Consider the following 72,089-nt stretch of genomic DNA (forward strand, 5'->3'; position numbering starts at 1 on the left):
CACTCCGCGCAGCTTACCGCCGGCCGACCTGCAACCCGACTACATCAAGGGCCCTTTCACCGCTCTGCTCTCTGAGTTCCCCGAGCTCCTTACGCCTCGTTTCAGCGGGACAGCTCCCCGTCATGGTGTAGTGCAACATATTCCTACCGAAATCCCACCGGAGCACGCCCGCGTGTGCGCGCCGCCTGCCACCGGATAAGCTGCACATCGCCCGCGATGAGTTCCAGTTGATGGAAGACATGGGCATTGTCTGGCGGTCTGATAGTCCGTGGGTCTCCCCACACCATATGGTCCCGAAGGCGTTTGGAGGGTGGAGGCTGTGCGGTGAATAAAGGCGGCTCAATGCTGTAACCACAGTGGACCGTCACTCAGAACTCCTGTAGCTTTGGGAGCAACAACAGCAGCAGGAGGAGATTAGCAAGAGATACGACTGATTGGCTCTAGCCCAAGTGGGAGGAGAGAAATGAGTCAGTGCTGGGAAAACAATTGAAAACTGAGGAATTTGGTTTGTAAATTGGTAAATCAGGCAATTTATCAGTCAATTTAAGTAAGACTGCTCTTAGGGAGCGGCAGTGAGTGAGCGGCCCTGTGAGTAAAGTGTGAGTCTTTGGCTCGAGAGTCTTCGGAGAGGAGACTACGCAAAACACTGCAGAGGGAGAGACGAAAGAAGGAGATGTCAGGCAAGCTGATTCAGTGTGATGCTTGCAGTATGTGGGAGGTCAAGGACACCGCTGGTGCCTCTGTCTGCTACAAATGCGAAAAGTGCATCCAGGTAGAGCTCCTGAAGGGCCGTGTTGGGGAACTGGAGAAGCAAGTGGATGACCTCCGGTTCGTCCGAGAAACGGAGTCGTTCCTCGACAAGTCCTACAGTACGATTGTTACACCTAAGGTACTGGAAGAGAGAAGGTGGGAGACAGTGAGAACGGGAAGGAAGCATGGAATGCCAACTTCCCCGGGTGTTGTACCTCTTGTGAACAGGTTCACCCACTTAGAAGCTGTCGGGCCAGAAGAGGTGTTTACACTGGGCGGCGGACTGGCTTGTGATGCGAATAGGGCTGTTGAGCCAAAACCAAAAAGGCCTAAGGCAGGCAACGCCATTGTAGTAGGAGACTCCATTGTGAGAGGTACGGACAGGGGTTTCTGCGGCAACAGACGGGATGCGAGGATGGTGTGCTGCCTTCCTGGTGCCAGGATCCAGGATGTCACGGACAGAGTGCAGAAAATCCTCAAGGGCGAAGGTGAACATCCGGAAGTGGTAGTGCATGTCGGCACAAACGATGTCGGAAAGAAGGGGATGAATATTCTGCAGCGTGACTTTAGAGAGCTCGGAAAAATGCTGAAAAGCAGGACCTCCAGGGTTGTTATCTCCGGTTTGCTTCCAGTTCCTCGTGCTGGCGAGAGCAGGAACAGGGAGATACGGGACCTGAACGTGTGGCTGAGGAACTGGTGCACGGGGCAGGGATTTAGATTCTTAGATCACTGGGATCTGTTTTGGGGTAAGGGGGAACTGTACAAAAGGGACGGATTGCATCTTAACAGGTGTGGGACCAGCATTCTGGCAGGCAGGTTTGCCACTGCTACACGGGTGGTTTTAAACTGAATAAGGGGGGTGGGGTGTCGAATGGGCTAGTGGAGGATGGAGTTAAAGGGAAAGGGTTTCTTAAATGTGTGAGCGTAGAGACAGAGGGGTGTAAAATGAGGGTAGAAGGAATAGGTAGCAAGGTGAAAAGTAAAAGTGGCAGGCCGGAAAATCCAGGGCAAAAATCAAAAAGGGCCACTTTTCAACAAAATTGTATAAGGGGTAAGAGTGTTGTAAGAACAAGCCTGAAGGCTTTGTGTCTCAATGCAAGGAGCATTCGTAATAAGGTGGATGAGTTGAATGTGCAGATAGCTATTAATGACTATGATATAGTTGGGATCACGGAGACATGGCTCCAGGGTGACCAAGGCTGGGAGCTGAACATCCAGGGATATTCAATATTCAGGAGGGATAGAGAGAAAGGAAAAGGAGGTGGGGTAGCGTTGCTGATTAGAGAGGGGATTAACGCAATGGAAAGGAAGGACATTAGTTTGCAGGATGTGGAATCGGTATGGGTAGAGCTGCGAAACACTAAGGGGCAGAAAACGCTGGTGGGTGTTGTGTACAGGCCACCTAACAGTAGTAGTGAAGTTGGAGATGGTATCAAACAGGAAATTAGAAATGCGTGCGACAAAGGCAAAACCGTTATAATGGGTGACTTCAATCTACATATAGATTGGGTGAATCAAATTGGCAGGGGTGCTGAGGAAGAGGATTTTTTGGAATGTATGCGGGATAGTTATCTAAATCAACATGTAGAGGAACCAACGAGAGAGCAGGCTATTTTAGACTGGGTATTGAGTAATGAGGAAGGGTTAGTTAGCAGTCTTGTTGTACGTGCCCCCTTGGGCAAGAGTGACCATAATATGGTTGAGTTCTTCATTAGGATGGAGAGTGACATTGTTAATTCAGAAACAATGGTTCTGAACTTAAAGAAAGGTAACTTTGAGGGTATGAGACGTGAATTGGCCAAGATTGACTGGCAATTAATTCTAAAAGGGTTGACGGTGGATATGCAATGGAAGACATTTAAAGACTGCATGGATGAACTACAAAAATTGTTCATCCCAGTTTGGCAAAAGAATAAATCAGGGAAGGTAGTGCATCCGTGGATAACAAGGGAAATCAGGGATAGTATCAAAGCGAAGGATGATGCGTACAAATTAGCCAGAAAAAGCAGCATACCGGAGGACTGGGAGAAATTCAGAGACCAGCAGAGGAGGACAAAGGGCTTAATTAGGAAAGGAAAAATAGATTATGAAAGAAAACTGGCAGGGAACATAAAAACTGACTGCAAAAGTTTTTATAGATATGTGAAAAGAAAGAGATTAGTTAAAACAAATGTAGGTCCCTTGCAGTCAGAAACAGGTGAGTTGATCATGGGGAACAAGGATATGGCGGACCAATTGAATAACTACTTTGGTTCCGTCTTCACTAAGGAAGACATAAATAATCTGCCGGAAATAGCAGGGGACCGCGGGTCAAAGGAGTTGGAGGAATTGAGTGAAATCCAGGTTAGCCGGGAAGTGGTGTTGGGTAAATTAAACGGATTAAAGGCCAATAAATCCCCAGGGCCAGATAGGCTGCATCCCAGAGTACTTAAGGAAGTAGCTCCAGAAATAGTGGATGCATTAGTAATAATCTTTCAAAACTCTTTAGATTCTGGAGTAGTTCCTGAGGATTGGCGGGTAGCAAACGTAACCCCACTTTTTAAGAAGGGAGGGAGAGAGAAAACGGGGAATTACAGACCAGTTAGTCTAACATCGGTAGTGGGGAAACTGCTAGAGTCAGTTATTAAAGATGGGATAGCAGCACATTTGGAAAGTGGTGAAATCATTGGACAAAGTCAGCATGGATTTACAAAAGGTAAATCATGTCTGACTGAATCTTATAGAATTTTTCGAGCATGTAACTAGTAGCGTGGATAGGGGAGAACCAGTGGATGTGGTGTATCTGGACTTCCAGAAGGCTTTCGACAAGGTCCCACATAAGAGATTAGTTTACAAACTTAAAGCACACGGCATTGGGGGTTCAGTATTGATGTGGATAGAGAACTGGCTGGCAAACAGGAAGCAAAGAGTAGGAGTAAACGGGTCCTTTTCACAATGGCAGGCAGTGACTAGTGGGGTACCGCAAGGCTCAGTGCTGGGACCCCAGCTATTTACAATATATATTAATGATCTGGATGAGGGAATTGAAGGCAATATCTCCAAGTTTGCGGATGACACTAAGCTGGGGGGCAGTGTTAGCTGTGAGGAGGATGCTAGGAGACTGCAAGGTGACTTGGATAGGCTGGGTGAGTGGGCAAATGTTTGGCAGATGCAGTATAATGTGGATAAATGTGAGGTTATTCATTTTGGTGGCAAAAACAGGAAAGCAGACTATTATCTAAATGGTGGCCGACTAGGAAAAGGGGAGATGCAGCGAGACCTGGGTGTCATGGTACACCAGTCATTGAAAGTGGGCATGCAGGTGCAGCAGGCAGTGAAGAAAGCGAATGGTATGTTAGCTTTCATAGCAAAAGGATTTGAGTATAGGAGCAGGGAGGTTCTACTGCAGTTGTACAGGGTCTTGGTGAGACCACACCTGGAGTATTGCGTACAGTTTTGGTCTCCAAATCTGAGGAAGGACATTATTGCCATAGAGGGAGTGCAGAGAAGGTTCACCAGACTGATTCCTGGGATGTCAGGACTGTCTTATGAAGAAAGACTGGATAGACTTGGTTTATACTCTCTAGAATTTAGGAGATTGAGAGGGGATCTTATAGAAACTTACAAAATTCTTAAGGGGTTGGACAGGCTAGATGCAGGAAGATTGCTCCCGATGTTGGGGAAGTCCAGGACAAGGGGTCACAGCTTAAGGATAAGGGGGAAATCCTTTAAAACCGAGATGAGAATAACTTTTTTCACACAGAGAGTGGTGAATCTCTGGAACTCCCTGCCACAGAGGGTAGTCGAGGCCAGTTCATTGGCTATATTTAAGAGGGAGTTAGATGTGGCCCTTGTGGTTAAGGGGATCAGAGGGTATGGAGAGAAGGCAGGTACGGGATACTGAGTTGGATGATCAGCCATGATCATATTGAATGGCGGTGCAGGCTCGAAGGGCCGAATGGCCTACTCCTGCACCTAATTTCTATGTTTCTATGTTTCTATGTTACCCGGTGCCACATATACAGGATTTTTCAGCATACCTCGAGGGCGCCACTTTCTACTCGAAAGTGGACATGATTCGTGGTTATAATCAGATCCCAGTCCACCCCGATGACATTCCCAAGATGGCCACCATCCTGTTTAGCCTTTTCAAATGGCTTTGAATGACGCTCAGGCATTCCAGCGGCTTATGGATCAGGTCGGGCGGGGTCTGCCTTTTGTCTTCATTTATTTGGACGACATTCTGGTGGCTAGCGGTTCGCAGGCAGAACACGTTAATCACCTTCGCCTTTTGTTCGAGCGCCTGCGTGAACACGGCCTGGTGATTAATCCCGCTAAGTGTCAGTTCGTTCTTGGGGCATCGGGTCACCCCACAGGGTGCTGAGCCACTTCCCGTTCAGGTAGATGCTATTCGACAGTTCCCTCGTCTGTTAACCGTCAAGGATCTACAGGAGTTCATCGGCATGGTAAATGTTTACCACCGATTCATGCTGTCGCCCGCTGACGTCATGCGACCCCTGTTCCAGTGCCTGGCCGCTGTAGGTGTTTCCAGGCACGGATCGGCCTCGGTGCATGTGCCAGCGGCATTGGAGAATTGTGCTTATGTTTTCCTTTGCAGGGACGCTCACCACTCGCCACTGTAGCGGGTTTATGAGGGGCCATTTCGGGTGCTGCGAACCAGGGTCGCCACGTTCACGTGAGACGTGGGTGGCCGGGAGGAGTTCGTCTCCGTCGGCCGTCTCAAGCCCGCTCATGTGGATGAGGACAGTCCAGTGGTAGTGGCTACACCGCGGCGTAGAGGTCGTCTGCTGGCCATTCAGCCCTTCCCTAGTACCCCTGTTCCCGGTTCTGTTTCGCCGGTCACTGTTGTTACGCCTGCCCCTCGTTTGCGGTTTTCGCGTCCTCCCGGCCCTGTTGTTACGCCCGTTCCGTATATTTGAGGACCACGCATTCAGGCCGTACCGTTCAGCTCCCTGTTCGTTTCCGTACCTCGGTTTCTGGGGGGGGGGAGGGCCATGTTGCGGTACCTGCTGCTGCTCGCAAGTATCGAACCCTGCGGTCGGAATCCGCGCGCACGTGACTCTGGGAGGGGTCGTGTTTTCGCGGGGTTTTCAGGGCTCTGCCCTTCAGTCGTCGTGAGACCACCGTCCACCGTTAGTTGTGATAGCGGCAGTTGTTAAGACACGTTAGCGGTGAATCACATTGTGAATAAACCTGATTCTGTTGCCTGTTGTCTTCATCCGCTAAAATAGCTTATTTTTATGACTTCTCCATAACAAGAGTTTAGGACTTACTTTGATTCTTGCAGTTAAAGAAATGGCTTAAGAATAGAAAAGTTTAGTGCTTCTCACGGTTTCCAAAGGCAAGGAAAAAGCAGTTTTGGCAGCGATTAAGGAGGAAGACAAAAGAAAGCATGGAATCTGAAGCAGAAATTTGTGTTAGGACGAATAGTTTTTAAAAAGTGTGAGCAATAAATCCTTAACTTGAAGCAGAAATGCTTTTGTTATTCTATAGGGGTTAAAACCAGTGAAAAGCCTGTGAATGATTAAGTAAAATTTGGGCCTGCCTAAAATAGACCAAACGAATGTGCCGACATTAGGAACAAATTGGCTGCGGAGATGTCACTGGTTTATATATATTTCATCCTGACTAAATGCAAAATGGTACACTTAACAATAATATTAAATCTAAAGAGAGAAGGTGCTTTTAAAAAGTTTGATTTGGATGTACAAAGTTAAACTTGTTGATTAAATTCCACAATGATTTAGGAGAATCCTGGCTGTGAGTGCTCTAGACAAAAAAGGAACATATGGGAGCCTCTATTCTCTTTGTTGGGAGCACACAAAAGCCTAGTAAAAATGACTGAAGAAATATCCCCCCCCCCCCCCCCCCCCCCCCTCCCCCCCTCCATATCGCCCATCTACCTAATCCAATTAGGAGCTTCTGTCCCAACTCAAGCAGAACATTAGTCTTTAGAGATACAGCACGGAGAAAGGCCCTTGGGCCTTTGGCACTCACAATTTACAATTTTGCTGAAGCCAATTATCCTACAAACATGTGTGTCTTTGGAGTGTGCGAGGAGCCGGAGGACCTGGAGAAAACCCATGTGGTCACAATGAGACGGTACAGATTCCTAATCGACAGCACCCATAGTCAAGATCGATCCCAAGTCTCTGGCGCTGTAAGGCAGCAGCTCTACTGCTGTGCCACTGTGCTGCCTTTAATCACATCAGCCGCCTCAGAGAGGCCATGATTCTTGAGTACATGCAATTTGGATGGGATGGTGATGCAGCAGGTCACAGTGCTACCTCACATCCGCAGGCACCCAAGTGTGATCCTGACCTCTATCTGTGTGTGTGCACTCTCAAATGACATTCTTAAATCACAAATGGCTTTCCACTTGGTGCTCCGACTTCCTCCCAGACACCAAGGACATGCTGGTAGCTAATCAGCTGCTACAAATTGCTCCGAGTATCAGTACATTCAGGGCACTCACATTTCAGAGGACCTCACATGGTCCACCAACACCGCTGCGCTGGTCAAGATGCCCCAACAGCTGCTGACAACCTTCTACCGCTGCACCACAGAGAGCATATTAACGTATGGCATCTCTGTGTGGTATCTCAGCTGCACGGAGGCGGAGAGGAGAGCTCTTCAGCGCGTCATCCACAGAGCGCAGAAGATCATTGGGACACAGCTACCAGCCTTGGAGGGCATCTACCACACACGGTGCCTCAGGAAGGCCGTCAGCATCCATAAAGACTCCTCACACCTCCAGACTCAGGAACAGCTTCATTCCCAGAGCTATAGCGGCTCTGAACCGGCCCTGCTGATTGCCCCCCACCCCCCCTGGACTGTCCCCCTCGGATGGTCACGTCGCACAGACACATCTGCACTTTAGTCTGTTTGAACTGTTTTTACTATTTTACTGTTCTTTTACAATCCATGTTCTCGGGGTATCTAAATCTAAATTGTATTAGTTATTTATGTTATGACATCGGATGGAAGCTGCATACCAAATCTTGTTGCGCTTATGGGCAATGACAATAAAATATATTATTATTATTAAGTGGCAAAGATCAAGAATGGAATTGCTGGACATGTGAGACTAGGTTGTACACCTACAGAGAAATAAGGCGAAAGTGGTGGAACTGATTGGATTGTGTAGGAAGGAACTGCAGATGCTGGTTTAAATCAAAGATGCACACAAAATGCTGGAGTACCTCAGCAGGACAGGCAGCATCTCTGGAGAGAAGGAATGGGTGATTTTTCAGGTTGAGACCCTTCTTCAGACTGATTGGATTGCTCTGCAGTGAGTCAGCATGGGCCCAATAAGCCACATGGCCTCTTTCTGTATCACAGTCAGTAAGTAGGTGTTTTCTCAGTCTTGAACATCTGCGTAAGAAAACTTGTGATTCTAGGTAAATGCAAAATCAGTAAATAAATATGATAGAAGATGTTCCTACGAGTTCCAGAGCTACATTGCATGAGGTTCTTGTAGCATAAAATAAATGTTGAATAGTTTATAATTTGAACCAAGTTCAGGAAATTCCCTTCAGTTAATACTCTCACATCAGTAAAACGTGCCAGCAACGGACTGTACACGTGTTCAACTGCATTTCCTGTAAAATGGGGCAGCAAATTAGAAACAACTTTCAAGAAATTCATGACTATATTTTTTTCCAATTTTAATGATTATAGTTTGCTGGGGGGTTCAATCTAATATCTGATTCTTTTCAATAACAAAGGACCTTCATCGCTGTGGTATTTTCACAACTTATATATACAAAATTATAACTAACACTTCGAATCTGCAGTAAAACTGGTGGAATGTATGAAACATAGGAGCAATGTAACATTTCCATTGGCACAATGTTACTGGCCAGATAATCCGATGTTGTAATATTGGTGAAGACAAATATATTGTCCAGACCATATGGACCATTCTTACTTAGTGCCGCAAGTGAGAATTTCATCGTTCAATAAAGCATGATCGACTCTTGAGTGAGGACAAGCAGGGAATTTAAACGGAACCTTGAAATTCATGAGACCTCCCCCTTTCAACCCTTTCCTAAAGAATCCTACTCTGAAAGTGCAACACTCTTTCAGGGTTGCATTCAAACTGCGCCCCGGATTGTATGCGCGAATTTCCAGAGTGGGAATTGAGCGTGCAGCTTCTTGCATCAGAAAAAATACCTTATTTTAACCATCTGTACTAAAAGGGGTTGGCGTTAAAAGTAATTCGAATTACAGTTATATATGCGACATCAGCGGCCCCAGGGAATATTTTCCTATTTATTATACCCGGGCACTTAACATCGGGTGCTGAAAACAGTAGGTCGGTTTTCCGGGGATAAGCAAAGAGATTCTCCTGCTCAGCATGCGATACCCCCGCCCTAATTTCTGTCAGGTACTGCGTCTAGTTGATCATATAGATACATTCAAGTGTAGTCGCAGGATAATCTGCCCCCTAGTGAATGTACAATTAGTGTTTAAACAAATAATCTTATGGTAGAAGAAATGTTAAAGACGCCCAAATATTCGCGCAAAGGACAAGTGACTTAAGATATTGCTTTAATACCGCATGGTTTCTCAGTACTAACGTGCTTTGGGCATTAAACGCTCCTTCCAATTACCTGGACAGAAGCATTGACATCAACGCTCCATCCACATCCGGAGATTATTATTTTACCACGGTCCGCAAGTTAAACTTGTGCATTCATGTCAGGTCTGGGTTACGTCCCAGCGCAACACAGGCGGGGTTTTTTTTTAATGCAGCACACTGTGCTCGGCAGTAACGCTGCGGATCTATGGTGAACCTTGTGATGTTACTGCCAGACAAGCAACAAAAACAAAAATAAGTAACCCTTCCAGCCCAGGCAAAGAAGTCCAAGGAAATACCAACATATTACTTTCACCTTCTCTCCCCGCCCACAAAAATAAAGATAATGTGAAACATTGTGGCCTGCGCTAAATGATTTGAAGATATAACCACAAAAAAATATATATCCCTCCAGCCCAGGCAAAGAAGTCCAAGGAATTACCAACATAATACATAAGGGTCTCGACCCGAAACGTCACCCATTCCTTCCCCCGTCCCTTTGAGTTACTCCAGCAATTTGTGGCTATCTTCGGTGTAAACCAGGATCCGCAGTTCCTTCCTATACATAATATTTCCACGTTCACTTTCCCTTGCAAGTCTACACCCCCCATAAAAAAATAATGTGAAACACTGGGGGCTGCGCCAAATGATTAAATAAATAAAGCATCCCTCTCCAGCCTTGGCAAAGAAGTCCAAATACCAAAATAATACATAATTCACCCATTCCTTATATCCAGAGATGCTGCCTGTCCCGCGGAGTTACTCCAGCATTTTGTGTCTATCTTCGGTGTAAACCAGAACCTGCAGTTCATTCCTATACATAATACTTGCATGTTCACTTCGGTCTACACCCGCCACACAAATAAATAATGTGAAACACTGGGATCTGCGCTAAATGATTTGAAAAGCAAACAGTTCATGGGCGATGCGGCAGGCAGGCAGGGAGGGAAGGAGGGAAGCAGGCACACCTCCGGCACGCTGCCTGGCGGCGGTCAGTTTACTGCCTGTCCCGCTGAGTTACTCCAGCATTTTGTGGCTATCAGCGGTCCCTTTAACTGCGTGCCCGCTTGCAGCGCTCTCCGCCCTACCATTGGCCGTCGATGATGTCATGCTTGCGGCAGCGCGTCACTCCTCTCGCCCCCCGCGGCCACCGATTGGCCAGTTCAACAGAGGGCGGGGCCACTGCCTGCCACCCCGCCTCGCCATTGGTCCGCCGCCGTGTCCATCAGGCTGTCGGCCCCGCCCCGCTCCCACAGGTTAAACCAACGCGCTGTATAAGTGCTGCCCTATTAAAGAGGCAACGCTCCCACCTGCACGCCGAGTGAGCAACACAAACAAAAAAGTATTGAAATCGCAATAAACAACAGAAAGTGAATAATTTAGAGTGAGTCGCACGTCGATGAGGTCTAGCAGCTTAACACTGTGATGTAAGTACACTGTGGGAACGTGCCCTGCCTGGTTCCTGGCGAGGAGCCGCTGCAGACTGGCGACAAGTGTGAGAGTGAGTGCGAATGGCAGTGGACTGGAGAGAGGGAGGGAGGGAGTGAGGGAGAGAGAGTCAAGGGGCCGTGATTCCGCCTGGAACTACCATTAAACTGATCCATCTTGAACTTTTACTAAGATAATAAATAGCGAATGCATTTAAAGTCAGCTCAGCTGCTTGCCAACTGCATGCGCTCTTCGCCCCAGTTTATTTTTAGTTGAGTTCTCTGTCTATTTGCAGCAGCGTATCTTTTAATTTATACCACCACCCCCCACCCCTCCCCTCCCCTCCCCAACATTCACACACCCTCCCTCCCCTCTGATGCTAACAGTACATTTGATCCCGTTTCAGTCCATTTAGTCCTCGGATCGACAGCAGCGCCCAGCACCATCATCCTGATGCCTCCATCCCCTCTCGACGAACGGATTGTTGGTGTGGTGGCATTGCCGAGGCCGGTCCGACCGCAGGAACTTCATCTCCGCTTAGATAGCACCTACGTGGCTTCTCTTCCAGCGACCACTGCCCCTGCTGCTTGCAAGCCCCAGACCCAGAGCACGATCCTCAGCCCGGAGGCTGGGGTTTCGTTCCGAAGCGTCAACTTCACGTATATGCCATCATCCAACGGCTCGGTGCGCTCCCTGTCCTGTGGATGCAGCAGCGCTAGTTGCTGCACTGTGACCACCTACGATAATAAAGGCAACGGGTGCGACCAGACCCTAGGATCAGCCGGCAGCAGCAACCTCGTCCCAGCCTCTGCTTCTAAACTCGGGACTTCTGCAAACTGTGCCTCTTGTGCCAGTAACCAGATGGTGAGCAACAGCAGTAGCAGCAATGAGAATGGTGCCACTCTGAACCCACCGCCTTCTTCTGCCTCTGCCGCTGGACTCGGAGGACTCCTGTCTCCTCCATTAAGTGGATCCACCAAGCACATCGCCGGCGTCCGCACCATTTACCCCACCGAGTTAGCCAAGAAATTGACCAAATGCAGCAAGGGCCCCCAGTCACAGAGCCAGGGTCCTGTGATCATAGACTGCCGCCCCTTCATGGAGTATAACAAAAGCCATATCCAGGGTGCCGTCCACATTAACTGCTCGGACAAGATCAGCAGGCGGCGGCTGCAGCAGGGCAAAATCACGGTCTTGGATCTCATCTCTTGCAGGGAAGGCAAGGACTCCTATAAAAGGATTTTCGCCAAGGAGATCATTGTTTACGATGAGAACACTAATGAGCCCAACCGGGTCATGCCCTCACAACCCTTGCATATAGTCCTGGAATCGTTGAAGCGAGAAGGCAAGGATCCATTGGTTTTAAAAGGTATTATTGTTTAAATATTTTTATTTCATTTATAGAGAAAATAAAAGTTTTTAAAGATAATATGTGGCATTGTGATAGGGAGCAGACTGATGTACAAAACAGTTTTGTGGAAATGGTAAAAGGAAGTTACAAGAGATGAGTGTAATTCGGAAACAAAAACACTGTGAAACTTCATCAGTTCCTTTTAATATTTCCACAAAGCCATACATTTTATTGTTCCTTTGGACATATTAGCTATTTGCACGATGTTTTAATATATAAAATGATGAAGTTGAATTGGGAAGTTTAGCTTGTAGTTTTTTTTAACTGGGTATTAAGTAGAAATCATGGTTATGAAAAAAAACGCACTTGCAAGCAGAGAGAAAAGCAGCCTGGATCTAGGATACAGTATGTGTGGCATGTCTCTCCTTTCATCAGAGAAAAATGAACACCAAGGATGTTTCCTGCAGATATTAACAAGTTGTGAAAGGTCCTGATTGCAAGGCAAACACAATTTCTGATACAACATCAGTAAGGACATTTGACAATGATATTGACTTTGTTTGGTTTTGAATGCATTGCAGTTTTTCAATCTCAATGCAGTTAATTATCATGGATGAAGTGAGCAGCAACAATATGAAATGCAGAGCAGGTTGGCTACTGCAGCATTGATCTTCCAAACAGATTGATGAGGGTTTGAGTCCCACCGCATCTTGTCACTCCAATCTTCAGGCAACATTTGGGATTGAATCTACCATATTTTGCAAGCTCCTAGGTAGACCACTTTTTCACCAAGAGTTAATATAAGGGAAATACAATTACTTTATTCCCCTCAAACATCACAATAATATTCTTTCCCTTGGTGGTTAATTGCAGAACAATGTGTGACCTTCATTGTCATTCGGCCTGGATGGAAGAAAAAAAGGCCTATAATGGAAAATGTATAAAAATTGTAAGATGCAAGAAGACACATTAGAAAACACATGATGGATGAGTAGCTTGTTATTAACACAATTTCAGTGAGAGTCGCTGTGATTACATGCTATTAGGAATATGAATGGAAATAGATTTTACTGACAATGTCAAATCTGCACCAGTTATTGGTTTAGCCAAAGACTAGATATGTCAGTTTTAAGGGTCCTTTTGGGAAGATTGTCGATGCCATTGTGAAGATCTTGTAAAGACACTGAACTGGCTGTAGAGATTAGCAGCTTTAGTTATGAGAATGGACGATTCTTTTTTTAATTTGGAGTCACCAAATGAGGGAATAACAAGTTGAGAGAAAAGGGTTGGTAAATGTAGGAATATTTTCAAACTTAAGGGGACCAGAATGGTATAAATGCAACAATGCAAGGTCAAAACCATGCAGATAAAACCAGTGAGAGGTATCAGATATAACGGTAAAGATGTTTATGAAAATATTTAGGTTAAATGTCATTAAAATTAATGATTATCCATTGAAGATAAATTAATGCAGGACTATGACAGATAATTAAATGGTAGACATGCTAAATTAAAACTATTTTGTTACCTAATATAGGAGGGGAAGAAGTAAATACAACTGATACAAAGGAGTCATAAAATGATACCGTGTGGAAACAGGCCCTTCGGCCCAACTTGCCCATACTGGCCACATGTCCCAGCTACACTAGTCCCACCTGCCTGTGCTTGGTCCATATCCCTTCAAACTTGTCCTATCCATGTACCTGTCTAACTGTTTCTTAAACGTTGGGATAGTCCCAGCCTCAACTGCTTCCTCTGGCAGCTTGTTCCATACACCCACCATCCTTTGTGTGAAGAAGTTACCCCTCAGATTCCTATTAAATCATTTCCTCTTTACCTTGAACCTATGTTTTCTGGACCTCGATTCCCCTACTCTGGGCAAGAGATTATGTGCATCTATCTGATCTATTTCTCTCACGATTTTATAATTTTATATGGAAATTTTATAAAGGAACCTCAAAGTAAAATAAATGCATATGCTAAATACATTGAATATGTTTAAAAGTGTTAATAGAGAAAACATGGAACATAAGATTACAAGACCTGATGAGCACTATTTAAGGGATGGTGAATGAATTACAATTGTGCGAGTCGTAATTTTCCAAAACATTCTTTACTCAGATTCTGCCTTTGGGTTGGAAAATTGTAAATGTAGTCGCTCCATAATTTAAAAAGGGGAGGATGATTACAGACCTTTGTGTTTAACATTACCCTTGGAAATGACTAGAATCTGTTGTAAGACACCATGATTGAACACTTGGACAAATAGTAGCAGATGACAATTGGTTAGATTTGTCATGGCTGTGCAAATCGATTTAATTGCGTTATTTGAGAGGGTGTTGCACATGGGATGTCTATAGAGAGCAACTATTGGCAAAAACAAGTGCTAATGTTGGAAGCAAGAGATACAAATAGCAATAATACATTATCTGGTTCTATTGATGTTTCCCAGAAATCTGGGACTTCGTTTTTAACCTTATACACGGATGTCGGGGAAAGAAAAGGAATATTGCATGTGTTCTGGAATGTGGCCAGAGAAAACATTATCTTCAGGTTTGAGAATGGCTTCTTCCATCAGGCGCTTGAACTACTCTGCTATAACAAAGGACAAAGGACATTTATTGTCACATACACCATTTCTGGTGCAGTGAAATTTGAGCAGCACACCAATAACTAACTAACTAACACTAACTACTACCCCCCCTCAGCACTGAGCCACTATAGACTTTGTGTAATGTTGCACTACATACTTTGGCTTGCACTATCAACTTGTATAACTCTTAGCTTATTGACTTATTATTTACTGTTTTGTTGTGGCCTGTAAAGCAGCAACAAGTAAGTATTTAATTGTTGCATATGTCAATTAAGCCTCCTAACTTCTTGATATTTCGACTGTGTAGGAGGCATGGTAAATTGTGTCGTTTTAGAGCAGGAAGTTAGAATAGTTAGACATTGACTGAGTTAGGTGGGCAAACTTTAGCAGATGCAGTGTGAGGTTGTGGACCTAAAAAAAACTAAACTGGAGCATTTTTTGGAAAGTAAGCAGCCAGAAGACATTTAGTTTTGAAAATATTCTTTTAAAATGTTGGTTACATAAAAAGATGTATAATTTATATAGAATTTAGGTCAAATCTAATATGGTTTGCCACGAACAGCATTAACAATTAACTACTCAGGAAGCATATATTGGACTTAGTAAAAGTACATGGTAGATTATCCAGAATGATAATAAATGTTAGAAAATGAGATTATAAAGAGGATTGCAAAATGTTGGCTTGTATTTCCTTTACGATCAGTGTCTTTAAAATATTTTAATGATTCATTAGGATAGGTTTTAAATAATATTTAATCTGGGTGGAAATGAAGAGGCATGGTCTTAATATTAAACCAGTTATTTAAAAGGGAAAACATGAGGATTTTTCACGCAAGTTTTGGGTGCCTGTACAAATTGAACTTTTTGAGAAAGATTATTATTATTTTGTTATTAGTTGATATTATTAAGTATATGGACTTGGGTCAATGCAGATTGGTTTGATCGTCAGAATGGCCAACTACTTGTTTCATGAATCTTTGAGCAGCTACTTAGACCATAACACCTTTTATCATCTTTCTGTAATCTGACCTGAGTGAATTAACTCAACGTGGATTAAAATGACCTAACATATATAGCATAGAAATGGACAAACCTTTTTCAATTCTTCTATGCTGGTGTTCACCTCTTTTAGAGGTGAACACCAGCACCTCTAGAAGTGGTGCACCGTGTTCTGCCCTACTTCTAACATGGGTGCAGTTGCATAGTTAATTGATGCCGTTGCATAATTGGTGCAGTTGCATAGTTAATTGATTAGCAACTTGAAGCCATGGGTCTGGGGACTTGAGTTGAAACCCCCACTGGGTAATTTGTATTAAAATCACAAGATAGTCATACTGCACAGAAACAGTCCCTTTGGCCCAATTTGCACATACGGACCTAGATGTCCCAACTGCTTATTAGGCCTATACTCCTTGAAACCTTTCCTATCCATGTACGTGTACAAATGTCTTTTAAATTTGTAATTAAAAAATTTAATTTCAACAGACTGTTAGATTGTCCTAAAACCCCATCCTATTCAGGGAATGACATTTACCACCCTTGCTTACTGTGGCTATAGATGACTTCATTGTGGATGACTTGTGTCTGCCCTCTGAAATAGCCCAGAGGGTAATCGGAAATGTACAATAAATGCTGGTCTTACCAATCCCATTCATGCCCTGTAAACAAAAAGAAAAAAATCACAATTTCTAAACATCTTTCTGAGACCACTTCTCTCCCATTTTTCTCTGTTTCATTTGTTAAAATATCCAAAATATTTTCCTCCGCAGTGGCAAGTTCCGCTTTCTATCCACACTCTTTCCATATGGAGCTTCCTCATTATTCCTCACGGCATTTAGTGATAATTATCTTGTATTCAAGGTCACTAATTTTGAATTCTCCTACGAGCTAAACTCTTTTTCTGACATCTATCCTTTCAACTTGCTCATTATTTTTAAGATTTTTATTATGTCAACTTTAAACCTCTCTTTTCCATACCAGAAAGCTCCAACCTGGTCAGTCTTTCCTGATAACTATAATCTCTCAGTTCTGATATGATCTTTGCACTTTCTCCAGTTACATAAAACTGACTGCAGTCGTGGGTCATTCAGGCCTATGGCAACAGTTGGAACTGGCTGGACCAATACCCCTCCCATTAACCTCACTTTAACCTAATTTTGCTTATTTTTTCTATTTTCTTGTAATTTGTGTTGTGCCAGGTTATATTTAAAGAAAGACTTATTCATCACACCCACATCATATGGGTAGCGAGTTTAACATTCTAATCCACTCTGAGTAAAGATGTTTCTTGTGAATTATTTATCGTTGACCAAGTTAATTTAGATTTTGTCCACTGGGTTAAATATTTGGGCCACTGGTTAAAGTTGACAAGTTGAAACATCTCCAGTTTGTTATCCAATCAAACCAATTCCTAATTTTAAAGATATTTGCACACATTCACACTCTTCATTATTTATTGCCGGATTTAAATCCTAGCACTTTGTCCCCAAAGGAGATATGGGAGTACCTTTGATAGGATGATTGCAGTGGTATAAGGGGATAAGTCACTTGCCAGTGCATGTGGTTAATGGGCAATTAGTACTAGCTGTACCTGTGTATGAAAAACATATGTACACATGCACACATGTTCCATCCGACATTCAGAAGCAAAGAAAAGCAAAGTTGTGCTTTTGCAGCTTGCAACTATCCTAGAAAGCGTGGCTTAGCTTTCAACACTAGGGTGTTGAACATCCAGGTAGAATAGAGATGGGGAAATGTATTGGCAATGATCATGCATTGGTGTCAGACCTCGCCCTGTTTCCCCAAGCTCTGTCTGTGTCATGAGATGTTTTGTCCCCAGATTCTTCTTTCTGCAGTCCATCAAACAGATGCTCAGTATCCTTGTATAAATTCGCTCCAATACTTGAATACCTATTGGTCTATTGGTATCTGAAACTTGTACTAGACAATGGTCTGCAGGGCTTGTAAATTGATAGTTTTATTAAGCAAATCAATAAATGGCTTTTGACGAACAAATCTCAAGGAAATAGCTTGAAAGGCAGTTTATTTTTATGACTCAAGTTACATAAGATTAAAAGTGTAAAAACAGGAAACCAGAACCAAGTAGAAAACATTTACAAATTTTGAAGGGCAGGAAAACGTGTTTAGTTTTGAAAAACTGTAAAATGATTTTTAATGCAAACATATAATTGGAAAATATCGTAGTATAAACATTGTATAATGATGGTTCTGTGCGTGATACAACATTGCATTGATTTTAGCTTTTCTTCAAACTCTCATCGTATTTATATATACTCTAAATGGCTGCACCAGAATTCAATTTGTGTTTGCAAATACTGTTGCTTAGAGATAGCATGTCTATGTCCAGTCTCTGGGACTGAATATCCACTCCAAGTTTGGTATTGGCAGTTAGGCCTATTACTGTTTCTGTGGTGCGGAGGTTTCTGAATATAAATTGATCTGGAGGCCACAGCGTTGTTTTCAGGATTGAATTACTGTTTAAATTGAGGATGGTTCAGCAAGTAAGTGCGGTTGGAAAGGTGCTGATAGATGTTAGCATTGCACAAAGCTCTTATTTTATGAACTGGAAATAGACCGTTCAGTGCGATGGAATTATCAAAACGGGAAAGAGGCTGCTTTGAGACAAATATGCTTTTAACCTACTGAGACACAAGGGTTTCTGATCATTTGCTTGTATTAGGACTTTACAAAAAAATGTTCCTTGCATCAGATTTGTGTATGGACTTTGTCTACGTCAATCGAAACAAATAAAGTTGTAGAATTTAATAAGGTTGCAACAATATCGAGCTATTGTAGATTTGGTTCACCTTTTGAATTCAATTAAGTATAAGGAGCAGCTCTATTCTTTTGGTGTTGCCACTCCATTGCCCTAAGATCATCTAATTATATTTTATACACTGTTGCATCAAGTTTTCATTCAAGTCTTCTTTTGTGTATGGGACAGTAATCCATATAGTTTCCTTAAGCTGTCAAGAATGCACTGCATAACACACTTGCAGGAATTGAGATAGTGTCCTTTTAACAGTTCACAGATAAAATTCTGGGCACATAATTGAAGGTTTCAGCGCTGAAATGCCCTTGATGCTGCAGAACAATTGGAGGTAACAGGACATTAACGGTATCTCAGGGACTCTTTGTACCCAAAAGCAATTTGATATATCACATTTTGTCACCAAATTTGGGCATCTGTAGATATATTGTAGATATGCATTGCTGTGTTAGCTAATTGAACTATCAAAATACACTTGTGATATTAAATTACTCTTTAGTTCTTCATAATAAATAAAATGAAGAATATAATTATTGCAGACACTGTAAATAACATTGAGACCCAAAGAACAGCAGATGCTGGAATCTTGAGTAAAACACGAAGTGGGGATCAGGCAACATCTCCGAGGATATGGATAGGTGATATTTCGGATTGGGACTCTTCTTCAAACTAATTTTAGTAGTGGCCTGACCTGAAACATCACCTCTGCATGTCCTCCAGAGTTGCTGCGTTCAGAGATGCTGCCTGATCCGCTGAGTTACTCCAGCACTTTGTTTCACTGTAAATAACATTAACATTTTGTGTGGATGTTGTATTATGTATGCGCATTGAACTGTTGAAGCTAGACTTTCACATGGTTAGTCATTAGATTAAGCATTCACATGATGTAGAGAATTTTTTTTTTTAATTTTGGCCAATCCTGCATAGAAAATCAAGAATGAAAAACCATCATATGAGAAACTTATTTAAAACAAAATTATAATTGCTAATCTGTGTACACAGATTAAATACTTTATATCCTGAAATGTATTTGCCTTGTTGTGGTGGTTCTGAGAGATTCACCAACAAGATATTCCTTGTGATCAGCTTATTTTTGACTCCCTTGCTTATGCATTGACTCAAGTCTGAGACCATCTAGCAGCTGAAAGTCAGTGCATTTGCTTTAACTATAATGAGGGGAGGGGGTCTAATGCATTGAGTTTAGCCCATAGTTTCATGTCAATCATGGCTGGTATATGTTTTAGTTTTAGTATTCGAGGTACAGCGCAGGAAACAGGCCCTTTGGCCCACCGAGTCCACACCGACCAGCGATCCCCGCACATTAACACAAACCTACACACACTGGGGACAATTTACACATACACCGTCAATTTACCTACATAACTACATTCACAGGGAGAGCGTACAACCTCCAAACCTTCCCCACCCCCCTCAGCTCCATACAGACAGCACCAGTAGTCGGGATCGAACCGGGTCTCTGGCGCTGTAAGGCAGTAAGTTTACCCCTCCGCCAAGTGATGAGGATGATTGATGATCGGGTAGTGGATGTTGTCATCCAGGACTTTAGTAAGGCATTTGACAAGGTACCACATTGTAATCTGATCCAGAAGACAGAAGGGATTCAAACCTTTGTAGATTTGATTCACCCTCTGTTTTCAATGGCATGACCATAGAAAGCAGAGGGTAGTGGTGGACTGGTTTTCATAGACTGGAGGTCTGTGACCAGTGGTGTTCTACACGGATCAGTGTTGGGACCTCTAATTTATAAATGCCCTGGATAAGAACAAGTGGGCAAAGTATTAAATTTACAGATGACACAGGGATTGGTGGATTTTTGGATAGTGAGAAAGGTTGTCATGGGATGGAACTGATCATAGAACAGTTGGAGATATGAGTGGAGAAATGACCGATGGGGTTTAATCTAGATAAATGCGTGGTGTTGCGTTTCGAGTTGTCAGTGTATGGATGTACAAAGGTATACAGTGAATGACAGGACCTTGAGGAACATTGATGTACAGAGTGGGGTGCAAGTCTATGACTCCCTGAAAGTGACACCATAAGTAGATGGGTTAGTAAATAAGTCATTTGACATACTTGCTTTCATTGGTTGGGGTTTGAGCCAAAAAACTCAGGAAGTCATGTTGTAGCTTTATAAAACTTTGGTTAGACCATACTTGGAGTATCGTGTGCACTTCTAGTCACCGCATTACTGAAAGTACATAGAGAACTCGGAGAGGGTACAGGAGAGATTCACTCGGATTTTGCCTGGATTAGCGATATTAGCTACAAGGACAGTTTGGACAAATGTACGGTATTTTCTCTGGTTGAGGGGAGGTCTAAAAGAAGTGTATAAAGTTATGAGAGGCCTAGATAGTTGTAATCCTTTTTATCAGGTGGAATTGTCAAAGACTAGAGGGCATAGCCTTAAGGTGGAAGAGTGAAAAATTAAAATAAGATGTGCTGGGAAAACCTTTGTCTTTTTCTTTACACAGTGGTGGGTGCTTGGAATGTCCTGCCAGGGGTGGTGGTTGAAACAGATACAATAGTGGCTTTAAGAGGCTTTCAGATGGGTACATGGCTATGGAGGGATGTAGATCATATGCAGGCAGAGGAGATTTGCTTAACCTGGCATCATGTTCAACAGATATTGTGGGCTGAGGGATGTCAAATACTGCAGGGTGTAGCATTAAGGTGAGTTGTTGTTTTACATAGGGACTGGTGGGTGCCTCGAACACTGCTGCGGAGAGTGGAGATCAGGGAGTAGTGGGTGCACAAAACACTTTGCATAGGGTGGAGGCAGATACAATAGAGATATTTAAGAGGCATTTAGACAGGCACACAAACAAACGGAGGTGAGGGGAAATGGCATGAAAAGCACGCTGAAATTAATATTGCTGTTTGTAAGAAGATTCCTTTCATACCAATATATTATTGCACTGGTGTCCTGCTTTCACACCAACTATGCTTGCTTGAATCTGTGTACACACTGGCAAATGTAGAGTAACGCCAATTATGTGTGCACCAGATATGCTGCAAAATCTTACCGGGGATGATTGATGCGTGCTGCTACGAATGCACACATGAACAAGCAACTTTTGATGTGGAATCAGCACAAAATACTGGCAGCTTCATGAAAACAGTACATTGCAATTACCCTCCCCTTGTTCATGATGTTCCTGCATTTGTACCTTAATTGCCATTAAATCTACCTACAAAGTTAAGCCTAGCAACTAATGGTGTGGTATGTGTTCATGACGCCAATTTAACCTCTTGCGCATAAAATAAACAATTCGAGATGTGGTGACTTTTTTTCATGTTGTGAATTATTTCAAGAAATTTTAAACATTTCAATTTTTTATTAATTTATTTGTTCATTCTGGTCTCTCCATTTGTTTTGCTTTTTTTAAAATCTTTCTGATCTGACATTAAGTTTACTGATTCTAATAACATCCTTCCCTCAGTCTTTCTGTTTATTTCACAATCCTTGGACCTCATTGGTTAAGTAGATGCACCATCTGTCCAGTTGCTTATAACTGGCTGATGTCATCATGCCGTTCTCAGCTCATATTTCTGGCAACTTCATTAGATTTTCTTTTACATAGAAAACTCACGGTGGCTGAACAGCAGTCTTTGCCATGAGATGCCACCCCCCCATTTAAAGTCTGGCTCAGTTTATGTTCACTCATCCTTGAAATCAGGGGCTGAGCTATTGGGAGGGGTTGAGTAAGCTCGGACTCTATACTCTGTAGTGTACCTAATACAAATACCTGGGAGTGTACCTGAACAGTAAACTGGACTGGTCCAGGAACGCTGAGGCCCTGTACAAGAAGGGACAGATGCTGTACTTTTTGAGAAGGCTCTGCTCCTTCAACATCTGCAGTGATGGTGGTAGCCAGTGCCATCCTCTTCGCTGCCATGTGCTGGGCGAAGGCTGCGGATGCCAATAGGATCAACAAACTCATCAGGAAGGCTGGCTCTGTCCTGGGCGGAGCATCTTGGGCAATACAGCTCACCCCATCCATGACCTGAGGAGCACCTTCAGCAACAGACTGGTTCCACCAAGATACAGGACAGAACGCCGCAGGAGATCCTTCTTCCCTGTGGCTATCAAACTTTACAACTCCTCCCCCTTCTGTCCTGGGGTAGACTGAGACTGAGCCACCCCCCACCTCCTCAATCTTGGCACATCCCCAAAGCCTTACCACTCGTCACTTTATTTTCATGTATTTTGAGTTTTTTATGACTGTTGGCAAATTAAGGTTGTAGAGGCCAAGTCAGTGGATATTCATAAGGCAGAGATAGATAGACACTTGATTAGTACAGGTGTCAGAGGTTATGGGGAGAAGGCAGAAGAATGGGACCAGGCAGGAGAGATAAATCAGCCATGATTGAACGGCAGACTTGGCGGGCCAAATGGCCTAATTCTACTCCTATCACTTAAGATCTTATGACCGTGTCAGTTCCCCTCTATCCCACATCTACCCTTGTGATCCATTACTTCCCAAAGGAATGTTAGTGGATTCATCGGCTCCTGTAATTTTTCTCTCGTGTAGGTGGGTGGTAGGAGAAAAGGGAGCAGGGGAAGAGAACAGGTTTTAGCAGGCAATTGTTTACAGCTGCACGCAGCTTGTGTACATGTTTGGCGAGATGTAGTAGCCCCAAAATTCTCACAACTGTTTGTCAGCAAACTCCAACTTTGGACTCTCGCAGCAGAGAGCAAAGCAGCTGCAATTCACCGACATTTTACACTGAGAAATCAGTTTGATCAACCTGTGCTGGGCTAGACATGCCAAATGGTCAGGATCATGATTCATTGCTCCAGTTTATTGAAGTATCTTGACTTATTTTTCTTTTTTGTTAAACTGTTTGAATATTTGTTTTAAACTTCGGAAATTAGGAAAATGTATCATTCCTCCCTCATGTGGGTGAGTAACCTACTCGTGAAAACATCGCAACATCTACCATATAAAGCACCCCTAGGATTATATATGTTTGAACAATGTCACCTCTCATTCTTCTAAGGTCCAGAGAATTCAGTGTAAACATGCTGGTTCCAGCTCTTCTGTGTTATTTCTCCATACCTCCATACTTCATTCTAAAATATTTATTCACCCACATTTTAGTAACTTAGTCATTTCTACACACCTCTGTCTTACATAACTGGCTGCTTTTCTTGTGGTTATGTACCCTTGTTCAAGACGCTCTCACCAGTGAAGGTTTTGTCCTCTGAAGTTGTGCTAAGCAAAGACACCAACAGGATCGGTGCTGTATGCTGCACCATCTAAAATAAAAAATCAAGACAACAGCATTCACCAGGAATGGAATAATACAATTCTTACTTGCTGAAACTTTACAGGCACATTGACATATCAACACAATAAATAATCATACAACAAACACTAGTACTATGTTATACTGGGTAACCAAACTATAATAGTGCAAGCCAAAGTAGGTAGTTCAACTTTAGTACCACAACGTCCATATAGTTTGGTGCTGAGGAAGGGTTGTGGTTAAGATTGATTGATTGAAGGATGTAGCATGGAAACAGGCCCTTTGGCTCATCTTGTCCATGCCAACCATCAATCATCCATTAATGCTAGGTCTCTGTTATCCCATGTTCTCATCCTCCCCCTCTACACCAGGGTCAATTTGTAAGTCCCCAGGAGATTTTCCCCACTGCAGCTATCATTGGAGCACCCATTCATCTGCATCAACATTCTACAGTAACTGCTTGTTGGTTCTGGTTCATCCATTTAGGTGGTAGCTGCACAGATCATGGCTGCTGGACTGCATACTGAGAAGTACAGAACTTGCCGTGCACAATAACAGTTAAGGCAAGGAATTCCACAGGGAAACCTGACCAAAATTTCCATTATCTTTGAAGATAGACACAAAGCTGGAGTTACATAGCGGGACAGGCAAAATCTCTGGATAGAAGGAATGGGTGATGTTTTGGGTCTAGACCTTTCTTCAGACTTTTGACCTTTGTGTTGTGAAGTTTGTTGTCCAGATTGCACAGTGTGAGGGTCACCCAAAGAGAATGTGTGAAGCCATTTCTAGGCTATTCTCTATAGGTGAGATGCTGTAGCACGGTCCTTTTAACGCTCGCCAATGAATGTGATAGATCTATGGCTCTATTTTCTAGAATAGCAGAAGACTTATTCCTAGTATACCACCTAATCATTGCTCAATATCTCTCAAACAAAGCCAATCTCTGCCTTATTGTCAGATTTTGTAGGAATTGGTTGCTGTTCTTCCTGCAGTATTTCATTCGTTGTACCGTGCTTTGTGAGACCGGAAAGGGGTGCAGAAATGTTCACTCTAATTTATCAAAACAGAAATCACTATCAGTTTTGGTTGTTGCCTTGGCTACTTGCACTTTAATTGAATTCTATTTTTGAACCTCAAAGTGTCCCATTGAGTTTCTGGTTCTCGTTTATTGGTGCTTCCCAGGCTAAAAAATTGGATCTGAGAATTGAAGACTTATGGGCCTGGCCCATTTAGGCTATTTTTAGTCGTAGCAGGTCGCCGAAAAAATGACGACTGGACCCCCCCCCTTCAACATAAAATTTGAAATAGATTCATTACTTTAACAACAACAAAAAACTGAAGTCAGCACCGGCGACAATGTACGTCATCCTGGCAACAACCTACGTCATCTTGGCCACAACCTAGGTCATCCAGGCGACAACCTACGACAGCACCTAAGTCAGGAGAAGCCAAGCCAACTGTCGCCGACTATCGCCGAAAAGTTTTGAACATTTCAAAATCCAGTGGCAACCAGACAAATGCTACTATTCTTTGGGCGGCTGAAGAGACTACTCACGACCATACAGTCGACACCCCGGCGACCATGTGGCGACAGCCTAGTCGCCTAAAAAATTGCCTAAGTGGGACAGGGGCATTCGTGTGGATACAGAAAGGGAAGTCTTTGTTAGAGGTGCCTGGGCTGCACAGGTAAGTCATGTGGAACCAACCAAAGTCAGCCCAGTGAGCTTGGCAGTGGAAAAGATGCCAGAGAAGAGCTTTTGCTGTTATCCCAGCAATCAAGTTACTAACTTACCTAAGCACTTTTCCTGCCATGTTCCTTACTTGAACAAGTGAATTGTTGCCAAATGGCATCGTAAAACGAACACTGGAATATTGACAAATCCACTTTAAAAATGCAGCTAGCATCAAATTGGGACAGTTTATAAAATGTTTTGATTAATGGTTAATCAATTTTTTTTAATAAAATATTAAATCACGAAGGTATCTTTTAGTACAGATATACATGAAAGAGAAGCCTAAACGCTTACACTGAGAATTATGAAAGGCACATTAGACAGTGTGCCCACTGTGGCGTGTGCATGCTAACAAAGGATTGGATCGTACAGCTTCACTCTCTTTGTGAATTATTGAGAAAGTTGCTTGCAAAGAAGGATGATTTGCTTAGCAGATGTGCTTAACCTTTTCAGAAATTGACACCTGCTTAAACTCTGACTCTAACTTGAAACTCTCCACTCACTTGTCACCATGGAAATGTGGTGGAGCTGGATAACAACAATGACATCAGTTGGCATGACATCAACTTTTGAATACTAACAGTACAAGGAATATCGTTTTGTTTAGGTTGTGTGTCAAGTTGTGGTAGATGATGTAATGCTAACAGGTGGTGCTAGGCATAATTGTTAAGATGAAAAAAAGTGCAGATATTATTTGTCATGGACATTCTATGTATATTTTGGAAACATTTCAACTGCATTATTTGATCATATATTTTCGCATATCAACCCATTTAATATGTAAAGATAAAAATTTACAAGATAATATTTGAGTTGATGGTGTTTCTAAGTTCATTAACTGTAATATATGCTAGGAAAATCATGGGCTCGCAATATGTTTTAATATTCATTTCTGTTTCATCAAGCATCATTAAAGATACCTTCAGGAAAGGAACATTGTAGTTCTGAAGATTTACAGTGATGGATGGTGGTTTTATTAATCAATACTTATAACCCCCTTATGTACTTTCTGAATGTATGTTCATAACTGCTTGCATTCAACCAAGATAGATTAAAGAAACATAAGACAAACATAATAGTATTTTACTTTAATACAAAGAATTTTCAAAATTATGTTGGATTTAACAACAAGCTCATTTTTAATCGACATAAGATATTGTCCTCCATAAGGTTAATAATCGGCTTCCAAACAGATGGGGCCTTCAATTTATCCGTTTTGTTAATCAAATCAGGTATTCAGAAGCTAGAGTTATGCCCTGAATCGATTCTTGCATAAGGGTTGCAGGAGATAAATTACTTCATGCGTACAACTATTTTACTGGAATAAAAATACTCAAGGCAAGAGACAAGGGTGGCAGCTCTATAATCTGAAAACAAGTGTCAGAGTGATAGAACTGAATGTCATCTTTCAGGTGATACAAGGCAGCAGGCAGGGAGTTGTTTGGTTCACAATGCAATTGACATCAACATTGTGGTGGTTTATCTTGTATATGGAAGTTAGTCATTGAGTCAAGGTCATACAGCATAGAAACAGGCTCTTCGGCCCAACTTCTCCATGCTGACAAATATGCCCCAACTACACTAGTGCCGCCAGCTTGCGTTTGTCCATATCCCTCTAAACCTATCCCATCAATGTACTTGTCCAAATGTGTTTTAAACGTTGTGATGGTTCCTCCATTTTGAATCACATGATTGCTTTGTAATTTAGGAAAAAATGTACTGGCCTCAGCAGAGCAGCCAGCTTATCATTTGCTAAAAGTTTCTTGCAATCAGTAGAGTGACTGTATGATTACAAATGATCTGCATTGCCTGTTGTACATAGGGAGCTTTTCAAAAAAGGTGCTTGTGAAGGTGTTGTACAAAAACAAATTCTTCAAGTCTTAGCACACTCTACGCTTCTCCCCACTCGTTCCCGTGTCAGAGAAGGGTCGCCAGTACCTCAGTAAAAAAATAATAGCAATGCAAACTTCTTAATCCATTCTATTTGATAGAGAGGCCTTTGGACTGGTAGTCATCCAAAAGTGGAGGTTTTGGAAACTGCTCTTCAGGCCTTGAGCACGTTGTCATCTAATGGCTTCATGGGATTTCTCGAAACAAGAGTCTTGTTAGAATTGGCTTCTGCAGACTCTTAAAACTAACTCTGGGATATGTGGGAGCCTGAAAATAGCTGTCCTTGTCCATCTGGTTTTCACTGTAATGTGGATCCTGCAACAAACCCAATACCCAGTTTGTATATTTAATTAGCCTTGACTTGTGTATTGTAGTGATGGATGCTTATCTAATGGGGAAATTAATATACAACATGGCCACTCACTACTTTACCAATTTTCAAAAAAGGGAAAGAGTGACTGGTGTTTGAAAATTTTCCTCTATATGTTGGGTTATCAATTACGGACACACATAGCCTGTGAACACAAAGACTTTCTAGTTTGATAGTTGACACTCTGGACTAAATAGTGGGTTATCTTGAATAACAGCTTTTGACATCATATCCTCTCATTTGCATCTTCTCCCTGGTGTTTAGCAAATATTTTACAATGTAAATAACTAACCTATCTGACCTAGAATCCATCTCTTGCATGTATATTAGCTGTTGGGCAGCAACATCATATTGAATATTGCATCAGAAACTCACCTAAGAATCATAGAAGTTGAATGGCACTTCATCTTGCGGGCAAAAGCTATGGTTATGTTGCCATAATTTTAGTAGTAAAACCCGCTGTAGAATTTACCAAATGACTGCTGCGATTCAGATAGGCTTCATCCAGATCTTTATGTACGGTGGTGAAGATTTATTCAGGTGTCACAATATCGACATTGATCTCTGAAACTGGGTAAAAGATCTGAGTGCAAATTAAAGTGAGTGTGTACACTGTGTAATTCTTGATATGCAGGTGGCATATTGGTGTGGCTTGGCACGTAGCTGGAATAATGAAAGCATTCATAAAATTCTCCACATAATTTTCTGAAAGATTAGTAATGTTTTAAATTCAAGGTGAAGCAGTTCATCAGAAGGTGAGGCAAATTAATTTTAATACAGACAAATCCTAACAGTATTTAATACAGTATTGCATGATTTGGCAACTTTGAATTTTTTTCACAAGGTGGAATTATCAAATACTCGAGAGAACGCCTTTTTGATGTGAGGGGAAAGTTTAAAGGAGGGGTGCAAAGCACTTCTTTACAAATAGCAGTAGTTGCCTCGAGTGGTGGTAGAAGCAAAAATGATAGTGGGTGTCTAAGAAGCTTTTCGATAGACACATGCATATGCCGAGAATAGTGGAATCAGGATCAAATACAGGCAGTAGGAATTTAATTAATTTATTTTTGGTATCCTGGTCAACACAGACACAGTCTGAAGAAGGGTCTTGACCCGAATCGTCACGCATTCCTTCTCTCCAGAGATGCTGCCCATTCCGCTGAGTTACTCCAGCATCTTGTGCCTTCCTTCAACACAGACATTGTGGGCTAAAGGGCCTCTTCCTGTGCTATACGGTTCTAAAGTTGTTTTGCACTGTTATGAAAGCAATTTTAAAATGTTAACTGTGACTCGGTTATTAGAACTCTTGCCTTTCTTGAGCTTAGAAATATTCAGAGGCCATATCCTCAGAATAAAAGGACGTTCCTTTAGAAAGGAGATTAGGTGGGATTTCTTTAGCCGGAGGGTGGTAAATCTATGGCATTCATTGCCTCAGGTGGCTGTGGAGGCCAAGTCATTAAGTCTTTTTACGGTGCAGATTGACAGATTCTTGATTAGTAAAGGGCCTGTTCCACTACGGCAACCTAATTTGCGAGTTTAGAAGAGTTTGCGCTCGCCACAAACTCGCAGCATGGTCGACACGTGGTCCTAGGAGGTCATACGTTGAAAAAATATCCGTGAGTAAAAATTGATCGGCATGGTTCTTTTGAACTCGGATGAAAAGACCACATAGGATTATATTATGAAGAAGACCAGGTGGACCTTTGATGTCCTGGGCAATATTTATCTTTCAAGCTCGCTTGACATTGGTGTTCATGGGAACTTGTTGTGTGCAAATAACATGTCACATTTCCTCTTACAGCAGCCTCTACACTGGTTGCAGGGCACTTGGCGAGATTCTGAAAGAGATGTGAAACACTTTATTTCTGGAAGGGAAAATAGATGTCACATACACTCCGTTGATAATGCTGAAATAGCCAAGTATGAAACAGAAAGAGAGCAAAGAGTCTTATTCACATTGAGAAGAGAAAGGGGGGTCTCAAGCCAGAGGAACATCTTGCATTCACAATGTATTTAACTTGGAGTATATTTTCAGTCAGTAAGAATTTACCCCAAACAATGCTGGCATTGGAGCTTTTTGTTGCACAGATTTTAGCCTTTATTTTAGGATGTAAAATAGTGTGGTCTCCTCTCCAGCTTCTCTCCAGCTTCTTAAATCCTAGTCCATGCGTGCAAATTGATGGTTGCATGAGCCTGAATTAACAGCCTTTGTGCCACAGATTAAAACAGCTTTAGATCGACAGGCTTTAGCTCAAAGGAATTCATTTAATTTTCCCAGATCAAAGCTTATCCATTTTGTTTATGATTCTTGTAGAATTTTAAATGTAGTTCTTCAAAGCAAGTGTTTCAGAGCTTTCAAGAGGATTATTTTGGAGGGTCATGTTTTTATGATGATAGTGTGCATCATTTGCACAGTTTCCAAATAGCTGTAGTTTTTGTATTTCTATATCTATAACTTGAGTCATTGAAGGAAACGTTCTCTAAAATTTTCCGTTCCAATATCACTCTCTTTATTTGCAATAAGAACTTGCTCCACCTGCTTAAAGGGAAATAAAGATGGTCATTAAATGCTGGCTTTGCCAATATCTGTCATGAATAAAGTGTTCGTGAGCTAAGGAAAATATGCTCTTGTAAATTGTACGTTTTGGAAACTTTCATTTTGTTGGATAAAGATGTGGGCTGTTTTCTGTGGCGAGAAGTGGATAAAACCTGACTCATAACTGTGCACTGGTAATAAGTATTGCAAATATAGGTTCTCAATTTAAACCACACCAAAGGAAGAATTATTTGAATAGAAGCAGTTTCATTCCCAACTGAAAGGATGGGGAAGGGGAAAAAATGCATTCAAGTACCTCAGTCCTGAGTCTTGGCCAATCCAAAGAGTTGAGGTGGAAGTATCAGGCACTGGTTACCAAAGAAGTACAGGCAAAAGCAATCCAATTTATATATTCATTTAAAACAACACAACCCAGGAAATGATATGAACCTTGTTGCAATAAATTGTCATCAATAATCACATCATTCAAATTAAATTTGGTTCTAACCAAAAATTTAGCCAAAATGCATTTACTTTTAAAACAACAGAACACACCCCAGCGGTATGAACATTGACTTCTCTAAATTCAAGTCTCCCTTGCTTTCCTTCTCTCTCCATCCCCTCCCCCTTCCCAGTTCTCCTGCCAGTCTTACTGTCTCCGACTACATTTTATCTCTGTACCGCCCACTCCCCTGACATCAGTCTGAAGAAGGATCTCGACCCGAAACGTCACCCATTCCTTCTCTCCAGAGATGCTACCTGTCCCGCTGAGTTACTCCAGCATTTTGTGTCTATCTTCGATTTAAACCAGCATCTGCAGTCCTTCCCTACACAGAACACACCTTTTATGTTGCTAAGCAGATTTCAAACACAATTCAGATGCCTTTTATCTTTGCACATTGTGTCGCTGAATTTATGGGATAAATCTCATGATCAATTGATCTCCATTCTACTTATTTTTTCTTGTTCGTTCCTAAACAAGACCAAGTACAGTTGCAACTGATCTCCATGGACATTTGCAGAGGCGAAACCACTTCAGTGCATCGGTATGCACAGATCCATTTTCATTGCAGCTGATGGCGAGGAGGAGATAGGGAAATGCTTTCAAAATTAGCCCGATTCCACACAAACATTTGTTTCATTTTAAGACCGAAAATCAGAAGTTTGGGGGGTACTTGATGAATTTTTGACTGCATACTTCAGAGGTAAAGCATAACGTTTTAGCAATGACTGGGCTGACTGTTAAACTCATAAGGTCTATTTGTGGTGCAACATTTTGGGCCTGTGAAATGAAAACAGTAAAAGCTGGAAAAACGCAGCAGGTTAGGCAGAAAATTAAAAAATTGAAACTGGTTCAGGTCAAGTACCCTCCTCAAAACCGAGGTTAAGCTTTGGCAATGAATAAGTTTGTCTTTTTAAAGTAAAACGCTTGACACATTTTACCCCACTTGGGACTCTTGAGCGATTCCCAAGGCCTTGACAGGTAACTATTGATGATCAGTTCTTGGTTCTTGGTTCTTGGGTCCTCCAAAATATTCCAACTGGAATTTAAACTGGAGGTGGTGAAGGGAGGGATTAAGCCAGAAAGGGTATAAAGAACACAACACACTATAGAATTTGACATAAAACATCCCCACACAGCAGAATCAAAGTTCCCCACTGTGTGGGAAGGCATCAAAGTCAGTCTCTTCCTCCACTGTTACTTGTGGTCAGGGCCTCCCCAAGCCCTCCGCAGTTGCAGCTACGGGTGGCCCGATGTCCAGGACCGCTCACTGGGGTGATACAAGTCCGACGTCGGGGCTGCGGGACGTCCTCAGCGGCGTGGACACCAGAGTCGGCCCCCTCCTACCGGAGTCGGCGGCTCCCAAAGTCCGCAGGCCGCGCCGGGTGGAGACTGCTGCTGTAGACCCTCTGCAAGGCACCCCAGGACTCCGCGATGTTGTTCAGTGCCGCCCGCGTTGGAAGCTCTCCACCCCAGAGTTCCACGATGTTGGAGCAGCGGCCCAACGCTCCGGAGCTCCAAACGGCGACCCAGGTAGGCATCGCCCGCTCCGCGGTGACTCCAGCGCTGTGCCGCCGCTGTAGCAGCCTTGGTCCGGTACTCGGTCCCCGGCAGGAAAGGCCGCTCCGATCCAGCTGGTAGGCCGCGAAGTGGGGGGCGAGGACGCGACTCGGAGAAATAGTCGCGTCCCCGCCAGGAAGAGACTGGGAAACAGTTTCCCCCTTACCCTGCCCCCCTCCCCCACATAGAAAAGTTAAAGTTTCCCCCAATACAAAACTTTAGTCTAACTAAAAAATTTTAAAAAGATTGAAATACAGACTGGCTGTAGGTAGAGGCTGCTGCAGTGCAGCGACCCCTCCGACCCACGTTGCTCAGTAACCTGCTCCAACTCTGCAAACTCTCTCAGTAGCTCCACGGGATGAACCTGAGGAAGATGCTGGTGAGGCACTGGATCTCGGGTGAGCTGTCCTTAGGAAGGATGGCCTGATTATTTCAATTATGTAGATGATGCTAAACACCCAAGTTTCATTGATTTGGCCGTATGGAGCTTGATATACAAATGAATCTGAACTCTTTTCTACACATTTGGATTTTTTTTTAAGCGAAACTGCAGTGCCATTGTTCACTATTGGTTTTATGTGGGCCATTAATTTTAGCTAACCAGAGCAAATGATATTGTAAAGGTGACAATGACTCTGAAGATAAATGATTGAAATGGGAGCTGGGGCTCACTGCGTGCTCAACTGTGTCTGAAGTAACTTTCACAACTTCTCACTTTCACGAGGGTGAGACTGCTTATGGGTAAATGGGCATCTAGTAAGCGTGAGGCTTTTAAACGTGAGGTGGCGTGTGTTCAGGTTAAGCATGTTCCTGTTGGAGTGAAGGCAAAGGCTGGCAGAAGTAAGGAATGCTGGATGGCAGAAGATATTGATGCTCTGGTCACGAAAAAGAAGACATATTTCACATAGGCAGCTGAGATCAATATAGAGGAAGAATATGGAGGTTGTTGGAGTGCTCTTGAGAGGGAAGTGGGTTAAAGGGGGAATGAGAAATCTTTGCTAGATATGGAGAAAGATAATCCAAAGAGATTCTGCAAGTAGATCAAGGGATAAAGTAACTCGGGAGGGAATAGGCTTCATAAAAAGCAAAAAGGTTGTCTACATGTGAAGGCACTGGAGATGGACCTGAATATTTCCCATCTTTACTTACCCTGGAGTAAGACATGGTTGCTAGGTAACTCGAAGAACTTAACAGTGATGTCTTGAAGAGAGTCCACATTGGGATGTCACAGTGGCGCAGCACTAGAGTTGTTGCCTTACTGCGCTTGCAGCGCCGGAGACCTGGGATCAATCCCGACTGCGGGTGCTGTCTGTATGGAGTTTGCACGTTCTCCCCGTGACCTGCATGGGTTTTCTCCAAGTTCTTCGGTTTCCTCCCACAATCCAAAGACGTACAGGTTTGTAGGTTAATTGGCTTGGTATAAGTGTAAAATTGTCCCCAGTGCATGTAGGATAGTGTTAATGTGCGGGGATCGCTGGGTGGCGTGGATTCAGTGGGTCAAAGGGCCTGTTTCTGTGCTGTATCTCTAAACTAAACTACAGACAAGGAGATGCTACAGGAGCTTAACATGCATTAAGGCAGATAAATCCCAGGACCTAATCAAGTATATCCAAGGATATTGTGGGAAGCTGGGGAAGAAATAGTGGGGTCACGGAGAGATATTTATATCATGAATGAGATGCTGGAAAATGGAAAGATGGCTCATAATGTGCCTTTATTTAAGAAAGGCTGCAAGGACATACATGGGAACTATGGACTGATGCACTTTGCATCTCTTGTGAGTACGATACTGGAGTGGATTCTGAAAGTCAAGATCTTCAGCATTTGGAAAGGCAAGGACTAATTAAAGATAGGTAACACAGTTTTGAGTGCAGGAACTCATGTCTCACTAATTTAATTGTGTATTTTGAAGGGTGATCAAGAACAATGATGAAGGTGGAATGATAGACTTTGTTTACATGGTCGTTAGTAAGGCCTTTGACAATGTGCCACATGACAGGCTGGTCTGGAAGGTTAGGTTACATTGGCTCCAGGGCTAGATGGGTGTACTGCTGTTTATTTCGTACATTAACAATTTTGATGTAAATATAGGTGGCATGTTTAATAAGTTTGAAGATGACACTAAAATTGATGGCATTGTGGGCAGTGAAGAAGATTATCTATGATCACAACAGGATCTTGATCAAATGGGCCAATGGGCCAAGCAATGGCAGATGGATTTTAATTTGGATAAATGCGAGATGTTACATTTGGTAGAACTGACCCGACCTGGACTTGCATTGTAAATGAGTATTACTATAGTACAGAGATCTATGGGTGCTGGTAGATTGTTTCATGAAGGTGGTGACACAGGTTCATAAGGTCATAAGAAATATGATTCGGCCCATCAATTCTACTCCGCCATTCAATCATGGCTGATATATCTCTCCCTCCTAACCCCATTCTCCTGCCTTCTCCCCATAACCTCTGATACAATGGCATGCTTGCCTTCAGTCAGTGAAGGCATTTGGCATGCTCTCCTTCACTAGTCAAGTTATTGAATACAGGAGGTGGGACGCTTTGTTTCAACTGTACAAGACATTGGTAGGTTACGCTCAGAGTATTGTGTACAGTTCTGGATGTTTTACTGTAGGAAGGACAGTATTAAACTGGAGGGAGAGAGTCACAAGGACGTTACTTGATCTGGAGGATTTGAGTTATATGAAGAGGCTAGATGGGCTTGGACGTTTTCCCCAGGATCATGGGAGGCTAAGGGGTGATCTTATAGAGGACATGGAATGAGCTGTCAGAGGAAGTGCAGAAGACTGGTTCAATTATGACATATCAAAGGTACTTTGATAGGCACATGAACGGGGAAAGGTTTGAAGGAATTACATAGAGGCAAGTAGACTGTTTCAGTTAGGCAACTCTTGTCAGCATGGGCAAATTGGGTCAGCATGGTGGTTTCCATGCTGTGTAGCTCTATCATTCTATGACTAAGGACCAGAAAATTAATTTCAGATTAAAATGTCATATGCTTGGGCTAACAAAAAAAATGAAGGGGGTTTAAAGGGCAAATAATGAATGGCTTTTGGAATAAAGCAGCTCTGCCCATGTAATATCACTGTCTCCTTTAGGTAGTGTTGTGTAGCAAAACAGAATGCCTTTCAGAATCCTGGGATGATGAATTGAGAATCGATTACGAATTTATTTCTAGAAAAGTAGACTGTGGGCTCTCATCATGTAGTATTAATTATATTAATATCATCATCTGTTGTTAAGTGGTAATGAAACTGCAGATGATGGAAATCTGAAATAAAAACAGGAAATGCTGACATCACTCAGCAGTTTGGGTGAGTCATTGGAAAAAGAAACAGTTAAATGTTTCAGCCCCGTGGCCATTAGTCAGAACTGAGAAAGTGAGAACAAGTTAATTTCCATTAGCAGAAGAGGTGTGTAGAATAGAGAAGGTGGAGTTCCAATGGAATTTCTCAGGGTTGAGAGCATTACTCCATATGTTGCGTATGGAGTTATTGTTGCCAGTATTTTCTGTTTTTAAGTGGTGTTGATTAAGAAATACATATTGGTCAATGCCACTGTTTTAACTCCCCTGGTGACCTTCAGAGATCAGTGGACCTTTTGTGTACACTTGAGAAGGGAAACTTGACCATAATTGAACAAAAGCAGCTTAAGCAACATTCCCTCGGCATAACACTGAACAGTCGAGCTAATTTTTCACCTCAAGGGTCTGAATTTGGACTAGAACCCATAATCTGCTAACATCTGAACTATGCTTGCAATGAAGTTGAGAACAAATAATTAAAGATCTGAATAGGTTAAGTGTGGGTGTAACTGTGGGAGGTAGATTTAATTTGCATAACTATGAAAATATAAATTTTGAGCGAAAACAAGGGTAGATCTGAATATTATTTCAATGATGAAAAGCTGAAACTGTTTAACAGAGATAAGGGTCCATGTGCACACAATACAAAAATGTAGAAGTCAGATTAACCATAGCATCTGACATTTTAAACTGAATGTTAGTCCTTGCATTTAGAAAGCTAGAATATAGGTTGTGTTCCCCTGAATACAGCGTGTTGTTTCAATAACTACATCTTAATAACAGATACATTCACCTTAGAAGAAATAAAAGCGCACCAGATCATTACCAGGGGTCCAACAGATGAGGGAGGATTACATTAACCAGGCTCTGAGAATGCATCCTGTACCTCAAATTTAACTCTGGAATCCAGAAAATGTCCTCTCCCACTAAGTAATGAATAGTTATATTGATTTAATTTAATTGATTTAATATATTGATTAATAATTCTTTTGAAACCATAGGCACAAAGAAAAAAAATGGAGAATAACGAGTATTCCTGAAACTAATTCTGGATAGGTTAAAGCCATTACATGAAAACCAATTAGGTTTTTAAAGGATAACAATAGACATTTTGAATGGGTGACATTTAGTGGTTTTTCGAATCTCAAATAGACAGTCAGATCCTGTTCCACTACCAGGGAGCATAGCTTTAAAGTGAATGGGACAAATGTTCAAGGAGATGTGCAGGGCTTTTCTTTTCCAGAGGGTGGTGTGTGTGCCTGCAATGCTTTGCCAGGGATCATGGTGGTGGCAGATATGATAGTGACATTGAAGAGACATTTGGATAGGCACATGTATATGCAGGGAATGGAGGGATATGTATTATGTACAGGCAGATAAACGTTGATCTTGGCATCATGCTCAGCATAGACATTGTGGGCTGAAGGGCGTGTTCCTGTGCTGTACTATGTTCTAAGTTTACACCAAAGGAACCTTTCCAGGCCAGTGCACGTTGAATGCATAGGCTGATGAGGAATATTCAGCAGAAGATGCAGTCCAATGTTAATTAAGTAGCTGGGAAGAATAATAGCTATAAAGAGAAGCATGCAAACCTGACACTCTTACCACATGAGCTGAATTTGCTAAGAGGAGACCTGAGTATTTATTGATTTTAAAGAGCTAATTAGAATGAATAAGGAGCATTGTTTACATCGAGCAATAAATGATAAAGGGCAAATGTTTAAAATTTGCTGAAAATAGAAAAATAAGAAAGGTTAAAAGCAAAAAACACATTCACATAAAATTCATTGCACTGAAGTGCATAACAAAAGTAGATCTAAGGCAAAGCGGGATAGAACAAAGTTTAAAATCCTTTACTGAAAGTTAATACAGTTCACTGGGACGCTATCTTGTTAATGGAATATTTACGACTGTTTTATTTAAAGAAGAATTTTAAGATTATGTGATGAGTTTAGATTAAGCAGGGATAGGAAAGAGCAGATAGAAGCAGACTAGGTGCACCAGATGCTACGGTGGAAGGAACAGAGAACTGGAGGAAGTGACAGCACTGCAAAGGCTATAGAAAAAAATGGAAGGATTTTAAGAAGATGATGAGATTTTCAAACGTGAGGGTGCGGAACCAGAAACCAGCATCAAATAGTAACTTTGGGATGAGAATGTTAGACTGTCTGAAAAATTATACAATGACAAGGTTTTGAATTATTTGAATTAGTGGAAAGTGTACAAAGATTTTGGCAGGACTTAAAGATATTGGCTTTAGTATTCCCCATCTTTAGTCGGATGAAGTTGTAGCATATCAGACAGAATGTTGAGCACTGCAGTAGGACAGGCTTCAGGAGGTAGAATTAGGCATCATTCGATATGCATGTACAAATTAACCATATCATTGGGGAAACGTGCTCTAGAGTTGCAAGCAAATAAAGAAAAATGAATAAGGGATCAAGTGGTGACGAAAAGGGGATAGGAAAAGAAGCACAATTTACATAATGTGAAACTTCTATAAGCTTTTAAAAAAATGAAGAATCATTGCAAAGGATGACTCAAAGGTTATTTTACATTACAATGGGGTTGTACATTAACAATGGCATTGTACTAATGCAGAACTTGTAAAGGACGTCAGCTTTGCTTCATTGATGAAATGACTGCAAGGTGTTATAATTGGTGGCACATTTCCTTCTCAACAGTCGTTCGTGTTTGTAGTTATGTTACCATCAACCTACCATAATCCACCGGGCATCAATGTTAACCTCACCTTCAGCTTAAAATAATTGAAAACTGAAGCATTTCACAAGTTGGTTGGTTGATTGAAATAAATTATATTTCAGAGTTTTATTTTACTTCAAGCCAAACATTTAGCACATTGTTCATTGGAAGATAACAGACACAAATACATTTCAGAAAGGGAATTTATTTGTCTGGCCCAATTACTCTAAGCTTAAAGGGCCTGTCCCACTGTACGAGCTAATTCAAGAGTTCTCCCGAGTTTCCCCTGATTCGAACTCGGAAAATTACGGTAATAGCCGCTCTTAGGTACTCGGGGCTCTCGTGGACATTTTTCAACATGTTGAAAAATCTTCACGAGCTTACCGCGTTTCCCGAGTACCTGCCGTTAGTGTTACGAGCTGCTAAGAGACGTCCCGAGCTCCGACGTACCCGCTACGTACATTATACTTGCTTACCACGAGTTTGATGTTTTTTTTAAACTCGGGAGAGCTCTTGAATTAGCTCGTACAGTGGGACAGACCCTTTATGACTTTTTCACTCAGTCTGCCACCACTCTCCCACCCTTGACCAGTGATTGCAGACTTAATGATCACCTGTAACGGAGCTTCCCCCAAGATCAACCAGCTACTCTCCAAAGATTGATTCTGTCCGCATGTGTCTCTGTACCAGGCCATGGCTCAAGGCTTCCCTGTTTCCTCTTGTGCTTATTCGTAACCCCAACCCTCACCCTCAGGCATTGGAGGCCATGATATTGCAGGTGGCATGCCAGCGACAGAAAATGATCAACATTTTCAGCACCAATGAATTGCTAGGCCTGCTCTACGTGTGTTGGATCATAAATTGAAATAGAAGGCAATCTAATGGGACTGGCATGAGGAATGACCATGCACGATTTACCTTTCCCGTGCCTTTTGTACAGTTGCTGAAATGCAAATACTCATCTGGAATCAGATTACCCGGGGAGGGCCATTGTCTAATTTGAGCATAGGGATGGAATAGTTATGGCTTTTTGCACGCTGTACGTAAATGCAGCATAGGTCTGGGAGCAAGGGCACAAGTTGGGCTAAGAGCATATGCTGGAGCATTGCAGTGTACGCAGTATCACGAGGGCATCATATTCACGTGGCCTGGCCCTTTACGGATTGAACAACGCTCGGGAAACTCCACCTACATTTTCCCCACTCCAGCACTAGAGAGTTGATGAACACAACATGCTGGAGTAACTCACCGAGTCAGGCAGCAAATCTGGAAAAAATTAATAGGTGACATTTTGGGTCGGAACCCTTCTTCAGAATGTTCTAAACAGTATGTTTGAGAACAGTCGTAAGAATATTTCCGATCCAAAACGTCACCTATCCCTTTTCTCCAGAGATGCTACCTAGCCCATTGAGTTACTCCAGCATTTTGTGTCTAACTTCAGTGTAAACCAGCATCTACAGCTCCTTACTACACAGAGTTGTCAGTTTGGGGTATTTATCAAACGTATTCAACAATGTGTGAAGATTGCTGGGAGCCTGTTGGAAAATTGATGCAACAGCTTGACCAAGTTGAATTATAAGATTGCACCACAGAAATAATATTTTTTTAAATTCAAACCAGGGGAAAGGTTGCACGCTTGCTGTTTAGCTTTAATATTCATAACGTCACAGAAAGCAGAAGCTGAAGAACTGGCTTTGATCTGCAAGCTATACCTATATTCCAGCAAGCCCCATGTTGTGTTACACACTGGGGAACTGTATCTGGTAGCTGTTTTGCTGACCTGGAGAGTTCTTTCAGTTGAGGCCTTTTTTCAAGAGGTATTCTTGGGGTTTAACAGCTGCACGATTGATCGAGGGGAAAAAATAGGATTAATTTACGATTGGTGCACCCTTGGTAAGTTTCATTCAGTTTAGATAAGGAGTGCAAATGCAGGAATCTGAGTCCAGCAGTCATCAAACATAGACTTTTGGTTCTGGGCTCAAATTTTACATCATATCCTCATTGTTAAAAAAAATCATAGGGCTAAATCCAGGTCTTCACTTTAGTTAAGTAGTTTGGGAGCGTTCGAAATTTTGGGGTATAAGATGCTATTACCAGAACATACAATTGTTCTTGACCATTTATTCCATGACTAAGAAGTGAAATATAACTAAGAATCAAATTGATACAGCAGGACACTTAACTTGCTCATTCTTCCAATGGTGCAGTCAACCAATTTTAACAATTTCCACACGTAAAATAGGAAAACCGGAAATTGTCCAGCTTTCTCGTAGAGTTAGCTGGCAGTCTAAATCTGGTAGCACAGCTGGAGAGGATGTCAAATGGAAGTCATATGAACGCTGGCAGCAAGCTGGCATGCTATTGTGGAGTCAGGAGAAGCAAATAAACCTTGCAAATGATTTTGGATTTTTTTTGTTGATCAGCTTCCCTTTAAGGTCATTGTAGGTTACTTTGTCGTTTAACGCTGACACAGTGGAACAGAACAGGCCATGTGCCGAGCTACACCTTGCAAATGTGAAAAAGTGCATGACATACATTATTTGCATTTCAAGATAGGACAGGAGGATCATAACAAGGAGGATTCATAACAAGAGGATTTCAGTATAGGAGTAGAGAGGTTCTTCTGCAGTTGTATAGGGCCCTAGTAAGACCACATCTGGAGTATTGTGTACAGTTTTGGTCTCCTAATTTGAGGAAGGACATCCTTGTGATTGAGGCAGTGCAGCGTAGATTCACGAGATTGATCCCTGGGATGGCGGGACTGTCATATGAAGAAAGATTGAAAAGACTAGGCTTGTATTCACTGGAGTTTAGAAGGATGAGGGGCGATCTTACAGAAACATATAAAATTATAAAAGAACTGGACAGGCTAGATGCAGGGAAAAAGTTCTCAATGTTGGGCGAGTTCAGAACCAGGGGGCCACAGTCTTAGAATAAAAGGGAGGCCATTTAGGACTGAGGTGAGAAAAAACTTTTTCACCCAGTTGTTAATTTGTGGAATTCCCTGCCACAGAGGGCAGTGGAGGACAAATCACTGGATGGATTTAAGAGAGTTAGATAGAGCTCTAGGGGCTAGTGGAATCAAGTGATATGGGGAGAAGGCAGGCACGGGTTATTGATTAATAATAATAATAATAATAATTTGTTTATAGGGACAGTGCATATTAATGAACATTTGCATGTAAATATGCGAGATTGTAGCCAATCAGTAGCTAATTTCCGTCTCTAGTCCCAGGCAAAGGTAGGTGAAGTGTCTTGCCCAAGGACACAACGACAGTACACACTCCAAGCAGGATTCGAACCGGCCACCTTCAGGTTGCCAGCCGAACACTTAGCCCATTGCTAAGTTTGGGGACGATCAGCCATGATCACAATGAATGGCGGTGCTGGCTCGAAGGACCAAATGGCCTCCTCCTGCACTTATTTTATATGTTTCTATGATTGTCCAGTGACCCATCTTAAAAGCCTTTCTCATGATGGCATCGGCCAGACTGCAAGAATAAACAGTGGTGGTGAAGGGGAGGGGTTTGGCAGTGCTTGTCGACAGCGATTTGAAGTGCCCTGTTTCATTACCATTTTCAAGGTGATGCTGCTCTTTTTAACACTGGAGTTAGCATCTTTATTTTCCCCATCCACTTGAAGCATCAGGGCCAACAGGGATTAATTGTGAAATGCTAAAACTAAAAAAAAAAGTCAATTACCAGTGCAATGCGTTTTGAAAAAGAAACCCATATGAAAACATTGGGGAAATAATTGTACCTTAATAAGGAAACATCTATTTGTAGTTGGTTAAATGTTTCTGCAGTGAAGGTTAAGGGTTGCCAGGAGAGAACAGGGCAGTGTGATTAATCCTGAACCACTATGACAATTGGCAAAGAGTGGTATATGGAACGGTCTCCTTCTCTTCTGCATGGCCTGTGACCCAGGCATGGTATTGCAACAGAAGAACTAGTCAGTTTATTTGACATTTGCCTTATAGTAAAACAAAAATCATGCACTTCATGCCTTTTTTGGGGGAAATGTGAATTGTTAGGCCGGATCTTGTTGGGAAATGCCAGTGGTGTAAAGCTAACATTTAACATGCGGCACAGTGGTGCAGCAGATAGTGCTGCTGACTCACAGCACCGGGAACCCTGGTTTGATTCTGACCTTGGGTATTGTCCGTGTGAAGTTTCATGTCCTCCATATGATAGACAATAGACAATAGGTGTAGGAGTAGGCCGTTCGACCCTTCGAGCCAGCACCACCATTCAATGTGATCATGGCTGATCAGCCCCAATCAGTACCCCGTTCCTGTCTTCTCCCCATATCCCCTGAGTCAGCTATCTTTAAGAGCCCTATCTAGCTCTCTCTTTAAAGTATCCAGAGAACCATGATCTTATGTTGCCCCTGGGTGTGCCAGTTTCCTCCCACACCCCAAAGACATGCTGGTAGCTTAATTGGCTATTGTGTATAATCCCATAATGTGATGGGTGGTAGGAAAATCCAAGTGGTATTGATGCTCATGTGAAAGCAAATAGGTTAACAGGGAAATAAATTGGGGGAAAAGGTTAGAGGCAGCATAGTGGCAAAACGGAAAGTTGCTGCCTTACAGCCCTGGAGACCCGGTTTCGATCCTGGCTTTAGTACTGTCTGTACGGAGTTTGTACGTTCTCCCCAGGTTTCCTCCGGGTGCTACGGTTTCCTCCCACACTCCAAAGAGGTACAGGTTTGTAGGTTAATTGTCCTCTGTAGATTGGAAATTGTCCCAAGTGTGTAGGATAGTGCTAGTGTACCGAGCGATCGCTGGTCGGTATGGACTCAGTGGGCTGAAAAGCTTGTTTGCACACTATCTCAATATTTAAAAAAATCCCGAACTTACTGGCTGAGCTGCAGTGGTGATTTGTCAGTCGTTGTTTTGCTGCTGCTTTTTCCGTGGAATCCATCAACTGGGGTGGATGAGTGGCATAGCAGATAGAGCTGTGCTTCACATTTTCAGCAATGCATTTTCACTCCCGATCTCCAATGCTGACTGCGTGGAATTTGCAATTCACACTGTGATGACATATGTGCTTCATCTGGATGCTCCAGTTTCCCCTGATAATCTTATTTGTCTGCTTAAATTGCCAATAATGTGAAAAATCGAGGGGAATAAATGTAAATGAATATTTGATGGTCAGCACAGCACTGTGCAATCAAGGAAGGTACTGCAGATGCTGGTTTATACTGAAGATAAACACAAAATGCTGGAGCAAATTAGCGGGTCAAGCAGCATCTCTGGAGAAAAGGACTAGGTGGCATTTCGGGTCAGAACCCTTCTTCAGACCGGAGGTTCCAACATTTTCTGTCCAACTTCTGTGTAGTGAAGGGTCTACTTCTGTACTATATAACTGGGTGACTGGATTCCATGGTGTCAACACCAGCTGATCTGCCTAGAGATGGGAGCTGATCATAAGCACATTTATTTGAATGGAAGATTTATCATTAGGAAAGTAAAATTTCTTTAATTATCCTTACTTTTAACATTTTCTGTTTCTGGGTGATGATATAGTTTTAGGAATTGTATTAAGTTTTTTGGGTTGTTTACTTGAGTTTAATGGATCTTGAAGGCTTCAATTACAGGGACGAAAACAAGTATTCAACAAACTCGGTAGCTTTGACATGCACAGGGACGTGGGTTTTGTGAGCCAGGCTTGTTCAGGACCTCCTTGTGTCACGCAAGCCTCTGGCACAGTGCAGGCCCTTGCCATTCAAACATTAAACACTTTGCCAGCCTGCGAGGTTCAAATTAGTTAAGAGTTTAGTTTAGTTTAGAGTTACAGAGCGGAAATAGGCATTTTGGCCCACCGAGCCCGCAGCAACCAGCGATCCTCGCACGCTAATGCCCCTGTCCCACTTAGGAAACCTGAACGAAAACCTCTGGAGACTTTGCGCCCCACCCAAGGTTTCCGTGCGGTTCCCGGAGGTTGCAGGTGGTTGCCAGAGGCTGCAGGTAGTGGAAGCAGGTAGGGAAACTGACAAAAGAACCTCCGGGAACTGCACAGAAACCTTGGGTGGGGCGCAAAGTCTCCAGAGGTTTCCGTTCAGGTTTCCTAAGTGGGACAGGTGCATAACACTATCCTACACACTCTATGGACAGTTTACAAATTTTATCGAAGCCAATTGACCGACAAAGCTGTACGTCTTTGGAGTGTGGGAGGAAACCAGAGCTCCTGGAGAAAACCCATGCAGGTCACGGCAAGAACATACAAACTCCATACAGACAGTACCCGTGATCAGAAGTGAACCCAGGTCTCTGGTGCTGTAAGACAGTAACTAATTTTGGTTGCAGGCTCAGGCATGCTACTTCTGGCTAACTGTGTTCTAATTCTTTTGTTGTTCAAGGTGGACACAGCAGCTTCAAACAACACCACGAGAACCTCTGCGATCACTCCCTGCAGCTTCAGGAGTGCCCGGCTGCAGGGGGGGCCTCAGCAATTCCAACGCAGCTACCTCAGTCTATCCCCACCACCCCTGACATTGAAAATGCCGAGCTGACCCCCATCCTCCCCTTCCTGTTCCTCGGAAACGAGCAGGATGCTCAGGATATAGAGAAAATGCAGCAGATGAACATCGGCTACATCATTAACGTAACTACCCACCTGCCTCTGTATCATTATGAGAAAGGTATCTTCCATTATAAACGGCTACCTGCCACTGATAGCAACAAGCAGAATCTCAGGCAATACTTTGAAGAGGCCTTTGAATTTATCGGTAATGACTTCTTCATTCTCTTCTTTTCAACTAAATAAAATATATTATCTGTATATGTTGACAAAACAAAACAATTTTAATTTAAATGCATAATTCAATAAAGAGAATTGTTTGGCAGACTGAGCGAACAAGGTGGCAAGATAATGTGTAGGAAGGAAATGCAGATGCTAGTTTACACCAAAGATAGACACAAAAAGCTGGATAGAAAGATTAAACGAGAACTTACCATTTGAAGTTTGATCTTTATTTTATGAGAAGTTGAAGTGAGGGAATACGTGAAGAGCCCGCCAGCCCGCATGCGTGTCAATCTTCAGAGCAACTGTATGAAACCACAGACTAGTTGCTGAACTTAAGCTATAGAAAGATTAACGACCTTAGAACTACCAAATGATCTTTATGAGAAGTGGGGTTGGGAGTGGAGGGCACGTATTCCCTCACTTCAACTTCTCATAAAATAAAGATCAAACTTCAAATGGTAAGTTCTCGTTTAATCTTTCTATTTTATATCAAAGTCACGTGAGTGACTACGTGAAGCCTTCAAAGCTCTGTGGTTTCATGCAGTAACCCAATCTGTGTGTGAAACACTTAAACAGATAAACCATTAATAGTAGAAAAAACATGGGTTATTAGTACCATGATGCTAACTTACATACATGGCCATTGTTCTTAACCGGACCATAGTCCCAATTGACTTTGAGTTAGACAATAACTCATGCATCACTGTTCCGAATTCTATCTGCAAATATCCAGACATATTCAACCAAATTTTATAATTCCCTAACACGCACTATGTAAGCCTCTTGCTGTATGATGAAAGGGAACTATCCATTCTATTGGCTGCTAATGAGCCAAGAGCCATCTTTTGAGAGACTATTAACTAACAATAAAGAACGTATCTTTCATCTCATAGGTACCAGCAAGCTCAGTGTACCCGTATACCCCAAAACACTCCCAATCTCCGCTCTGGTGGGTATGCTGTCAACTTCAAATGTACGCAATCATGCCCATTTTGCTTATGAGATCATTCCCATAACAAGCTACCCTAATGTCAGTTATGACCCAGAGACCGAGCCAGAGAGTGAGTAAAGACTGTGTTCTTTGTGCTGAAATCAGTTGCTAAAAGCATAATCAACTTAAAAAATACTGCTCCCATTAGGAATATAGTAGAAGAATATTGGCATAATAAATTACTGATATACATTGCACACTACAATGAGTGTACACAAACAGCGTCAATTATGCTATCACATAAACACTTCTCTAAGCCCAAACTGAATGCAACACAAACCTCTGTTACTTCCGTTTAAAAGTAACTCACATATTTTGTTCACAACTTTCCATACAATCGTGCAGAACTAGCTGCCCGAAAAACAGGCTACCCCAGCCATCATCATGACTGTCAAAAGGAGCTGCTTCAGCCACCTTACCATGGCCTGAATGAATAGACACAGTGGTATTATTAAATTTCATGTTGCTTCATCCTTAATATCGTAAGAGGTATCTACTGATAAACCCCTACGTTTTATCAGCTGCAAATTTTGCATGTTATCTAAAACTCGATGACACAATGCCCTTTGATCTGAGTATGGCAGCATTAGCTTCCACCACTGGCTTTGTTATCAAAACACCAGATAATCTATGCCTCTTGTGTATAGATATGGCAAAGTATGCCTCTTCAAGATCGATTCTTTGAATCAGCTAAATTGCTGAAAGCCAATCATCCATCTTATCTGGGTAACTAAACACAATCCTAACCTGATTTGGCATGCTCCACGTTTCTGTAATCTTGAGAAATATCAGAAATATACCCCTCCTGTTCTTGGCCAGACTACTCATCCTCTGTGAGATGTCACTGATTGCACTTGGAACCACCGTTCCTCTATTGACCATACGGACGGAATTTTTTTGGCCTCTCTAGCCGCGGAAGATGCATTATCTAGTTATTCATACATTTCGCTAATATAATATAATCAGAACCTTATGACTAGAGCTGAAACACAGTATCCACTTGATGTGGGAATACGAGTTCCCTGTCAACTCTTGACTATTAGAGTCACCACGAATTCTCAGCGTTCTTCCTCAGAGTGGAATTTAACATAATGCAAGCCTGACCCAGGAATTGCTTCGCAGTCCTCTGACTGAAACCACCTGTCTGAGTCGCCAGTGTGCGCAACACAATCTGGAATACTGGTATTGAGAGCTAAATCCTAAAGATTATTATAAATACATTTTTGATTCACAAAATGAACCCGCAGGTCTGATAAAATTACTATATGCCAGATCGACTTCTGCTGGTAGCTACCTATCCCAGAGAAGATGGCAAAGATGTTTCCAATGAACTGGCAACTCCACTAACTGAGCAAAAATTTAAACATGTGTTGAGGGAGACTTCAGCTACTTCATTCTACTGAGCAGCCTGATAACCTGAATCACAAATGTTGAGGCAGTGCTTCCCTGGTCAATATGACCCATATGGTCAGCCAGTTCCATGATGGTCTACCCTGAACCAGGGTAACCAAGCTGTTCCTACTTGGAATTTACAGAGGTTACTATACAAGACACCGTGCCAATGTCTCTGCATCAACCTGATCTTATCCAGAGACAGTGAAAAACTACTAGATAGCTCATGCTGCCAGTAAACCCAAACCTGGGCCGACAGACTGCTCCATTTCGGAGTGTTACGGAGGTTAATAAAGAGACCTTACCTGCCAGCGTCTCTGAACCCAGGTCGATCTGCTAGTTGGAGCATCAGCTAGTGTGATGCTAGATAGCTGATGCCACTGGCCAACTCCTCTTGTAGTGGCTTGCCCGTCCCCGAGGGTACAGCAAATTTAGAGGCAAGAGCAGGCAGCTCTTCCTTATGCGACTATCGTACATCATGCATTAAAGCATGGGATTCAGGCACATACTTATGTTCGGAGTCAGCTCCATACTGATCTCCGACACTCCCCTTAACAGAGTGGGAGAAATACTGCAACCCTGAACCAGGCGTTGCCACAGGCGTATGATTCGAACTGCCTGTGCATGCCTCCGTAACACGGAGCATATTTTGTGCCACCATCTCCGACACTCTCTTCATCCGAGTGGGAGGAATATCGCAACCCTGAAGCAGGTGTTGCCATAGTCGTATGACTCGAACTGCCTGTGCATGCCTCTGTAACACGGAGCATATTTTGTGCCACCTTCTGAGTCATCAGATGTTCCAATTGAGACAAACGGCCAATCACATCTCCAAATCCGGCCGCCCTCTCAGCTACTCCGGGCCCGCTGTACTGCAGCAGCCCGCTGAAGACAAAATGAACTTACCTGCCAGAGCAGTTTCGAACTGCTCCGACTCCCGCACCATGCGTCGACGTATTGATGCGCATGCGAGCTGGCGGGCTCTTCACATAGTCACTCATGTGACCGATATAAAATAGATAATCAATAGGGAAAATAATTGTCACAATGTGGAATAAAAATAATAATAAACTTTATTTATCCAAACATTATCCAGACAACGGACAACATTACATAAAAATACATTGCATATAAAAACACCATAAAATACACATAAAATCTTAGCATATCAATTATAAAAGCATTATTATTTATATATATTTAAAAAAACACAATACGTGATTTAAAATCCAGAATAAAAAAGAATTATCAATATCCTACAACGAGACAGCGATACTAGCTTTGCATTAATAAATGCAAATAGAGTTGAAATTACAGATTGAAATGTATCATACAAGCTTCAAAATAAGGAAACTAATTTTATAAACAGCATAACCTTCCACAGCTGCCTTCCATAGAATTAATCTGTTGTTCGTATTAATTTGTCTTCCGATGGTGAAATTGCATTCTGATTACTTATGGTCACCACAGAAATTGGTGGAAGAGTAATTGTATTCCCTGCCTTGCCAGCCAACCAAGTCTTATATATTGTGTTTGCTTTGCTTTCAGAGGAAGCACACCAGTGTGGCAAGGGGCTGCTCATTCACTGTCAAGCTGGTGTCTCCCGTTCTGCTACGATTGTTATAGCCTATCTGATGAAGCACACACGGATGACCATGACCGACGCCTACAAGTTTGTTAAAGGAAAGAGACTGATTATCTCCCCGAACCTCAATTTCATGGGGCAATTGCTAGAGTTTGAAGAAGACTTAAACAATGGAGTCACTCCACGAATTCTGACACCAAAGCTGATCGGGGTGGAGACGGTTGTCTAATGTGACTTGGTCAACATTCAGGAGCTTTCTTTTAGACAGGAGATATTTATCTCGTCTTGATGCTTTGAGGCATCTTGTTGTATGCTGGAACTGAGAACCTAAAACAAAAAGACAGTACCATCATTGATGGGGGAATTATGGAGTTGGTGGTCTGTGCAGGTTCATAGACAGCAACAAACAACTGGAAATGAGGTGAAGAAAATTGTAATGGGGCTGCGGTCTGGAGATTTCCCAAGGAATGATCTTTCAACTCGTCTAAAGGTTACCAAAGCTGATTGGTCAGTAGTCACTGTGAGGGAACCCAACACATCACGTAGTTGCAATTTATTTCCACCGAGCTAATGAAGGAGGACATGTACCTGTAAAGTGAAACCTGATTATTTTGTGTGTTCAGGTCCTGTTGATGCTGGTTATATTTTTCTATAAGGGATAAAAACAATTACGGGAATTACATTAAAATGGTCTCCTTTATTACATGCCATTTGAGGCTCATTGTGCAATAATTGATTTGGGTGTGAAAAAAACAAAACAAATGGATTGAGGTGGGTGCATTTTCCTTATGTAAATATGCAGTTATAAGACAGTCGCGCACCTAGCAAAGCTGGGGAAGAAATCAATAAAAAGCAATTTTAGTTTTGATTTAAGTTCTGGTCACAGTGCCATATGTGCTGGTGCAATTTCTTAGATACCTATTGGATCAGAATATTAAGAAAACAATATTATTTAATATTTTTCACACAATCTCAGTGTGTTACTGTTGTAAGTGTATAATTTTCTTTATAAAAAAAAATTATGAATAACCACACTTTTTGTTTCCGTGTGTCAAATTTTCTTATTATGCAAAAACCTTTCACAGAAGTGATAGGGTCACATAATTGAGCTGTGTGGCCTGTGAAATAAGGGGGACAAGAACATAGTGAAAAACACAACTGCCCAGAAAATATTTTCCATTATGAATTGTGAATTAGGCTGCCGTGTGGTGTGTGTATAGACTACTTCTTTAATAATCAATTGTGCTCAAAACCTTTCTTGAGCATTGTTGTATTATTAATAGAGGCCTGGTCCCAGAGGAGAGGGGTGGCAAAAGAGTTCAGTATTACAATATGTGTAGAAAGGAACTGCAGATGCTGGTTTAAACCAAAGAGACACAAAAAGCTGGAGTAACTCAGCGGGACAGGCAGCATCTCTGGAGAGAAGGAATGGGTGACAATCCAATGGTTTCGACCCATCACCCATTCATTCTCTCCAGAGATGCTGCCTGTCCCGCTGAGTTACTCCAGCTTTTTGTGTCTATCTTCTGTTTTTCAATAACCCGGTCAGGTTTTGAATTGGGAAGTAGGCGTTGCTAGATGGTGAAATGTGTCAAGGTCATGATGAAGTGCAGGGGAGGATTACATCAATGATGATGCTTGCTGTTGAGCCAGTATTTGGTGATGGAGGGCCCAAAGACAACCCGTTAGCGCAGAGGGTGAGAAAGGTAGGAGCAAGAGGCCAGTATACAACTTTAAAAGGGACTGAAGTTGGTGGATCCAAGTGGCCAGCCAAGTTATGTTGAAGGCCTTGTGTATCATGAAGGTTGTGAGTATGAATAGCCGGTTCTCAATGAAAGCTAGGCTGGACAAATGAATTTGATGGAAGTAAGCACCAAACCATGTGTTGAATGCTGTGCCTGGATTGTCTCATGTATAAACTTGCCATAGCACTGAGAATCCAGAACTCAGATGACATTACATATGAAACACTCCATTTCATTGTGATCATTTCTATTAAATATAATCTGTTCATGTGACAATATAAACATAAAATACCAGAGTGATTACATTAGGCAATCCATTATTGGCAGTATGAATTTAAAATATTCCACATAAATATTGATGAGAGACACTGCCTTAATCGTTAAAAGATCCTTATGGGTCTGTCCCACTTAGGAGACTGCAGGAGACTATGCAGTCACCACATATTCGCGGGTGGTTGCCAGGGAGTCGTCTTCATGGTCTTGAGGAGTTCCCACGTTTGCGGCCTCATTATGGTGCCGTAGGTGAGAATTCTCATGCCGTAGGTTGGTTGCCAGGAGGTCCTTGTGGGTTGCCAGAAGGGCAAAGGTTCTCGTAGGTTCTTGTAGATTGTAGCCAGTGCTGACCGGTGAATTTAATTGGTTAAGCAGTAGTTTTCAGAACCAAGGATAACCGACCAGTAATGTTAAATGTCCGCCGAGCTTCACAGCCGTGTATCTCTGGCTTCTTAAAAGTTGTCTGGCTTCTTAAAAATTGTCTCCACTCCTTCTCCTTCCTTCTTCCCCCCTCCCTCTTTTAAAGAACTTACCGTATGCTGTGCTTTAGCCATCTTAATTACAGCACCAGCCTTCCTGTTCATCGCGGTGTGTGTCTGTATCACCTTAGCTTTGCACCATGTGAATTTCACTCAGACAGCGTTCCCCCCGCTTGCCCTGTCCCCCGCCTGCATAATGGGCTGGCGAAGGAAACGATGTATGTGTGCGTGTGTATTCCACTCTGACAGTCGCCGTTCCAGTTGCTGGTTTTTCAGGCGACTGCCAGCAACTTGACAGTCGCCGGCAGTCGCCTGACAAATCGCCTAAGTGGGACAGCCCATAAATTCCATTTATTTGTACCAAGTATTCTCAGCTGATCTAGCTGCCTCTATGTATTTTTAGCCCCCATTCTTTCTCTTTCCAGCTGTCAGTTCACTTATGTTTAAATGCATTTGAAAACAGCCATTCCCCAATCTTTTCTGCAAAGTGAAAAAATGAATATAATATTCAGTACTTTTTCAAATGTCGAATTAATATTTAACATTTTTATAGTCTCCCCTTTAATAACATTCTGAAGCAAATTTATAATCACCACCTGCTGTAAAATCTAATCTTATCAGGCATTTAATTATTTCTGTTACTTTCTGGAGTATACCCTCTGAGACCCGCAGAACTACACAATGTGGAGCAATATGATCCATTATTTACTGCACTGACCTTCTCTCCAAGCCCTTCCTTACCCAGAGAGTGCTTAGATTGTAGAACTTGCATCCTCAGGGAGCAGTTGATGTGAATAGTAGAGATGCATTATACAGCGAGGTTACATATGAAGTGAAAAGGAAATAGAAGGATATTTAGAAACATGGAAACATAGAAAATAGGTGCAGGAGTAGGCCATTTGGCCCTTCGAGCCTGCACCGCCATTCAATATGATCATGGCTGATCATCCAACTCAGTATCCTGTACCTGCTTTCTCTCCATACCCCCTGATCCCTTTAGCCACAAGGGCCACATCTAACTCCCTCTTAAATATAGCCAATGAACAGGCCTCAACTACCTTCTGTGGCAGAGAATTCCAGAGATTCACCACTCTCTGTGTAAAAAATGTTTTTCTCAATTCAGTCCTAAAAGATTTCCCCTTTATCTTTCTATAAGATTCCCCCTCAATCTTCTAAATTCTAGCGAGTACAAGCCGAGTATATCCAGTCTTTCTTCATATGAAAGTCCTGACATCCCAGGAATCAGTCTGTTGGGAATTGTTGGGAATAGAAGGGAAACTGGATGGAGCATAAGCATCAATATGATCATATTGAGCAGCCTGCTGCTCTTTTATGCAATCTAAAAGGTTTCCCGGTAACATTTTCAATCTCTTTAATCTTCTTATTACTTTCTCAATTAATAACTAGATCGCCACTTAACCTTTGCATCTTCAAACTAAAAACCTTCTTCATAATTTTGCTTCATAATTCTTTCAAAATATTACCTCCTCCTGATACCTCCTTCAAGAAATGAATATGCACCTACTGGAGTACCTTTGCCCTGTCCCACTCTATGTTTGGCAGCATTGTGATATGCCTCTTCTTAATATGATTTTGATCTGATTTTGGTTTCTGCGTTAGTGATCTTTGTCGTGGGACTGTGCTGTGATTTTGCTTAATGGGTTTGTGATCATTTTTCTTTAAGGTAACTGATCCGTCATACATGTTTACAATTGGCTTTTGATTTGTTTTGCTCTCCTAATGAGGACATCGTTATCTTATTGGCGGTGAAATTCGGCTTGAGGGAAGTGCAAAATGGTGATTGGTGAATCAAGAACTTATATTATACTCCTTCATCAAGAGAGAGAGCAGAGGTAAGGATGGTCACAAATTGAGCTAGTATTCCCACTCAAGAATCTTCCCTCATGTTCACACCACTTAATTAGTTTATGGTCTGTAGAATCCCCCAAGATTTTGGTAACAGAATTCCATGATGCTACTGTCACTTAGATTCATTTGTCTGAATAAGTCTGAAGAAGGGTCTCGACCCAAAATGTCACCCATTCCTTCTCTCCAGAGATGCTGCCTGTCCCGCTGAGTTACTCCAGCATTTTGTGTCTACCCATGTTATTGTCACTGATTGTTATAGGGGTCTTGTTATGCACTTTGACTAAAGATGCTGACTGAGCAAGGAAATTGGTGCAACCTCCGTTGCCCAACTTCTCTTTGTAGCTAACACCCCCTAATCTTGGCAGAATTCTGGTAAACCTCTTCTCCGCTCTCTCCTAAGCCTTCACATCCTTCCTCGAATGAAGCAAGCAGAAGTGTATGCAGTACTCCAATGCAGCCTCACCTAAGTCTTACAGTGCTACATTATAACTTCCTCTGACTCTTATGTCTCTAATCCCTCTATTAATGAAGTGCGTAGATAGAGTGCCTTCATTACCACTCTATCTATTTCTGTTGCTACTTTCAGGGAGCAATGGACCCAGACCTCTACACATCAATGCTGCTAAGGATCGTGCCATCAACCGTATACCATCCCCTAATTCGATCTCCCAAAGTGCAACACCTCACAATTGCTTAGATTCATCTCCATCTGCCATTTCTCCGCCAATTTCTGTAATTGATCTATATTCTGCTGTATACTTTGTCTTTCTCACTGTCTGCAACTCCAGCAATCCAGGTGACATTGTTTCCAAAATAAGTTATTGCCCATTCAACATAGAGATGAGGAAACTTTTTTCTCTGATTGTTAATGACTCATTTCAATTCCATACCTCAAAGATCTATGATGTCTATCCATCACTGCTTTGAATATATTTGTATATCTCGGAGATCTACAAATATATTCAAAGCAGCGATCAATAGATAGTAGATTAATGTGACTCAAGGGATATGGAAAGCAGTGGGAACATGGTGTTGGGGCCAAGATTGGATCAGTCGTCATCTTACTGGATGGTGGAACAGGCTCAATGAGCTCTCCGGCCTACTCTTTCTCATGTTCTTGATGACTGCAAATGTTGAAAATTTGAGAGAAAAAGAACAGAAAATAATGATGACACAAGAAACTGCAGATGCTGGAATCTTGAGTAAAACCCAAAGTGCAGGAGGAACTCGGTGGGTAAGGCAGCATCTCAGGAGGGAATGGACAGGTGGCATTTCAGGTCGGAAGTCTTCTTCAGAAATAAATGAAAATATTCTGGAGAATAGAGAATAGAGTTAAAAACAATCTATGAATAGTTGGTTGTAACATACATTTTAAGGGGCTAAGTAAAGGGATAGAGGAAAGAAAGAATAAACAGAAATGTCTATGATGGGCATTAAATAGGAATGGAGATGATGGCAAGGGACAGAGGAAAGCGGGAAGTAGAGAAAGTCAAACCCGCAATATTGCATTCAACCAAACTGCTGGTGAGAAACCTCTAAAGCAAATGAGCCCATTTTCATTTATGTACGGTGTTTCCTGGGTTATAGTTCAAAGGAACTTTATTTGTCACATATGCAACTGCATGGTGAAATTCATTTTGCATACAATGCACACTAGCGCTGCCATTTTTGGTGCTATTATTCAAAGTCCAGTCGGCCCACACACTTGAAGTACTGGAGCAGTTCCCACGAACCCACATCCCCCTCCTCATCCGCCAATCTTTGTGTCCCAGGGGCGCCTCCTGCAACCGACCTTGAAGGCGCTGAAGGCATTACCCCGGTTCACCCTCTTACCGGCCCTTGCTCCTCACATCCAACAGCTCCACCTCCCTCCCGGTTACACCCTCCAACGAGCCTTCGGGTTATGCAGTTGTGAGATCTTGTACTGAAATTTATTTATGGCATTAACGTAATAGCATATTTTAAATGAAATGTGGTGTTACATACAGTAGGTTTCAAATTTCACCTTTGTTTCTTTATCGTCTTGATCAAAATGCCCCAGATACTGAGTTGATTCTGTGATTCTGTGCCGTCGAACCATATAAAGCCAGCAAATGCCTCTTTATTCTCCACAGAGGCTCAGGCAAAGAAGCTGCATTTCCAAATACGTCGAAAAACAAATCCAAGCTGAATGCAAAGCTGCTGAGATCAGAGCTATTCTTGCACAGACGGTATGCACTGCTGATAGCAGAGGATTAATATGATGGACTGCTCATCAGTTACAATTAGAAACTCCCCTTAAACTATTCTGGTGCTGTTGACCTGTTTATCGGACAAGTCATGAACTAATCAACGTTAATCGTTGATAAAATGCCATCACTGAAATAGAAAGCCACAAAGTGTTTGTGGCTATTGCGTACTGAAAAGAACAACAGCCTAAAAATTGGACCCTACAACAATTTTTTAATATGTTCAAGTCGTGCATAAAAGTAACTTAATTCGGGTTAGATGGCACTAACATTTTTTTCCGTGTGAAATCACTTCTGTCAGGAAATTGACCTGGATATTTATTGTTTTCAATTCATTTTATTGCATTTGAACTTTTAACTAGATGCATACCTAAAGATCATGCACAGTTCACTTCCTCTGGTACCAGCATAAACTGGGGCTTTGGAGTACAACCTATGAACTTCATTGAAGAGACACGGTACCCACACATCGCAGTACTGGGTAGCATGTGTGTCTATTTAAAGGAACACTTTGCTGGCAGCAGGTCACCTGACCGAGCAGCTGCAGAACTCATGGTAGGTTGCTCAAACATCTTAAAATGTCTGCTGTGGGATACATTAGCAGTGTTTAACTGCTCAGATAGTCATTGTGAGGCCTCAGTGCGGCTTGTTTCTTTATGCAAGGCCAGAACACTATTATTTGCAAGGCAGAGTAGTCCAAAGAGCTCAAGGTGGGGGAGGAGCTTCGGGGGTCTTTGGCACCACCGCCTCCTACCCGGACTTTGTTTATGACAATACATTTGCAGGCTCAATTCTGCGGGAAGACCGTCAACTGTACGTTCATGCCCAGATTGTCCTCTGCATCTTGGTCAATGTCCTTGACTCTGAATTTCTTAGCAACAGGATCTTTCCAAGTGGTTGAGAGGAATTTGTCCTCTTTGATTTCATTAATAGCCAGGCGGTGTCCAGGCCGTGCCCATCTATGCTACGCCCATTTGCCAGCACATGTCCCCTGATTTGGCAGCAGGTTAATGGGTGAATTGTCCACTGCTCACCAATGTCCAGCCAGTAGGTTTAATGCAGAAGACGAAGTTGGAACAGCAAAGGTCCACCATCAGGGACACCGTGGAGCTAAACTTTCCTCATGCATTCCATGCCTCTGATGAAATGAGCCAGCAGAGCTCCAAATAAACAGCAGGGTGAAGCTCTCTTCCTTTCTCATCATAGACAGTTGTCCATCTTCAGCGGGGGCACCAAGGTAATCTTCCCTCACACATATCCCTGACGGTTTGCTGCATTGCTATTCTTGTGAAGGGATGTTCAGGAATGACGCATGAGTGTACCAAGTGACCATTCTTGCTTTGGTCCCTAATGCCCCTGTCCCACTTAGGAAACCTGAACGGAAACCTCTGGAGACTTTGCGCCCCACCCAAGGGTTCCGTGCGGTTCCTGGAGGTTGCAGGTGGTTGCCGGAGGTTGCAAGTAGTGGAAGCAGGTAGGGAGACTGACAAAAACCTCCAGGAATCTCCGGGAACCGCACGGAAACCTTGGGTGGGGCGCAAAATCTCCAGAGGTTTCCGTTCAGGTTTCCTAAGTGGGACAGGTTAAGCAATAGAAAATCCAATTTTAATATTCACCGTGTGATAAACCAGCATGATTGACTTTTTTGTTGCTACTGATGAGTGTAAAGGGGGTTGACATAACACTGTCCTAAACAATTAGAGCAATTCCCCTATGATCTAATCGGAGTTTCTGATAAACCTAAATCAGATGCAAATTAAGCCAAAAGTGTCAGTGCTGGACGCAGCAGGTTTGATTCATCCATTCTGTTCTGTGTATCAATTCCACCAAACAAACCATCTACCCCAGACTCTTCCGCAATCTATAATCTACTGAGGACCAGATCTCAAGCATTCAAATCTAGCAAAGCCGTATATCACTGCCAGTTAACAAACATGAACAGTGTATAGTGTCATAAGATCATAAGTGATAGGAGTAGAATTAGGCCATTCGGCCCATCAAATCTACTCCACCAGTCAATCTTGGCTGATCTAACTCTCCCTCCTAATCCCATTCTCCTGCCTTCTCCCCATAACCTCTGACACCTATACTAATCAAGAATTAGTTATTAATACCTTAAGAAATATCAACTGACTTGGCCTCCACAGCCTTCTGTGGCAAATAATTCCACAGATTCGCCACCCTCTCACTAAAGAAATTTCTCCTAATTTCCTTCCTGAAAGAACGTCCTTTAATTCTGAGGCTATGACCTCTAATCCTAGACTCTCCCACTAATGAAAACATCCTATCCACATTCACTATCCAAGCCTTTCACTATTCTGTATGTTTCAATGAGGTCCCCCTTCATTCTTCTAAACGGTGTTGATGATTATATTTACTGCGAGAATGGAGTTATTTTACTATGATACCTTGGAGAAGCTCATATGGTAGGAAAGGCAGATACGGTATCTTTGCCATACTTTTAATTAGATATTGAGTTTATGAACTCAATATCTAAGTGTAGCACGGCATAAAAATAAAGATATCAGATCTATCTCTCCTTTCCCTATTCATGTCTCTGCTGACTCTTTTTTGATATAACCATTCAGCTCAGCCTTTACAGATTATTGACTTATTTTTCTCTGAGTTATTCACCTCTCATTGGGATTCCTCCAGGCAAAGCTTCTTGGCAGCATTTTATTTCAAGGAAGCTTCATTAAAATTCCTATAGAAGTGCAGCGCAGGTTTAAAACCAGCCAGGGTTCAAGCTTGGTGTACGTGCTGGTGTGTTGAGAAGGCTAATCAACTTATCAACTAGTCTAATCGTGCAGCAGGTTTTATCTCAAGGACATTTTATTAAAAGTACAAACAAGTTATTTTAACCAAGGGACCATGTTTGTAATGTTAGGTGTGATTCCATCATCCTGCACTCTCAGTGTAACAGAGCTGTGACGAGTAGCCTTATTCTCCCATTTAAGAACATGTGCAATTTCAAAATTGAGGAGACTGATGGATTATGAACAATCAAAAAAGGATGATCCCAAGATTTCGGAGTTTAGGGAAGTCAGTGTGCAAGCCAAAAATGAGCTTTGCCAGAATTTGGAGAGGGACAATTTGTAAGGTGTTTCAATGTCCGTTGAAAACACTGGCTGATATAGGAATGGGCAAAATGCATTGCTGGTTTGGAAGCTCAGAAGGATCATCTAATCATCCAGAGCCACGTTCAAGTCCCACCACAACATTTAAATTCAGTTAAATATATAAATTCTGGAATAAAAATCATGTGTTAGTATTGACGACCTTGAAACTGCAGAACAACCTTAAAACCCTAATTAATTCACTGATGTCTTTCAGGAAATTTAGTTTAGTTTAGTTTAGTTTATGTTTACTTTGGAGATATAGCACGTGAACAGGCTCTTCTGCTCATCGAATCCGCGCCGACTAGCGATCCCGCACACCAACACAATCCTACACACACTAGGGAAAACTTACAATGTTATCAACTCAATTAGCCCACAAACCTTTATGTGTTTGGCATGTGGGACGAAACCGGAGCTCCTCTGTGCAGACAGCACCTGTAGTCAGGATCGAACCCGGGTCTCTGCGCCACCCTAAAATAAATATTTCTAATTCTTACAACATATGTTTTATGTTTGTATGACTCAGTCAAGATCTGTAAATGCCAACAATCCAACCAGCTCAGAGTAATTTGGTTTTTCTATGAACATTTCCAATACTGATTTTATATTGAACACAGATTACACTCAGGTGCTTTAGGGAGATTATTACTCTTACTGTGTGGAATTTGAGTCACCCCAATTTGAATAGAGTTTAACACGTCAACAATTTAAAGGGAATGTAACTTTTTTGGTTGAGTAAAAGATTAGATTGTGTGACATAAATCACAATATATCTCAAACTTGGGTAAAGTCCAGTCATCAAAAGTATCAATATATCTCAAGTGTTTGCATTCTTTATCCTAGATCTTTTGGACGAGGCATTACAATTCAGGTCTTGCCTGGCTAAACATTAAATATCCCATTGAACTATTTGAAAGGAATAACCCTGATCAATGTAACATTGATCAAAACATTATCATATGATCATATGACCAAGGGATCCTGATATGTCAAATTGGCTCATCAATTATCTGCATTAATTTTCAAATAAGTTATCTTCCTAGAAGGAATAATCAAATAATATTTTCATAACGCCAGTGCCCAGATAAAGGAGGATTTATTTTATATTTGCATAATACACCTACATGAATTGCACATGAATTGTAGCCCAGCTCATTATTTATGGGAATAGGCATTGGGATCGTAATTTAACTTTTATCTCTTCTGGTTCCAGTCCTGTGTCATGTATAAGGACAGCCACCTGACAACACAGCTAGCGACAAGAGTTCAGAGGGGAAAACTCCTGGGACTGATATCAACTGACCATGAGGGACTAGGCAGCAGACTGAGGGAATGGATATTGTGGAAAGAGATACGTTCCGTGCTCGAAGGATGGAGCAAGTATTCAAGGCTTGCAGGGGAGGAGTGTGGTAAGCTGGCCCGCTAGAACATCAGATATCAACCTACTTTTCATTTTGTAATATTTTTCACCATCATAGATAATGGGTTGAGGGAAAATTCATGGAAGCTGGATGTTGGTTCCGGCACATTTCTGGACGAAAATCATTGATGCACTTCCATTTAAGGTGGGTCTCAAGTCTTATTCACCTTCTCTGTGATCTGTTGATGTCAGTTCTCTGGATGCAGTTTCTCATCCTTGTGCAGGTGGCTAGTGACAACTCGATGCTGCAGCCTGTGAGACCATGACTCCGTTACATTTCTTCGTGCACCTCAGCTGAGCTAATTTTTTGACAACACGTTTGAAAGCATGGCCAAGGAGCAGAAATGTGAACAGTTCAACTGCACACCACAAATTGCTTCCTTGCTGACACTTTTTCATCCTAATAGCCCTTATCGGCTCATGCCTTTGGCCAACTCATGCTCGGAGCTTGTGGAGCACAGAACCCATGAGATTCTTCGAGACTGTGATGTTCATAAGTTATAGGAGCTGAATTAAGCCATTAGGCCCATGAGTCTATTCCGCCATTCAATCATGTTCTGTGCTTGGCTCCTTTTTGTGAGGGCCAACTTCAATTTCTCAAGTTAAGATTGATGGACCTCTCTATGAGAAGAGATTGCATCAAACTGATCCATCAGGAAACCTGCCAGATTGCCTGTGTTGGTTCTGATCCCTGTGGACATTAGATCCCACCTTTTCCACTGTAGAATTGGCAGCCAATTCCATCATTATGCCTGCGTAAACAAAACATGAGTTTGCATCTGATAAATGACGTTTTCGCTTCTGAAATTGCACAGACAAAACCCCACATTGTTATCTTGAGGCAATGGAAACTCACATTAATGGTTGGCTTGCTGTCAAATAGAAAGAAATACTTTATTGTCACATGTGACTAGGCACAGTGAGATTCTTTGCCTGTATACCCTATGTATACAAATAGCAGCCACCTCCGGTGCTGACAAAGTTACGAAGCACACTGACTCCCCCTTTTGTGCTCCCCCCCCAACACATCCCCCCCCCCGGTCTCCATTGTCCTTTGTCCTCCCCCCCCCCCCCCCCCCCCCCCCCGCATTGTCCATTGATCTCCCCCCACCTTCCTCACAGCGATCCCCCCATGCTGGATCTTCCATTGTTCTTCCCCTCCCCCCCTCACAGCGGTCCTCCACGCTCTGATCAACCTTCGACCACGGGTGAAGCCTCATCATCGCGAGGCTTCACCGCTTTGACTCAAGGTTAATGGGCAACATCATTTGACTCATGGTTAAAGGTCAACATAGAGATTGTAGAAGGCACACAGATATTCAACAGATTACTAGGATTACTAGTGCTGCTCTGGAAGAACAGAATATCCATATAGCAGAAGCTGGTGGCCTCTGTGAGATAGACAGATTACATGCTCTGAAGAAGAGTCCCGATCAGAAACGTCACCCATCCTTTTTCTCCAGAGATGCTGCCTAACACGCTGAGTTACTCCAGCACTTGTGTCTATCTTCAGTATTCACATGCTCTCATTGTTCCACATACCCCTACAACTGCTCTATCCAGTTTACTAAGCAGCATGAGCTGGGCACAAAATGTAAACCTGCACTTCCGAATTTGAAACCACAGCAACACTACAAGGCTAGATTTCATGGCTAATGTCGTTCTCATTGAGAATACTAGTCCAGCTTTGTTGATTTGGGAGAAGAGGAGCAACAAGAGGAGTCTCTGTCCCAGATGTAGGGGCGGCACTGCTACTGCTAGTGGTAGAGCTGCTGCCTTACAGCGCCAGAGCCCCAGGTTCGATCATGGTCTGTACGGAGTTTGTCTGTTCTCCCCGTGACCGCATGGGTTTTTTTCGGGTGCTCTGGTTTCCAAAGGTGGCAGGTTTGTAGGTTAATTGGTTTCTGTAAATTGCCCCTAGTGTTTAGGATAAAACCAGTGTATGGGTGATCGCTGGTCGGCATGGACTCGGAGGGAGCAAAGTCCTGTTTCCACACTGTATCTCTGAACATACAGTATGCTCTGCAATTCCCCGGTATCACGTGCCAGGGTATACAGACAGTTGTGCTCCTACTAGCATTGACCTACAAGTACTGTTGATGCTTTGTTTCTCAAAGGCAGCTGTCAGAAACTTATGCCACATTCTGCAAGCAAAACTGCAGGCAGTTTCTACCACATGAGGCAGTCTGTCGGAAGCTGTTACAGTCATTACTGCCCTTAAGCCAGGGGGTCATTCAAGGCTGCCATTTGGGAGATTTGTAAGACAAGACATATAGCAGATGCATCAAACAATCATGAATAGATTGAATCTAGAAATTTCACACAAATTCCCATCAATTGGTCTTAACATTTTATTCAGAAGTAGCATCATCCAAACCTTAAAAAGCCCTAAATTGTACCACATATCCATTTAGCCCCTTCTGATCAAAATAGCTTCCTTTAAGTAGCAGATTGCTAAAGAGGAATTGAGTTTTGGATAATCCAATTTAATTATGTTCTGTAAAGGACATTAAGACAACATATTTTTCTTTAAAGGTACAATAAAAATGTGCATTATTGTTGTAGTTTGGTTGGAAGTAGCGGTCCATGAACAGTGGAAATTGTGGCACAAGGGTGCAAGCTATGGTCATTCACTGGATTTGCAGTGATGAATGAGAAGAGTGAGGAGCAGACAAATGTCATGATAAAATTGGCACCTGTCGCTATGACTTCCCAATCCCTGGTAACTGCTGTGGTTCATTGTTCAGACTTTGAAGAGGTTCTGCTTGTTGGAGTTAGATGAGTTGCCACCTGTCAGAGTTTCTACTCTGAAATGAGCAGCTGTCATATCTTCAAAACGATCAATTAAAAAAAGCAAATATTACTTGGTTACCATGTTGTATTTCAAATGCTGTATTTTTTTACAAATGGAAAGAGGCCAACTCTCAGAGCAAACCCATCAGCCTTAATCCTCCACTTATTACCCTCCAACGTCTTCTCTCTAATATCCCCATTAACACCCTCTCATGCTCCCTGTATCCACACGCACAAGGGTTGATTTAAAATTGACATTTAACCTAACAGCCAACCCTTCTTTACAAAGTGATTAATCAGGCATTCGACTTTGTTGGATCAAAACACAAAATGTAGGAGTAAAATGAACATATTTGGTCTACAGATTATTAGGTGGGTCACAACAAGAATAATTCTGGCGACCACTTCACTGTAGTAGCACTGGAGAGGGTGCAGAGATTCACTGCTACGAAGGCTCCATGGTGTAACCAGAACAACTAAAGAAACCCCATGTGATCACAGATAACATTTGCAAACCCCACACAACGGCACGAGAGATTAGGACCAAACCCGGGTTGCCTCAGATGGCATCCATTTATACTGTCACTCTCTCAAGATAATTTACAATGTGGACAGGCTTGTCTTGCTGTTAAACCCTCAGCTGAAATTTAAACTGCACATCCTTTACACTGAAAGGTTGTTTTATCATACCATCAAAACATTACCCTTTCACTTTACTTCTATCTCTGCTGAAATCCTTATCTTTGCTGTTGTTACATCTAGACTCAGCTGACGTAGAGCCACCTTTCTGCACTCCTGGCATATCCAAAAATTACACTTACACACAAACCTTCTTCACAAAGCCACTCTTAGTATGAATGACATGTGTTTTATAAACTGCAGAACTGCAGTGTGAAAGTAGGTTTAACTTTATAGTTTGTTACAGCAACAATATAGTCCAGAAAACCAATTGGATGCACAGTATACTATGAATTAATGCCTATCTTACAGCAGTCGTCTCAAACTGAACTAGTCAAGTCAAGTCAAGTTGAGTTTGTTGTCATATGAACAAGTACAATGAGGTACAAGTACGATATACGCTACATACAGCAGCATCATAGGCACCCAGACACTGACGAACATGTAAAAACATAATCGAAACATTAATCTACAAATTACTAAAACTCTCATCTTGTTTGTTTCTATGTCTGTCTGTCTGTAATTGTAATTGTAATTTGTTTATTTTTTTAAACAGGGACAGTACATATTAATGAACATTTCCATGTAAATATGCAAGATTATAGCATAGTAGCTAATTTCCATCTTTAGTCCCTCTTTCCCTTAGTCATACAAAAACATTTTTTTTTAAATAATAAAATTAAAAAGAATTTTAAAAACTTAAAAAAGCCCACAAAACACAGAACACAGTAGTCCACCACACATTATAGAAGCCTGGATTGTGAGAAGTTTCTTGCCCTAGAGTTGAATATGGGACATTTTGATAGATGTATGAGGCTAACGACAGAGTCAACATCTGAATTCTAGTGTGGGGATTGATCACATACGAGGGTACAGGGTTCATTGTACCTAGTAAGCCTGCAATACACTACTAAGTGAGGGCTGGGGTGTAACTGACACCTATACTAGTTGTGGTGGTAGGTGGAATGAGGATGAGTTGAGACATGGCCATAATATATGGCATAAACTATTTGGGAATGCTAGCAGCATTCCAGGCATTGAGGACGTGTTGTGGGAATGACCATGATTTGCAAATTAGGCTACTTCGGGACAATACAACAGCAGCAGCTTATGTTAACCATATTGGAGCTGTAGTCTCAAGCAGGTGATGCTCTTGCAAAGTCAATTTGGGGATCAGCTGTACATCTGCCATGTAGGTACAAAAATGAAGCACACACCAGGTCAAGAAATTCCTCATTCTGCCTTATCGGAAGATGCCTCCAAAAGATAATTCAAGACGAGGCAACATGAATTTTAGTAGTGCCAAATTGGCCTACTCAACCACGATTTCCATTGTAAATAGGTCTGTTGAAAGAAGCTCCTATATTTGTTCACAGACACGAACAGTGGTTAGTTCAACCCATCACTCGTGCACCGCATCCACTGTATGATCGTATTGATTTATTAATTTGCAGGATTTAAAGAGACCCTTCGAGTTTACAGGATTATCCAGCAGGACAATTGATGTAATCACTGCAGCTTGGTGAGATGGCACAAGAAAGCAGTATGCTTCCTACATAAATCAGGGGGAAAGTTTTGTGAAGAGACACATGTGAGCTACTTTTAAACAGAAGTAGCAGAGGTTTGGGGTTTCTTTCACTTTGGTTTTATGAGAAGCATTTAAGTTATAGCGCAATAAACCATGCTCGCAGTGCCTTATCATTATCATCTAGTACTAGGAGTTTGATAACAAACGATTGGCTCTCACCCACTGGTGACAATGTTTATGGAAGATGTATTTAATATGAACCCTCTAAAGCCGAGATACAAAGTAGTGTGGAATGTGTAATCACTATTATATTTTTAACGCAAATTGACATCAGCTGCATCCCTAACGACAGATGGCACAATGGGCTAAGTGTTCGGCTGGCGACCGGAAGGTAGCTGGTTCGAATCCCGCTTGGAGTGCATACTGTTGTTGTGTCCTTGGGCAAGGCACTTCACCCACCTTTGCCTGTGTGTGAATGTGTGTGAGTGATTGGTGGTGGTCGGAGGGGCCGTAGGCGCAGATTGGCAGCCACGCTTCCATCAGTCTGCCCCAGGGCAGCTGTGGCTACAGAAGTAGCTTACCACCACCGAGTGTGACTGAGGAGTGAATGAATAATGCGATGTAAAGCGCCTTGAGTATTAGAAAGGCGCTATATAAATCCCATCCATCATTATTATTATTAACGTTGGAGCAGCTACTCATAAGTTAGTCATGCTTATGATGCTTATCCAGCATGAAGAGCTCAGTCTTTACGCAATCTCCGTCTGGATGGTCATATCTGACAAGAGGGTAGCTATTAGTGAATGATCCACGACAACATACATGGTGAAACATAGTCTTTTTTCCCTAAGTAATACAGAGCATTCAAACTTCCAGCCATGCATTCCCAGCTCGGCGTGGCTTCTGATAGCCTGCTGTCCTTGTTAGTCTAGTACTGTAATACCATGTAATGGGTGGCTTGCGTATATGTGTAGTGGAGAATATAAGTGGCATGGATTAATAAAGGTTAATCTACATCCTTCCTCTTAAAGAAGTAAAGCATATATAGAGTGGTTAGTGAAGTATATATTGTAAAACACTGGTATAAGGTGTGTGCTTTTCTTATTTTACTTGTACACGCTTATGCATATATGAGCGCATAAAACAAAATGGGTCATGCACAGTTCAAGTATAGACGATTAACTTTCCAATCAGCGGGTTTGGCTTGTAGACACGACCTGCACGTGTACGGTAGTACCCCTCGTGCGCCTCATCCTTCTCTGAGGAAGCAAGTCCCTTATCGGATAAACGCGGAAGAGAAGACACAGGTGGAGGTGGGGGCACCGGGGAAGGCAGGGATGGCACTGGCACCGGTAGAGGAATCGCTGGAGCAGCATTTGTGGAGCGTGAGGGAAGACTGACTGGCTGGTCAGGGTAAGGACGGGAAGGTGTTGGTTCATTAACCGGGAGGAGGTGTTGGCGGGTGTGTCGGTAAATGCCGTTGTCAACACTGACCAGGTATGAGCGTGGCTCCGCGGTTGACCCCAGAATGACACCGAGGCAGTCATAGCCTCTGAGCAACCGTAAGCTGACAACCTGTCCCTTGTTGAGCGGTTGAAGCGGAGAGCTGGTTTTATCATGGTATTTTCTTTGTATGTCGCGGCAGTGTTGGAGCAGGGATTGGATCGTCAGACATTTTGTTTTTACTTCCAATTGCTTTTGAAAGTTAGTATTGAATCTTCAGCAACGGGCGCAGCGCGGACTTTCCATCGCGGAGCGGGTGATCCCTTGCCGGGGACCGCCAGAAGAAGTGCTCCGATCGCTTGCCCGCGGACTTTAACATCCTGAAGCCGCGGTCTGTGGAGCTTCTAGCCTCGGGAGCGGCGTGAACTTTCCATCGTGGAGTCTGGGATTCCTCACTGGGGATCGCCTGAGAAGAGCTCCGTCCTCCAGCCTGCGGCTTATAACATCGTGAAGCCGCGGTCTCCAGTAGGAAGCGGCCGATTCGGGACCTCCAAGCCGCGGAGTGTACGTCCGTCCCAAAGTTGGAGTTTCGAGCATCCCGACGAGAGGGCCTGTACATCGAGTCGTCCATGGCAGCAACTGCGGAGGGTTCATGGCCCCGCCCACTAATGAACAAAGGAGGATGACTGACTGAATGTTATTGCCTACAACCACAATGAAGAATGTTGATTCCACTGTGGCGGATGTTCATTTTATATTCTATTGTGTATTGTGCTCTTTTTGATTGTGCAGCTGCATGGTAAATCAAATTCCACTGTACCTTAATTGATGCATGTGGCAATAAATGTGAACAAACTTGATTATGGCTACTATTTGAACTTGAACGAGTTTGATTTTTACTACTATTTTAAGTTGTGCATTTTGGTACATAACTCATTGCAAACAGAATATCTTTCACATGTACCCTGGGTTTCTTTTTGGCCAATTGTCTTCAATTAGAGTCTTCTGGCTACTTTCTCTCCTGTCGGTGGAAAGTACTTCTCACTATTTATTCTATAAAAATCCTTCATAAAGTTTTCTCATTGACTGAACACGATGGTCTATTTTATTCCTAATGGTTCTCTCAGAACACAGCTTATTACAGGTGCACAACCTTTTATCCGGAGTTCCGGAAACCGAAAATCTCCGAAAACCGGACATTTTTCCCAGGATGTCGTCTGCACACCAAAGCTCGCGTTTGGCGCCAAACTTGACCCGAAACGACCCACGGTCAACCCAGGTCTGTACTACTGTAGCGGCTGCCTCCTCCCCGGAGACCGGGGAGACACTTAAACATCTGTAAATCATTGCTTAAATGTTAGTCAGTTAGTTTGGAGGGCTTTTATTTGAAGAGGGGGGGGGTTAAGGGGGAAACTTTAATTCTTAGTCCCCTACCTGGTCGGAGAGGCGGGGAGCGGGCAATGCCTTACCGGGTCGCCGTGCAGTAAGCTCCGGAGCGCTGTGGCCGCCGACTCCCAACATCGCGGAGCTGGGGCTGCGGGCGTCCGTCCGCGGGCGGCGCCGGTTGTAGCTCCGACCCCGGCAAGTCTGAAGAAGGGTTTCGGCCCGAAACGTCGCCTATTTCCTTCGCTCCATAGATGCTGCTGCACCCGCTGAGTTTCTCCAGCAATTTTGTGTACCGGCAACTCTACCCCTGGCTGCGCGGCGCTCCAAATCCAGCGCGGCCCGCGGCCGGACGCCGGACGCCCGCAGCCCCAGCTCCGCGATGTTGTGTGTCGGCGGCCACAGCGCTCTGGAGCTTACCGCACGGCGACCCGGTAAGGCATTGCCCGCTCCCCGCTGGTATCCTAGCGCTGCGACGCCGCCGACTCCCAACATCGCGGAGCTGGGGCTGCGGGTGTCCGGCCGCGGGCCGTGCTGGATTTGGAGCGCCGCGCAGCCAGGGGTAGAGTTGCCGGGGTCGGAGCTCCAACCGGCGCCGCCCGCGGCCGGACGCCCGCAGCCCCAGCTCCGCGATGTTGGGAGTCGGCGGCCACAGCGCTCCGGGGCTTACTGCACGGCGACCCGGTAAGGCATTGCCTCTCCGACCAGGTAGGGGACTAAGAATTAAAGTTTCCCCCTTCACCCCCCCCCCCCCCCCACATAAACTCCCTCCAAACTAACTGACTTTAAGCAATGATTTACAATGATTTCCCGGTCTCCGGGGAGGAGGCAGCCGCTCCAGACTTTTCAAGCCGCCAGTGCTACGTACCTAATCTACGCTAAAAATCTTCCATTCGGAAATCCAAAAAATTCTGTAATCCGAGAAGTGTCTGGCCCCAAGGCTTTCGGATAAAAGGTTGTGCACCTGTAGTATTTCTGGACAGGAAGGCATAGCTTTAAGGTGAAAGCGGCAAAGTTTTAAGGAGATGTGGGGGCAAGTTTTTTTGCACAGAGAGCGGTGGGTACTTAGAATACACTGACCTGGCTGGTGGTGGCGGCAGGCGTGATATTGTCTTTTAAGTGTCTTTTAGATAGGCATATGGGTATACAGAGAATGGGAGGATATGGATCAAGTTTAAGCAGATGGGATTTGTTTACCTAGGCATCATGTTCAGCACATTGTGGACCTAAGGGTATGTTCCTGTGCTCTTGTTCACCTAAGGACCATCGAGAGTATACTGACCCACGGCATCACTTCCTGGTTTGGGAGCTGCAAGGCTTATGAACAAAAACAACTTAACAGGATAGTGAAGACAGCCAGTAGGATAATTGGTGCACCACTCCCTTTCCTGTTGGAGATCTATCAGAAGCATAGCATCCGCAGAGTCATCTCCATTGTTAAGGACCCCTATCATCCATCACACCACATCTTCTCCATTCTGCCATCTGGGAAGAGGTACAGGAGCATCAGCTGCAGAACCAGCAGGATGCTACACAGCTTCTTTCCACAGGCAATAAGACTGGTTAACGGACTGTGTCCCCTCCCCATACATCATACACCAACACATCTAACCTCGTCCATACTTTGACAGCTATAAGCCACTGTTCGCTCTGAATGTTTGTTTTTATTTTAATTTTTAGGCCTATTTTAGATATGTTAATTTTAATTTTAAAGCTATATGTATTTATTCTGTTTTTATTAACTGCACTGACGGGAACTGATTGAGAAACAATTTTTTGTTTCTTCTGTGTATGTAAGTACTCAGTTAAAATGACATTAAAGTAAATACTGAAAATACTGAATACTGAATACTACTGTGCTATTTTCATTGTTCTATGTAAGGGCTGCCACAATGCTACTGTACCCATTGTGACTTGCTGGTCAAGATTCAGTACATGTTTTGAGCTGAAAACTGTGCCACCATTTTGAGATGCTCTTTTGGGTCAAGTGTCAAGCAAGACAATGTTCTATATATCAAACAAAAGGTGTAATCTAAGTTCTAGCAAAAGTAGTTTCAAGGCATAGTGGGCATGCAGAGGCATAAGGACTAATGTTTAATATTATATATTTGAAAAGGAATATTCTGGGAGAAAGTCCACTAGAGTATAATGTTCATGGCACATCATCCCTCTAGTTAGGGACATATCTGTAAAATAAATTGTCACATTGCCATCTGTTTCATTGTTTCCACTTTAGATTAGATATTAATTCAATATGCAAGAACTTTACCTCTGTGGGATTGTTTATGTATTACAAAGGTAACTGCTGCTGCATTTTGTGCACATTACCCCTGATATTTTGTTTTGCATTGCCAGCATTAAAAGGCTGGTCACATTGCGTGTCCTGACAGTGATTACTTCACGTCTTCCTGTATTAAGTGAATACCACGTGGTGATGCAGAGCACACATCATTGCATTCTGTTCTGCAATAAAATAAGACAAGCTCAAAACAATTCTGCAATATTTCATGTGTAGGAAAGAACTGTAGATGCTGGTTTACACCAAAGATAGACACAAAGTGCTGGAGTGACTCAGCGGGTCAGGCAGCATCTCTGGAGAAAAGGAATAGATGACGTTTCAGGTCGAGACACTTCTTCAGACTGAGAGTCAGGGGAGAGGGACACTAGAGGTTTGAAAAGGTACAAAACAAATTAGAGCCAAATATTTCACGTTTGGAATATTGAAACAGCATATTCCTGCTAAATGTATCAATAACAAGAAATAAGTTAAAGATAACTTTATGTTTACTTACAGACATCTGTAACTGCAGATTCACTATATATGTAATGATTGGTTTTATTAAGCTGATTGGCTATGAGCCGTAGGGTATCCTACAATAACAAGGAAATTATTTATAGAAAGTTTAAAAAATTACTTTTATTATTCTGCATAAGGATTTCAGATAACTTCACACCATGCTACCCTCATCTCTTAGCCATGCATGAAAAGGACAATGTCTCTTCTCAGACACTCCATGGCCTGGAGTATTAGATGGACTGCTTTCCTTTTTCTTCTGTCCAGTACCCGCCCAAAAAATTAGTGTAAAAAATTGTACATTTCAGCCACCTATTGTGCAAATGCAAGTATACTCTGCAATTTCCTGAGCTGTTTTGAAATGCATTGAACTCTGCCTTCAAAACTCATTGGCTAAAGTAATGACCATGATGAGTTTTGAACAATTGCACGAACATCAAGGTCTTAAGAGAAATTGTTGAGTTAAGAGAATTGTGATGTTTGGTGAACTGTGTGGGGTGGGAGGACCCGTTGCTCCTCCCATGCAGCAGGTGGCGCTGCACAGGACAAAGGAATTTTGCTCATTCCAGAATGCGCAAACGGAAATCTCCTCAAAGGATGGCATTCTGCTCCGCAATTGTCGAGTGGTCATTCCGACGGAACTACGATCGCAAATTCTGAAAATGTTGCACGACACACATTGGAATTGTGCGAATGAAGGCGCTCGCCCGCATGCATGTGTGGTGGCCAAATATCGAGACCGATATAGGCAACCACTGCAAGGACTGCACATCATGTGCTGAAACAGCGCCGAATCTGCCAGAAAAGACCTCCGCATGGCCTGTCTCCGACCAACAATGGCAGCGAATCCACATAGAATTTGCCAGACCGTTCCTGGAGGACATGTGACTGGGCGTCGTGGATGCCCATTCGATATGGCCACATGTTATCCAAATGAATAAGCATCCGACCCCCGAAACAACCACTTCTGCGCTCGACAATTTGTTCGCCATTTGGAGATTGCCCTTAACAATTGTAAGCGACAATGGCACTGGCAGGATCATGGCGCACATTGGAACCAAAATGTACACCGTCCAAGGACAAGAAGGACAATGCCGAGGGCATGATGATAAATTAAGAATCCGCGTTCCTCCAGCGAAGAGTGCACAGAACCTGACCAGAACCAAGCAGTCGGGCACCCCGGTGCCGAATCGTGTGGGTACTGGAGTGCCTGACTTTGACAAAGTTCCGCCAGACGAAC

At 42.7% G+C, this 72,089-nt stretch overlaps 1 protein-coding gene across 2 annotated transcripts; it reads left to right on the forward strand.

Annotated features, from left to right (window-relative positions):
• Positions 1 to 10,519: 10,519 nt before the first annotated feature.
• On the forward strand, positions 10,520 to 50,131 carry dusp10 (dual specificity phosphatase 10). 2 transcript variants are annotated; one of them, XM_033025287.1, is made up of 4 exons: positions 10,520 to 10,758; positions 11,166 to 12,128; positions 44,744 to 45,112; positions 49,061 to 50,131. In XM_033025287.1, exons 2-4 carry the CDS (start codon positions 11,213 to 11,215, stop codon positions 49,324 to 49,326), a joined length of 1,551 nt encoding a protein of 516 aa, XP_032881178.1. In that variant the 5' UTR covers positions 10,520 to 10,758; positions 11,166 to 11,212; the 3' UTR covers positions 49,327 to 50,131. The 2 variants fall into 2 exon arrangements, with proteins under 2 accessions (XP_032881178.1, XP_032881179.1); XM_033025288.1 differs by lacking the exon at positions 10,520 to 10,758 and adding an exon at positions 10,768 to 10,832.
• Positions 50,132 to 72,089: the final 21,958 nt, after the last annotated feature.

This window comes from Amblyraja radiata, chromosome 8 (genome assembly GCF_010909765.2).
Source record: "Amblyraja radiata isolate CabotCenter1 chromosome 8, sAmbRad1.1.pri, whole genome shotgun sequence".
NCBI lineage: Eukaryota > Metazoa > Chordata > Chondrichthyes > Rajiformes > Rajidae > Amblyraja > Amblyraja radiata.

Bases quoted from the DNA above. Each gene is read 5' to 3' on its own strand.
- dusp10 (XM_033025287.1), top strand. From the start codon at position 11,213: ATGCCTCCATCCCCTCTCGACGAACGGATTGTTGGTGTGGTGGCATTG. The intron at 12,129-44,743 runs GTATTATTGTTT...TTGTTGTTCAAG, and splicing joins GGATCCATTGGTTTTAAAAG to GTGGACACAGCAGCTTCAAA. The intron at 45,113-49,060 runs GTAATGACTTCT...CTTTGCTTTCAG, and splicing joins AGAGGCCTTTGAATTTATCG to AGGAAGCACACCAGTGTGGC.